This window comes from Cygnus atratus, chromosome 3 (genome assembly GCF_013377495.2).
Source record: "Cygnus atratus isolate AKBS03 ecotype Queensland, Australia chromosome 3, CAtr_DNAZoo_HiC_assembly, whole genome shotgun sequence".
In the NCBI taxonomy this organism is placed as follows: domain Eukaryota; kingdom Metazoa; phylum Chordata; class Aves; order Anseriformes; family Anatidae; genus Cygnus; species Cygnus atratus.
This window is the reverse complement of record NC_066364.1, coordinates 6,683,381-6,741,159: the sequence shown is the minus strand read 5'-3', so window position 1 is coordinate 6,741,159 and position 57,779 is coordinate 6,683,381. Positions and strand designations below refer to the sequence as shown.

The window sequence follows — 57,779 nt, the reverse complement described above, 5'->3', positions numbered from 1 at the left end:
GAGGACGACAGCCAACAGACAGAACAACAGGTACAGCCAAATATCTGGAAAAACTAACTCTGGGGGAGTAACAGGAAAACTACAAACATCAGGGTGAGGCACAGGAGAGACCTGCCTGAAGCCTAGCAACAAGAATATTTTAATGAGCATCAGTGGGCTTTGGAACAAGCCTGCTGAGAGGAAAATCAGGGAATGAGTTGACAAATGCATCTCAGAAGAGGTACGGATGTGTACAGAGGAGTCAACAGTGAAGTGTCTTACAAGATGAGCAGCATTATTGCTGTACTCATTGCTGATCCTGACCTTGGGGTGAAAACAATTAATTATTTTTAGTAGTGCTTCTATTAAAGCCCAGAATTAAAGCTGTACATTTACTGGTAGCTTGGGGGGAGGGCAAAATCATAGAAAATTATCTAGACAGTGTCTAAAAGTTGGTAATTTAACAGTGACCACGTTAGACACCAATATACTTATTCAGTGCAGTCATAAATTATGTACAGTTTGCCAAGTAATCTACCCAGTCCTCTTTTCATAATTTCAGCTTCAAAATGCTTTAAATAAACTGTGGCATTAGGTAAATGACTGTGTATTTATTTAACTGTTTCTCTTAGAGAGTAATCATACAAGCAAGAAAATACCGTGTATTAAATGCACTATGCAAAATAGATACAAAACCCCAGACTTTAGGCTCCATTCAATTAATTAAATATGAATGATGAACTGCTCATAATTTTAATGAGGAGCATAAGCTAATGTAGATACTGTACATTCATTTCTCATGTGAGATTTCATTTCATCGCTTGGACACTTTTTTCCAGGGAAGCAGCTGCTTTGTAAACACACAGTAAGCAAGCTTTGGGCTTTTTTCAAGTACCCTCACGTGTAGGCGCATGGTTGAGTTAAGCAGTCATCATGTCATTTAATGCAGTTCTACAAAAATATCCAGGTTGTGGTGTTGCATCTTTAGTCAAAGTCTTTTCATGCCAGTCTCATGTGGAAGGAAGCTGGAGAGCCCTGGTCCATAGGCATACCCACACTTCATAGAAAGCACAAGCACACCAGCAAACGTTAGCAGCACCCTGGTGCAAAAAAAAATATGTAAAAGTTCAAGCTTTAGTGCTTAATCAATTTTTAATGCTAATTAATACTTGGAATTTTCTTTAAAAAGAGATAGTACTAAAATAATTAAATTTGATTACGTGCTCCCCTGCAGATAGTTTCGCTGAGTTCAGAACATTAAAATTCCATGTATGAGTTTAGATCTCAGACAGCTGCATTTCAATTCTTGCCAGTCAGAGTCACAAAAAAAAATAATTAATAAATCATCTAATTATTAATATCATCCCTTCAAGTCATGAAAGGCTGCAATAGAAGTCTATGACTTTTAAATAAAGGTTGATGCCTATAGGCTTTTTCGTAATAGGTAAAGTAGTACAGGGGGAAAGATAATCTGATGAATGCTGTTATTTATTTTAACTTTTATATTAGGTTCACAGACAAAAATATTCTCTCTATAACCTACAAAGATTTATCAGCTTGTGACATTTTATAATAAAGAAAAGACTGGTTTTCTAATTAAAAAATTCGTCAAATAAAGAAAACAAGTGTGCATGTATTTTCTCTCTTTGGGGGACCGTCATATGAAATAAAATGGTCGAGCTGCATTTGCAAAGTGCCGTGTCAATGCATTTCATTACTGTCTGTAGATCCATTCAAACCTCCAGGGTCTGAAAGCAATAGTCAATGCATTTGTACAAAACACAGAACTGTGTGATCTCTCTGAATGCTTAACCTGGCATTAATTTCAATTTTAGCCTACCCATTTTTAGATGCATGTGCCAAGGTTCTGAAAGCAGCATAGGGGGTTTTATATGGTTGTTGTTTTGATATGTGATGGATTATCCTACGCTTATTTCTCTACAGCTTTAACTCTACATGAGCTGAAATAAATCCAAGCTCTTCATTTACAGTGGTGAGGGGAAATTCCTTATCAAGCCCTGCCCAAATATATATATATATGACACATTGCCTTAAAACATATGGGTGGGAACAAAACAGTGTGAATGCCCACCAGTTGCTAGATGGGAATAAGGTGTCTGGTACAATAAGATCTTCTTGTATTTAATTATCCAAGATGCAAGATCCTCTTGGATTTTATGGTGAAGAGGTCTTCTGAATAATTTGTAGTGTCAGGACTTTAGAGTCTTGATGCTGTTGGTCCAGATGAGCAGAAGTTCTTTGTTAGATCTACGTGAAACAGAAAAAGATGTGAATGATATTGCTCCCCAGGGCAGTGGTCATGGCACTGAGCCTGCCAGAATTCAAGAAGTGTTTGGACAACTCTCCTAGACATAGGGTCTGATTGTTGGGTGGTCCTGTGTGGAGCCAGGAGTTGAACCCGATGATCCTTGTGAATTCTTTCCAACTCAGAATATTATATGATTCTACTATTTTTTAATTTACCTTTTATTTCAAATGAAGATGCATCCACTCAACCAAAACCCTGCAACATCCTTCTTTTGGGGTTTGAGAGATAATCCGGATGCTGATGATAATCCATCAGCATTTCTCTCCTGACTTCATGACGTCTTTTGGGAGAACTGTGCAGAACTCTCCAGAAATCTGCAAAACTATCACAATTGTCCCTCCTTTAGAAACCATTCTTGATGTGGTGCCCATGAAGAAGTTTTTGCATTAGCTTGAGTGCTGCTGTGCAGAAACACATTTAGAAGCAAAGGGCACAAACTGAAACACATCAGGAAATGGTTTTATTCCTGTGCAGGTGACAGAGCATTGGCACAGGTTGCCCAGAGAGGTTGTGGAATCTCCCTCCTTGGAGATCTTCGTAAGCTGCCCAGACATGGTCCTGGGCACCCTGCTCTGGGTGTCCCTGCTGGAGGGACCCAGAGGTCCCTTCCATCTCAGCCATGCTGTGATGCTGTGATTCATGCTGAACAACTACGTACCACTTTCTAGTACCTACTTGTCCTCATCCACCTGTTCCCAGTCTGCTTATATTCATCTTGTCCCTTGCCTTTCTGTTCAGATCATAAGCACTTTGAGCATTTTTTTTTTCTTTCTATTTTTTCTGGACTTGTACAGCATTTTGCACAATGGGTTTGTGGGTTAATGTCATTTCATATGTCATGTAGTATCGATCACAAGGGAGTTACATATCAAAGTTGACCCTTTGTGTACATAGGCTAAAGTAAAACTTTGTAAATCCATCTGATTTCTTTTCAAGTCTATGTCAGCGTGAGCAAAGTCTTTCTTTATAATTTTTTTTTTGTCAGCAATATGGTCTTCACTTTCTGTGTTATCATTGGATCACTAAAATGCTCATCCAATATTATAATCATTTTAAAATGTGAAGCCCTTAAAAAAAAAAAAGAATATTTAAAGTACCTTAGATATTTTTGGTGTGATGAAGAGAAATAGTTTTGAACTCACCACTATGATTTATGATGTCAATAATCTATAACTCAGTACTGCAGCATCTGCAATTATGATACAATAAGTGCCATAGGCAAACCACTACTCATGGGTATAAAACAACATTACATCTCAAGGGCATTTATTCTTTTAAAAATAGAAAGTCTTTTACAAATTTGGAAAGCTTATGGAGGGGAAAGAAAATACATTGGATTCTTTCTGAGGGTCTGAATGCCCTCTGCCATTCACCCACTGGCGAAGAAACTCGAGACTCAGGCTAAACACATTGAGGCAGGTGATAGAACTGTCCATCCCAGGAATGAGACAGCTTGTTCTGGGTTCATGTGTCCTGCTGAGAAACAGGTGGCATAAAATAAATAAAGAATAGAAGAATAAAGAACAGCATATAGAATAGAATAGGCTAGGCTAGGCTAGGCTAGGCTAAGATAGGCTAGAATAGAATAGAATAGAATAGAATAGAATAGAATGGAATACTGATTAATACAGCAAAACCAGTAGACAGAACTGCAGTTAATTATTTCCAGAATAAAATCTTTTCTGGATTCTTAATATTTAAAGAGAAATTAAATGTCTGAAAGACAAGATTCAAAACCCTTTAAAAAGGACTTTTTTGTTCTTATTTATTAGAATTTCTCTTACTATGCTCGTTAGCCTTAAAATTACTCAGTGTCTCGTTGAAGGTCATTGTGGTTCACATAGTACTGCTGAGAGCACGATTCCACTGACCATAAATTACAGTGGAAAAAACCACCATCCCAGAGTGTAAAATTTGCCACTACTTAATTTCATTGGTGATCTCGTTAGCCTTGCGCTTTAAATTTCTCTTTTGCAACCCCTACACCATTCATTATTATGCATACTCCCATTATGTCTCCTCTTTTAAGTAGATGTAATGCTCTAGCATTAGCAACTCAGCCAATTTTGGGGAGAATCATCGTAATTTAAAAAAAAAAAAAATCCTATTCCTTTCTTCCCTTTTACCGGTACAGATAATTTTCACACCTCTCCTGTGACTCCTGATATAGAAAAGCAATTTTCAACAAGCACCTATACATTTTAAATGGCTTTGATATACTTGCATTTTTGTCTTTCAGAGAAAGGTTAATCACATTTCCTACTTTTTTTGTTTTACTTTTCCCTTCTTTCTGGTCTGTGGTTTTCTTCATTTTTGAAACTTTCAGGATCACCATCATGCATAAGCCCACTCTCTGTAGATGCAGATAGCCCCTTAACCTCACTTTGGAAAGTCTGTTATCTCTCATCTCTGTAAAAGCTGAACATAACTGAGCAGTGATCATGACGTATTTTCTGGGCCATGGTTTGTAAGAGCTATGATTTTCGAAAATCAGCTTTCTGACTTCCTCTCCAAATTAATACTGGCAAGGTAATTACACAAGCACTAAAATGTAAGATAAGGTTTGAAATATGGCATTATTTAAAACATTTTTACATTATTTAAGCTTCAATATTTCCTATTTTGCATGTTTCATGATCTTGCCTTCACTTTCACTTCTAACAGACCATACAATGTTTTGGAAAAAGGCCAGCAATTTTCTCTGAAAATATTTTACTTGGAGTTTGGGAATAAAGTTGAGAATAGTGACTGCAACTTGAAGACTTCTATCTGTGGGGAACAGAAGTTCTCAAAAGGTGGAACAATTTGTCTTCTGACTCTCTGTCTAGTGACTGCAGCCAGCAGAGCAAAGGGAACTATTCTGGAGTCAACAGAAGTGCAGTTCAGATGCCTAAACATATGTAATAGCTCCCTCTGAGACACGCAAATACATCTTTTAATTACATTTTACTGGTCTGCTGTAAATCCTGCGTCATTTCTGACATGCTCACAGCTCAGTTGAATACACCAGGAAGCTTTGGTTGCACAAGACAGCTGTGGTTAGGCAACTGAGTCATGTGTGATGCAAAATGAACCTCTGATGTTTGTCCATACACATAGACACTATACCAGGAGTCTGGAGGTGAGTCCCCCTTGCAAAGTTGGGTGCGATGAATCCCTTAATGTGGTCACGTTAAGTGAATTGGTTTCCACCTAGTCTATTTAACTTGGAAAAAAGTATCCAAACCAGCCTGGGTTTTAATCACTTGCAGATTTTTAAGTCAGTCACGTTGCTTTAGGGTAAGTGAGGAAGGATTTTGTTATGGTCACAACCGTGCTTCATCTTTATTTATTTGGGAAGGACACAGGGCCAACGGACTAACTACATGAGCGCAGTTAAATCTCAGACTCCCCTGCCAGCTCAGACACTTACTGAAATACACTCTCTTCAATAATGGGATATTTTCCTCATTCAATATTCTTTTCTGTGTTTCTTAGTGTCAGTGTTAATAAATGCAGGGAAAAATATTTACAAATCACTTGGTTTTGGTATTCCAGATCACAGTCCCTTCACTAATAAGGTTTGCAAATGAAAAATTCCTTCAATGAGATTGCTCAGCACAGCTTTCCAGTGATGACTAAACTCTCTTTGATCTCCAAATGACCCTAAAATCTGGGTTTTCCTTCCACATATTCCGTATAAATATACACTTCTAATTAAGATAGGCACTCTCCTGGTGTATATAATAGAATTGTCCCAAGTTAGTAAGAAATGACTTTCTCCTATCTTAAAAATTCAGATTCTTCTCTAGTGGGTCTTTAAATCTTTGCTTCAGGAATTGATCATCCTGTTTTGACATCAATGGCTAATACTGAGGTTATTGAGTGCAGCAATTTTACAGCCAGCTCCTCTGTTTCCCTTCATGTTTTACAATTAGCCATAGTTTTAGCAGAAATATCAGCTGAGAAGAAACCCTCTTGTCATTTTAGATTCATCAGCTGCAGAGCTACCAAGAAAGGTCAAAAACAAAAGCAAACATATGTCTTCGTATTTACATTTAAAACAGGCAGCCCAAACAGCAGAGAGCTCTTTGCATTTGTTAAGCACAAACAAAATATCCTCTATACTGAAGTGTGAATGTGACTGATAATCCAGCCAGCAATATTTTATGTTAAGTGTTTGCAAAAAGAAGAATTTAGGACAGATGATTCTACTTGTCCCTTGGGAATATACTTACACATGACTCCACCTTAAAAATGGTTCCACATCAAGAAAAAGAAGAAACCTAACTTTGTACCTTCGTTTCTTTGTTTCTATTTCTTATTTATGTGACTGACTTTCCTTTTCTTCCACCTTTTCTTTGTCTAAAGACAAACTTTCTTTGTACTTTCTTGATATTTTTGTTCACTAACACATTTTCCTTGTGGAAAAATATGCAGAACTGCACAGATGATAAGCCAAAGCAATTAGATTATTATTTACCTATTGTTTTTCATATAAACTACCCCAAATTAAATTTCACAAGTTTTCTGTTCACCTTAAAATACTGTGCACATCTTTTATAATCTGGGATCAAACTTGCTGACATTTTATACTGAACCAAACTGATTGAAAATCATTTCCAATTTTTCCCTCTGTAGTAGCAAAGCTCATTGCCTGAAAAGTGAAAAGACAAGTGACAATAGACACAACGAGCTCCTACTGAAATTTTTATGAGATACAAGGGAAAAAGTTTCACAATAAAGGTAGTCAAATGTTGACACAGGTTGCTCAGAGAAGTCATGGGACTGTCATCCTTGGAGTTACTCAAATTCAACTGGATATGGCCTTCTGAAACAAAAGTGACCTTGAAGGTAGCCCTGTTTGAGAAGGGGTTTGGATTAACTGACCTCCAGCGGTCATCTTGCTCTTCCAATCTAGATTATCCTTTTTTTTTTTTTTTTTTTTTACAATATAATTTTATATTTTGATAATATTGATCTGTCCATATTGTGCCAGCTGAATTCAGCAGCGGAGAATGAACCCTGGCACTATTTAATTCTAGTACAGATGGAGCTTTTCTGCTCCAAAAATTGAGCGTTTATGCCAGAAGTCTGTCATTTTCTTTCCTTGTTCTGTTTGATTATTCACAATGTCATATATATGTGTGTGTAAAAATATATAAAATTTGTATATGTCTACATCAGCAAGTCTTTGTGCAGAACACAAAGATATTTTTACATTTTTAGGCAAGGCTTTTTCTATTTTTTCCCCCAAGAACATTTGAAAAATTTTAAATAGCTATTAAACAGAAAGAAAGAAAGAAAAAAAAACTCTCACAAGGGTTGGTTTGTATTTTAGAAAAACAAAAAGAAGGAAAAGAAAATAATGTCACACTATAGCACTATAGCTTTCTTGAATATTTGATATATGTGACCAGCTTTTCATCTAGAAAAAAAAAATCTAAATTCCACCATGTTTCTGAGGTTCTAGTTTTAGTTGCAACAAGGTCAGATAATTTGTAACAGCAAATTGTGATGTATCCAACAAGTAATATTTAAATGATAATAAATATTCAATTTGCTTCCAAGCTATAACAAATCATTTTTATGCTCCTTTCTGATGTCACATGAAAAGTGCTTTTCAGGACTAGAGTGTTCTGAGATCTGTTGGAGACGATCCCTTGGTGTACAGACCATATAGTCAGGAAAACAGAGATCCAAAGACAATACCAAAGAAGCCATCTTCACCACACAATCAACTGAGAAGAAAAATCTAACAAAGCATCAGTGTAGCATCAGAGCTACAAGCTATATGCTTCTATCTCCTCCTTATCAACTAAATCAGCTTTGGAGGTGGCCATGTTCAAGTTCTTCTGTGTTCCTCTTTGCTTTTATTAAGATCAGTGCTAAACTCTCACCAGCTATATTAGGATGAGAGGAAGAGAGTTCAATCCACCATATATATGTACAGCTTCTTTGGCGCTTGAAGCATCAGCAAGCTCTTTCACATAAGAGACACACATCCAAGTGACCATTTTCTTTTTCTTCATAATTAAGACCTTAATCACTGAAGTACTTAATACATAGAATAACCTTTGTTCTGTGTCTTTACCCCAGAAGAACAATGACTGTGATTCATAAGGTTCATTATGTGCTACTTTTGGCACATTGTCAACTGTGCTACCTTTTAAAGAGCCAGGATTAAGAGTAATGGAATGGAAAATTTCCATTTATTCCATTGTGCGATCAATCTGGGTGTATCTCATGTATTAACTTGCAACAAAAGGGCAGAGTGTGTGTCTCCAAATCACATGCCCTTTTGGAATTTTTTAAGGGAATACTACAAACACAAAGGAAAATGAAACAAAGTATATTCAGTGACTTGAAAGACAGTTTGTTTCTTTTATTTTCTTTCTTTTTTCTCTTTAGCTGGCCTTTCCAGGCTCTTACTAAAAGCACAATTTAGTCAGAGGTTTTCTTTCTTTTTAATGCTAAATATGTGGGTTGAAAAGTACATATTGTCTGGAATTCATGGCTACAGATGAAACCCATTCACCTTCCTCTGACAATGCAGTCAGTGTCTGGCATTAGAAATTGGTCTGATTTCAGAAGGTTTTACAAATTGTCTATGCAAATCCCACCAAAACCGAAGTTTTTTGTTCTAATCCTAAATCACCATCCCATCCAAGAACTGACATATTCCATATATTACCTACTTTCATCTCATTCCAGACAAACCCCTTTCTCCCACGTTCTGTGTCTATCCTACCATACAAGGCAGTCAAACAGCTGCCAGCTACACCACCACATAGTCAGACTGATAGTATACTCTCCTGAGTCTTGATTGTTATTAGGCAAAATGTTCGTGTTCAAACTGCCTGCTAGAAGTCTTCTTGACTACTGTTGGATATAAGTTCAAGGAAGCAACAAATAATTCCTACCCGTCATGTTTAACACACACAGATTTCACAGAATCACAGAATGGCTCAGGTGGGAAGGGAGCTCTGGAGGTCATCTGGTCCAAACCCCCCGCTCAAGCAAGGCCACCTACAGCGGGTTGCCCAGGACCATGTCTGGGCAGCTTTTGAAGATCGCCAAAGAAGGAGAACAAGCCTCCTACAAGGTAATTGGAAGAAACCGTCACAGGTCCCAGTTTAGCTTGGGCACTGTGATAAGGACTTGCTTTCCAAGATCTGGTAGCTTCAGACCGGAAATCCCGTGAGGTGTGCACACCGGCATTTAGTATCTATGCCATATACTCTGGTTACAACCTTTAAAAGGGGTTTAAAAACTGTCACCATTGGCTTTTGTCACCTAATAGACCTCAACATGATGATACTACAAAATGAAAACTCAAGGTCTCTTCTCCTAAGCAAAAAGGACAGAGACAGATGAATTCCACCCAGGGAAAGATTTGGCATCTCTGCTTGACCTTATGGCTCATCTAGAGGATGGCTCCTGAGAATGTTACCTCAGAGGAATATATAAGCCCCCAAGCTTTCTGTTTTGCAATTCAGCTTAGATCTTTTCTGGAAATGGGAAATACTACACATAAATATTTACAGCAATGTGACACCTTAGACAAAACCTCACATTTGCAATTGCTGCATCACTAAAACTGGAGCTGAAAGCTATATGAACACTCTAGTTGTTGGATAGTCACACCAACAAGTTAATTTCAAGAACTTGTCATTTACAGAAAAAAAGTGGTGATAAGTAATGATGATTTATTAAACTCAGTGGCAGCAAACAATTGAAAAAAAAAACATTTTGAACAGTCTCCATCCATCAACACTGCTATTTGAAGAACCAGGTATTACACAGCATGGAAAATGGGATCTGAGTGCTTGTTCTTGGTTATTTTCCTTTTAGATTGCTACATTGCTCCAGGCAGAAGTGAGGTTACCCTGTAGAAATCATCAGCCTTACTTCTTGAAAAATGTTATTTCCTTGTCTTCTCTCAAGCTGTGTACATTCTCAGCCTCCCCATTTCTCTAAAATAATGTGTGTGACTGTAGGAACATCTTTACCTAATTCTTTCTACATTCTAGGTTATATTGCATTCATCTGGGCTAATATGCATGCATTTGGATTTTCCAGCTAATTACTTTACTCTATTTGTATCATTAGTCTTATTGTTGCTGTTTTTAAGAGGCTTTTCCTGTGTAATTTCCAGATTTTTTGTTTTCCTGAAACACTGAGTTATAGAAGGATGAAGAATTCTTTTATTCCTACTCATAATGCCTAATTTCTGAAACTATTGTTTTCTCATTACTACTCCTAGCAAAAAAAAAAAAAAAAAAAAAAAAAGGCATTTAAAAGCTGTATTGCTCTTCTTGATGCCCTGTAGCAAAAATAACTTTTCCAAAAATAAAAATTCCCACATTCAGGGCATTTGCAAGCTACTCCTGTAATTTTAAATACTGAATGCAAAAGACAGAGGACTTGATTCCGTGAGGAATCTTGTTCCCCTAGATGCAATACCATGTCAACATGCTTTCAGTGTCCTGTCACCTTCTCAGACCACATCAGACTCTGCAACACAGCCATAGTCTCAGAGCCATCATAGCTGATACTGCTTGCAGAAAACGCTGGCTTATTCTTGCCAAAGTACTGTGCAAGGACAAGACCTGATGAACAAAAGGGACTGTCTGATTTGTCCTTCTAATGTTCTGACACCATTAATTGATCAGAATAAAAAGAAAAATGCCAAGTGTCTTAGAAAGACTGCTCCTGAAATAAGGAAATGTTTTCTAAGAAAACTCAAGTGCCAAATTCATCTCCCTTTGTGTAAACTGCAGTCCCTTGCCCTCCAAAGAGACAGTCAACTATCTTCATCTGCTCTTCAACATCATATTTGCAGACGCTCATCAGTTTAAGGTGAGGGGCACAGTCAGGCCATCTGCCTCTGGGCTCTTGCATATCACCCTGTGTCACCCAGTTACTCCTATATGACAACCATTAATCTACATATTTATCTAAACTGTATTTTTCATAAAAGCACTCAGGTCTGAACTAAAGATATCAAAGAATGATGAATCCATCCATTCCCTCCACAATTTATTCCAGCTCTTAGTCGAGCTCAATGCTTACAACATTTTATCCTGTTGCCTGTAAGGATGTATTTGTATACTCCAAGCTGATTCTCCTCTGAAACATCTGTTGGACACAGTAATTGGCCTTCTTGTTATAACAACTTTGCTCTGGGATGGAGGAAGAGTGCTCATGCTCAGCTGTTGCTGAAAAAGCTCTTCATTACCCCCCTATATTAAAGTTAGCAGCCACCTGCTATTGCTTACACCACTCATGTGTCTTGATGTCTCTCTACACCACAGTGAAGAGGCAGCTCAACCTTGCCCATGAAGGCTGGCCATCTCCAGGTTATATGGCCACAGTCTGCTCCATGAAGACTGGATGAAGAGTGATGAGTTCATAGTCCCCAAAGGCATTAGAAACTCTTCCTCAGGCTTTGTGGGCATTGCAGCAAGCTCCAAGAGCAGAAACTGTTCAGAGGAACCTTTCAAATATCTACTAGGAACTGATTTGGATTTTACTCCAGATTTCTAGTGATAGTAGGGTAAGCATCCTAAAGGGGCTAATGTTAATAATTACATGGTTGTCAAATGTGGATACCTCAGTTCAGCTTTTGATGCCACCTTGAAAACCAATCGGTTTGAATGAACACAGTCCTCACTGTGGTATGCCTCTAAATTTACTGATGCTTGCTTTCTTCTGGCATACACATGGTGCCTATTAACAGCATAGAATGAAATAAATCCTTTCGTGATAGGTAAAGAAATCTTTCTCCAGAAAGTATCTTTCCTTTCTTAAGCTTGAGACACTGTATTTTTCTCTTCTGGCATCACTGCTTCGCCAAGTATGCCCCTCTTATTAATACAAATATTGGAGGTGTCACACTCTCCTACCTTTTGCTGAACTTGACCTTGGAAAAGGACTAAGTTTGTTTGGTATGTGGGAACAGAAAAACACTCCGTCCTCCCCCTGCATCTCCCCTATGTCCTTCTCAGCCAGTTGACATCTTTTAACAAGCAAAAGAGATTTACATGAAGGTAAGCAAATATAATAAACTGATTTATTTGAAGATAAATTGCACTTTTTTTTTGAAGCTTTCAAGAACAGTTGTTCATAAGACAGTCACAGTTAATTTTTATTTCTGTCTGAAGTATTATTATTTCCATTGTTATATCTTTCAACATTTAACCAAGTGAAAAAAAAAAAAGTGCTGCTTAGGCATATAAACAGACTTGCAATACTTTGCAAAATGAAAATACTTGCAAAATATATAAGCTATTACACACACAAACACATACACAGAGGAAAAAAAAAAAAAAAAAAAACAGATTGGCAGCAACATTTCCAAAATGAGACTACTATAATGTAATAAAAACATTATCTTGGCTTGTGTCTACACAGAGAATAAGAAAATTAATGAAACATGACAAGTTAGGACTAAGAGAATTTTACCAGGGAAAGGAAAAATGGAGGTGCGACTAGAGAAGAACAAAGGAAAACTTTATGAAAAGGCCAGAGATGTGCTCAGAGATGACTGTGATGCATTAGAGCATTAATGCTAGCTAATTTCTATGTAAAATTCCATATGGCTAAAATCCTGTGTATATTTTATGCCTTCTGGAAGACTGCGTTGGATGAGAAATAAACACGGATAGAAAATTTCAAAGCTTCAGCTTCAAGCCCTGTTTTATTTAAAGCTGGCAGTTTTATCTCTGCATCATTCATTATGCCTTTATTCCACTTCATTTACATAAACACCAATGAGGCTTCAAAGAGAAAACTTTTATTTTTCCATTATCCTTAGGTCTATCTTAATGCAAGTGTGATACAGAGCAATAAATTGCTTTCAGCTAAAGTATTATTTTCTTTTTTTTTTCTTCTATTCTGTTTTCCTTTTTCTTTTTTTTTTCCTTCTGATTTTCTTCTTTCTATGTCATTAATTCATGTTGGTACCTGACATAAGCACAAAACCACATCCTGTGCCTACCAATTCATAAAAAATCCTAAACACCTTTCCAGACACTTCACTAAGAGATGTCAAAACCTACAGAATTGTGCCAGGATAATTCTAAGTATTGTAAGATTGATCTCCTTTTAAATGAATGAATCCCTTGTTAAAAGGTTTTTCTATCAGCTTGGTAAGAAAGGCATTGTCCTAGGAAATAATTTTAGCAAAGACTGATTTCATAGTTTAAGGTACTTAGCCATGAGACTGATTTCAGTGAAGAAGAAATTCAGAGACGTAGAAACTGTGACTCACATCCATATCAAAAAAAGTTTTCACATGATTTTGGAACTGCTCTTTCAGAGATACAGCCTAGTTTCTTGGACAAGAATCCTGATTTTACAGAGGTAACATTTAGAGTGATGGGGAGAAAGTAAGAATATTTCTTGGAAAGATATGGATGTGAGTCTCAATTTCTACTTCTCAGTCTCTTCAAAGGATAATTCAATTTGGTTAAACAATTAAATAGCAATCAAGACAGAGAAAAATAGAGAAACTAACTGCACAGGCATATGGTCATTGAAAAACAACAGATCCTGATTAAAGTCCCTGTTCCTAATGGGAGGGAAGGGACACTTGAATCTTCGCCTTCCACATATTTTGTGTGCACGTTACACTACTTGCTATTCCGGATCTCAAGAAAAGCTTTCAGAGGTCTTGAAAGTTCTCCCTATCTTTCTGCACAAAATCCAATTTAGAAAAGGGTCAAATTTTAAGAAGCAATACTCCAGAGGAATTAGATCAGTGAGTGAACCATTTCAAACTCTGGCCAATTGAATCATCTTCCTTTCTGATTTTGTTGTTCTACTTGACAGTCAAAAGTAAAGAAATAGAGGGAAAAAAAAAAAAAAGGAAAGAAAGTGTGTGATCATTTTGAAATATCCTAAAAAGGATATTGTCTTCCTCAAGGTGAATGGTCGTCTTTCTTGAACACGAGGTTTGTAAAGGTATCTAGCCTTCAACACTCCACTGTGGTTTCCAACCAGTGAATCTTTGGGTCAATGTCAGTAAAACTACAGAAGTATTCACATGAACTTGTTTTCCTATAACCCAACAATTTTATGAGAACATCTCTGGCCTGCCCAGATTGCCGTGTACTTCAGGGACTGCAGCTCCTGCCAAGCTGGGAGAGCTCTCATGTAAAGAAGGTTTTAAAAATTCAGGGTTGGTCCAAAATGCCAGCTCTGTGAGATCGAAGGTTGCTCCAGCACCACATCAGAGAAATACCCATGTTTCAGAGGATTTTATTCCTGAGAATCAAACTCAGATAAAGAAAGATCCTTAGTCTGATAAAACTGTTCATACCAATATTTTATATTGAGATTTAAATCCCTGATTGAGTTAGCTGCACCCCTTGTTGTTTTAATATCCACACATTTTACGTGCTTTAAAACGTCTTTTTTAAAAATCGTTACTAAATTCTTCTTTTATTTTCAGCTAGATTACAGAAAAAGCTTACTATAAGCAGAAAGCTCCTCGCTAATCTTCAAATCTCCATGGAAAGTGCATCTGTTATGGTGATCTCTCTGATCCTATAGCTTTCCTACTGCTCTTAAAAAAAAATTGTTTTTACTCATAATTTCTCTTTTTTTTTCTTTAAAAAACCTATTGTTTCTTTTTCAGTATAACAGGGTAGCAGATATGAATTAAAGGAAAAAATAAAACCATTCTTTAATTCTGACTTTAAAGAAAGCTATAGAAATAACTCCCAATTCACTCAGAGAACTATTTTTATGCCATTTTTAAGCATGACCTTCAAAAAAAGACAAAACACCTTCTTCAGTGCCTTGAAATTCCTGCCAATGGATCAAAACCTGCATCAATGAAATCAAAGCTTAGTGCTCCCAGTTGCGGAGAACTCATGCAATGCAGGGAGGAGCACCCCTCCCAAGGACGTTAAAGCAAGTCTGTTCACGCAGATTTGAACATTTTCTCAGATAGCCTGCTTTATGTCACCTCTGTGGGACCAGACCTTGCCAGGCAGAACTCCTGTGGCTCCTACAGAAAAGCCACTTTGTACCTTGCTTTTGTATGATCAGAGAGCACCTCTGCACAATCAGCCAGCAGCCCAAAATCTGCTGCAGGATGAGTGCCCCCTGCCATTTAATGATGTGCCTTTAGGACAACGCACATCCTTTCATTTGCCTCAAGCCTGCTGTTTTATGCTGGACATTATATTTGGTGCCTTCCAACTTCTGTGCCATGAAAAAAAAAATAATTGTGAATTGCTTCCTTTACCCCTTTCCATGCTATTTGTGATCCATACCACATTCCAGCAGACTTCTCTTTCTTCTATGTTGAGTCCATTTAACCTGTCATTGTACAGGAGCTGCTACACATCTTGTAACAGTGTTTTTCTGTCCTTCACCGATTCTGTTCCTTTTCCACAGTTTCCCCTGAGGCAGGGCACTTGGAGCTGCACACAGAGTGCAGACGACATGCCAGGACTTATGCAGCAGCATGGCACTCTTTTCTACCTTATTTTCTTTGCCTACAGTTCCTCCCAGTGCATTTTTGGCTGTAGCTGAGCTTACTGTGGGGGCAGAACAAGAAGAGATTGAAATACCATCACATCCAGTCAAAAACACCTAGCATTCAATTTTGCACTTATGTCAACCCTTTATCAGGGACCATAGTGACAGGACAAAGGGTAATGGTTTGAAACTAGAAGAGGGTAGGTTTAGATTAGATATAAGGAGGAAATTCTTTACTATGAGGGTGGCAAGGCCCTGGCACAGGCTGCCCCGAGGAGCTGTGGGTGCCATCCCTGGCAGTGACCAAGACCAGGCTGCATGGGGCTGGGGGCAACCTGGGCTGGCGGGAGGTGTCCCTGCCCATGGCAGGGGGCTGGAACTGGATGTGCTTTAAGGTCCCTTCCAGCACAACCCATTCTATGATTCTATGATTTTAACTCCCACAGCCTCTGAGCCTTGGCTGGATGTATTTACAGACAAACTATTGATGAAGGGGAGAGGATGAGCATGGGTGGAAAAGCTCCCAAGGGCTATTGAGCCTCTCCCTGCCCGATCACTTTACCTCCTGCAGTGCTGCCTAGCAAGTATTTTGGCTATGCGTTGTCTGTCATGTTAACAGTAAAAAATGGAAATTAACAACATTGAGTTCCTTCCCTTGCTTTCCACAGCTGGACTTGCCTATTTGTGCCACCCAGAAAAACCCTTCCAGCCATGGGAGCCAACCTCAGCATTGTCGTTGCTCCAGAGAGGCTCTAGTTGCATTTTCCAGCATTCTTAGGTCCACCACCTCCCATGGAAGTTGGGCTCAACCCCATCCCACCCCACCCCCAAAACACTGTAGCATGCTGGGGACATTGCACAAGAGCCAGGACAGCCCAATTGCAGAGCACAGGGCAGGAGGACCAGCTCCAGGCAGAGTTTCTGGTCCTTTGCAATTCTGTATTTGAACCATCACTCCCTGCACAGTACATTGCTAGTCAGAGGGAGTGCATCCCACTAATGAGTCCCATTAGGGAACTGCAAATTAAAAAACAGGCCAGATAGCACTCCACTGGGCCAGGATGGCCAAAGCATTGTACCTCCTGAAGCCTGATTTGTAGGATCCCTTGACCAGAGCTGCCTGCTGTCTCCTGGGGTCATGGGGGCAGGGGAGAACAGGTGAAGAAAGTGTTTTGTTCTTTAAAGAATTCTTTCAATCAGGATGGCAGAGACAAAGATGAGTCTCAGGTTTTGGGTGCTTCTCATCACGCCAAAATGGGCTTCACCCTCTTCCAGTATCCACTCAAGTCATAGCAAAGGTCTATAGACAGACACACAGATTAGGAGACACACTTGCACTGGAAGGGCACCATAAGCAGCCTTGATGTAAAAACATACAACTTTATAACCAAAACCCAGAGACAAAACGACATGTAACAACACCAGTCCATTCTCCTGCTTTATTTGAAAGAGCATTCAGATAACAAAGTGTGGATGATAAAGTCTACTTGTGATGCCATCAATCTGGCTGTGTGTTTAGATGAATAAAAAAGGGAGAGAAAAATGAAATAACCAATCTGTTGTTTCAGTACAATGACAGCAAAGTGTCCCCTGTTAAGTACAGCCAGTATGTTGGGTTATTTACTGCTTCATAACACAGTATAATACATTAACGACATATTAACTCATCAACACCACTTAAGAACTTACATAAAAAGTTATTTACAGGTTCACTCCACGACTCTCCTCTTACAGTGTTCTAGGATGTTGCACTGACACACAACACATTTAAAACATTTACAGACAATAACAATTGAATTTCATACTGTAAATTACAAGGCTGTAGCAGTTTATGAACTCTCCCACCATTCTTACCTCTGAGGCTCATTAATAATCATACTCAGATCTTCCAAGACTCTTTGAGCTCCAGCACATGGAAAAATGCAGAAATAAATATTTTAGAAAGTTATGTATTTCTTAATTTTGTACAACAGTATAGAACTTCGAATGTTGCTTGCAACACCAACATGCTATTATTGACAGTTCTGCTGCATGATCCAGTAGGCCATCGGGTTAAATGCATTTTTTTTTTTTAATATAATGAAGCAGAACATGGAGGAAGCTGAAATCACTTAGCATCAGGAACAACACGGCCTTCGGCCTTCCTTGCCTTAATGCTAATGGCCAAGTAAAATGCTTACTGTAATTGGTACCTCCTCTCAGCAACAGAGATCATGGTAGCTCAAGGTCTAGAAATCGAAGAGCTGGAGAAATAACCCCTAGAAAGGGGTGGATACATCTGGCATTTCTTCTGTCAGGCATGTTTCCATAAAGCTGGGCTGTCCACTGGTTGTACTGGAGTTGCTTCTGGTTTGTTTCATTTATAGGCAAGAGAGGAGCCTAGCCTCTGCCTACTGTCCCTCTTCCCTGTGGACCCAGGTCCTGTATCACACTTCTTGTAAACCAGCTGCAACTCCATCAAGGCTGGTAAGGCCGCTGCAGTGGAATACATGCAAGACAAACAGGAAATGCAAGACCACTTCTTACATTAGAAACACTGGAAATAGATGTAGACCCTAGACTTCTAAGGAAGTGCACAACTGTTTTCAGCAGGAAGGAATCTGATCCCCTAAACAGAGAAGGAGAAAAGTATCTAATAAGTGCCTGTGATTTCTTACTCTAGAATTCTAAGCATAAGTCAGTATCATGACATTAAAGGCAAATACAGTTCTATTGCAAAAAAAACGAAACAGAAAATATAACACCTACACTAAAAACTACACTTGAATTAATCTCTTAACAGGACACACCTCCTTAGAATATAATAGAGATGGTTTGGGTTGGAAGGGTCCGTAAAATCATTTAGTTCCAACGAGCACCCCCCCCCTCCTCCCAGCATGGGCAGGGACATCTTATTAGTTTTCAGGTTGCTTGAAAGCCCCATAACAACCTGGCCTTGAACACTTCCAGGGAGGGGGCATCCACAGCTTCTCTGGGCAACCTGTGCCAGTGCCTCACAGTGAAGAATTTCTCTTCCATATGTCTTCATCAGTAGTAGGAATTACTTGTCTATACAATGAATACATCTAAGCTTTGAGATGGCATTGGAATTTCAGCTATTTCGGATCAGTATCTCTAAAAGTCTACTGACATCTTTGTAAATTTAACTTTATTATAAATACGTTTCATAAGAACTGAAAATCACAATCCACTAGCAAATGTTTTTCTAAAGGTAATTTCTCATGTAATTTCCCTGAAGTTATTTGGTATACTTTAGTTTAATCATTTTTAGATTCCAGATGTATTATCATATTCTCAAAATTCTTGATTGCATAACTGAAAATATTTTTTTCCAAGGAATTACAGATATACAGCAGAATATGCATCATTTTAATTTGGCTTGAACTGCAATGTTGCAAAATGATACCTCTCTAAAAAATCATCTAATAACTGAGAAAGCACAGTACTATTTCTTTCATTACAAAGCTTTAATTGGCATCCATATATGCCACTGCATTGCACACCAACTTTGGACTTTGAAACCGACTTTTCATTAAACATCGAGTTTCATGGTATAAAAAACAACAATATTTATTAGACCTCTTTAAACTCTTTTCAGTATAATAATAGTCTTTACAATTTAAGCCATCAGTATGAACTGGGGTCAGCACCACATTTCCCCACCAATACAGACATGTCCCATAATGTAATATAGTATCAACCTTTAAATTACAGTGGTTTTTTTCAGAAATAAAAAAGCAGATATTGGGAATAAAAAGTACTATTTAGATATATTTCCAGTTGTAAATCATTTTCGCTAGTGGATCAGCTAATCTGTTCTTGCATATCTGGTAAATCTTGCCCTAACTTCTCCCTTTGAGATCTCTTCCAAAACCTGATTGCTCCTCTAGTTCAGAAAGTCTATTCACAGGTTTTCCTGCTTTAGCTTCCAGATTTGATTTCTCATTCTATCACCTTCAGAGACTGTGAATAATTCCCTTCCCTTCATTTACATTATTATTGCCTTAAAGCTATTTATAGGCTGATATAATTTACTGTCAGACCTTTTCTCTTCTAGGCTACTTAACTTAACCCTGTTTTCTTTTCTTCTTAGGTTCCGTTGCTTATACATGATTAACTTTTTTTTTTTTTTTTTAAACTTTTTTTTTTGCACTATACTTATTTGCTGTAAATCTTTCATAGGATCATAGAATATCCTAGGTTGGAAGGAAACCACAAGGATCATCGATTCCAACTCCCAGCCTCCACACAAGACCACCCAAAAATATGCCTGCAAACATTGTCCAAATGGTTCTTGAACTCCAGCAGGCTTGTTTGGTGCCATGACCACTGGTCCTGGGGAGTCTGCACAACCAACCTCTTTAGCTTTGAGACCAGAACTGTAGGAAGCCAGACAAGCTCTTCGCAACACACCAAACAATCTAAAATAATGCTTGTAATCCAAGATAAGGATGTTCATATCCTTTAGAGGAACACTTTTAGGTTTTGCAAATTGTATCCATGAATGCAACTTTATTTATATTTTGCAACAGTGGTACAGAAAGAGCAAGACTTTCACACCAGCCTCTGGTATTGGGAAGCAAAGCCTCTGTGTGGCCCCTTTTACAAATTGAGAAGACCTTCAGATCTCTCTTTTCATATTTATTTTCCACAGGTATCTATTTTCTAAATGTTTAATATTTTCATAATGTAGGATTAAGCTTGATGTAATGTAAATGTTATTCATCATTTAAAATGCATCGTATACCACATGCTCTGTCCACTGTCTATCATTGAAATATGTATTCTGTGCTACAATAAGGTTTTGGTCAGAGCACTCACATGCTTACTTGGTATTTCATACATATATTTGTATTTTATACAAAGGTTAAGAGATCTACTCCCCAAATTCCCTTTAGGTGCTACATCCAAAACATAGACTAAGTGTCTATCATACTGACACAGAAAATCTTATAAATCTCTACTGTTTATTAGCATATTTTCATCCAGATGTTGCACAAGTTATCTGTTGAGAGTGTGAATGTCCCTCTTAGAATAGATCTCTATAGAATAGAAAGGGTGGTAGGGTTTTTTTTCTTTACCCACATTGTGGCATGAAAACTATAATCAGTGTCCGATAAAGGCTGATTATACATGATTAGTGAAGAATCCTTTAAGTTCAGAAATAATGAAAACCTGAAACCCCGTAACCAAACCTTATATTTAAAAAGATTTTTTTCTGACTTCTAAATCCAAGAACCATTCCTTGAGCTACAAATTAATATGGAGGCATAACTGAAGAAGTGATCGTGCCAGGCAATTACAAAATTGCCCTATATCTCTATCTACCAAATAAGGGGTAGTAGGAGTCATTCCGAAAATAAAAGCAAGCATAGAAATAACAAAATAGAAAACTCAGTATGGGATGTACAATGGCTCAAGAACACATGTAAACATGGTCATGATAACAAAGGCCTCTTCCCTTCATTGCATTCCCTTCATAAGCTCAGCAACAGCACTCCAGAAACTCTAGTTTCAGGTGTTCTTCCTTGGGGCTGAAAAACTACAAAGATTTGTGATGCTTGGCAAGATGCAGAATGCAGAAACCAACCAATCATTCATCTTAGGAGAGAGGAGGGAGAGAAATGGGTGTTCCGGTGAACATTATTTATTAAGAGCTTCAAACCATGAAGCATGAGTCATCTGGGAACACTATGAGCTGGGAAATGTAGCTAAAAAGATGTCAAAGCAACTTCCCTGAGGGATGCACATTGAAGTGTCTGGAAGTTCCCTGGTGGGAAAGAAGTAGAATAATGAGTGTGAAGTAGATAATGCAGAGTTATAGAAGAACTAGGTGCCTGCTCAGTTAGGAGAAATTCAGATTTATTCTCACAACTAAGATCACCCTGCACACTGGAGGTGGAACATTGTCCAAAAGACATTGTCAATACACCATCATCCAACAGAAAAGTTCGCCAAATAATATAATTCACTGACATTGCACCTGTGAATTCATTAATGATACTCCCTTCATACGAAGATTGATCAATTTGCTCTTTCCCTTTTGGATGTCACAAAACCAAAGACCTTCTGCTGGCTGGGATCTTTTGCTGTAGGCCATAAAATCTTGGTGGTTTTTGTTGTTGTTTGGTGGTGGTGGTTGTGGGTTTTTTTTTGCTTGGTTTGTTTTTTTTTTTTTTTTTTTTTTTTTTGTTGTTTTTTTTTTGTTTGTTTTTTTTTTATTAGTCGTTATTACTACAGGTGTAGAAAGACGTTTTATTGCAGTTTCATTCATCTGCATGGACAAATATTCTGTAAAATCTTCAGGCTTACAACCACAACTTTCAGTTTTAGTGTTCTACTTCTGCAAAATTTTTTTCTACCTTAACAGTTTGCTTAATTCCTCTATTTCTGTGTTATCAACAGATTTCCAAGTCTGTGGAGGAAGGTTCAAAGGCATTCTACAAAATATGACTGGTAATGACCAAATCAAATTCTTCATATCCACTTGCTTCAGATGATTGTCACTGCCTGTAACCTTGAAATACAGAACAGTGGCTTAATCTCACTGGAACAATCCTACTGCCCAGGTCAGCTTATTATCTAAATGGACTTTTAACCTGTGTCAATTATATCCTTCCAGCCACTGACAGTGAATTCAGCTAATACTTTGCTTCTTGGCAGTTTAATCTGCATGCACACATAGGATACATAACATTTATAGCTATTATTCTTAATGGCACTATTTTCATTGAAAATCATTCATTCTAATGTTAATACATAAATGAGAAACTTTCTTAATATAACAAGGAGGCTGAAAAATTGAAAATGCGATAAAAAAAATCTTCCTTTAGAGTCACGTTTCTCACTCATTCACACTGACTAGGTTTTACTTTGCTTTGACTAAGCTCTCAAGTTTGAATCTTAGAAAATATTTAGAAGGTTTCTTGAACAAAAAGTAAGAGATTCACTGTCTCTTGGTAACCTCAGGCCAAGGTTACATGTTATACAACTATGAATTATCAGGCTCAACATATGGAGAGGACAAAGCTCTATCCTGAGCATAAATGGCAAATTGCCTTTTGAACCATCAGGCTACAGCCTTCAATGAGATTCCAAGTACACCTTGAAAATGTTAATCTATAATAAGATCCCTTATTCCTCTACCACACTATGATCACAAATTAATTATATGGTCTTCTTTATACAGGTGAACAAAGAAAGTCCTCTAGTTCTCTTTTATCAATGAATTGGATAAGATCCATTAGCTTTTAGGTTCATAATCTGCATTTAAATTACAGTCCTGCATGCTTGAATGTTTATGTCTTACTTGACTCAGGAAAAGATCTTTAGAAGTAAAGAAGTAAACTTTCTTTACTTGAAACTCAGTATAAATATGTCTCTAAATCCTGCTCAAATTGGAGTCCTAGCAAATTGTACAGAGCAAGATACCATTCAGTGGTGGTAACACTATATCTTCAAATAAATAGAATTATGGTACTGAACGGAAAATAAATACCTTTAAATAAATCATATGAAACACATTCATCATGACCCTAGAAATTCATATTTGCAATTTAGTAAACCTCTGACATATTCAGATAACACATGTATCTAGAACATTCCCTATAATGGAATCCAAATATATTATACAGCCTTTAACAATATAAAATTCAGACCTACCACAAGTATGTAATCATTTCTGGGATAACTCAGCAGCCATTTATATGTCAGTACATAATTTTAGAAAGTAAAGAGAAGAGCTTCCCTAGTTGAAACTGCAGGAAGGTCTCCTGAAAAAATTGTGAATTGATCTACGCAGAAATCTGGCTATACTGGTGGGTAACTCCTACATTACATACTACTCCTCCATACCAACTACTTTGCTCCAATTAATCTGCATTTATTGGGCCACAGTATGTCCTTACATCAGACCTTAGTTAGGATAAACCTCTATAGATATCGATCAAAATTTGTCTGAATGAAGATAGGAATAAAAAGCTGTGGAAAAACAAAGGGAAGATGGTTAATGGTGTCATAACTGAATCTGGAAACATTGTAAAGTACAACTTCTGATCTTAATCAATTCTAAGGTGCAACTTGCAACCACAGTCAACAAATAAAATTGCCTTATAGTGCAGGTCCATAAACGTAAAAGGACTTGAATTCCTGGGAAAATTTAGCACAAAACATTGTATAAGTAACATGCAACTCCTTGTCTTTTTGTGAGTTCTCCTAGTGTATATTCAAACTTCTTTTGCTAAAATATTGGAAGAGAGGAAATTATACTTTCTTCTACCCAGCTCAGGAAATTCAACAAAATTCAGCTTCTGCTATATCATCTGAATACCATTTGAGAAAATAGCAAGTGTTTGTACTGCAGAGTGGGAGTGCTGGGACATGCCAATAAACATCAGTTTACTTTAAACTTTTATGATATTATTGTATAAAATGAGATTAACATCAGTACAGATCAGCTACAAAAGAAGTTCAGAATGGCAGGGAATACGTTAAACATGAGTGTGCTATTAAATGTTAAACAGGAAAACAATCGAAACACTTTCATAAACGCTTTTTCTCCTTAAAGGAACAATTCAAAATAAAACTTTAGCTCCTGAAACTTTTTTTTTTTTTTTTATAAATAGTAAACACAAATCAGTGTGGAAGATTCTGATTTGCAATTAACTTATTTTACATAATATCATGTTCTTCCTGGAGAAATCACAGAAAAACACCAAAATCATTATTTGAAGAGTTAATAATCTGCTTATAATGGACTGCTAATATTTGGTCTATTATGATGCCTCTATCTTAAGGTAAATCTACAGAGGAAGAAGAGAATGGGAATAAATATGACTCAGATGCCTCATACCTATTTGGCTGCCTTACTCTGAAGATCTTTTCAAGGTACATTGTTTGTCTATTGAGTGTATTAAGAACTTACATGCTGTCTTCAAGTATGTCTGAATCCTTTTTAATCTTCATACTTGCAGGGTTTAGTGTTTAAAAATTAGACACAACTGCACCTGAGAAAGACTTCTGCGTATGTATGCTGTAACCTTTCTCATGAATTCACCAGCTTTGAATCCAATTGCAAATTTAGGATTGAGGAGGGATTTGTCATTTTATATTTAATAGTGATGTCATAAAGGATTGTGGAAAATACAATACAAGATGATAAAGGTCAGTTACCATTCAGTAAGTCAAACGTCTGCTTATTGTCTTATTTCACTGCATTTTTGGCTGGGGAATGCCAAAAAGATGTGCAAATTATTCATTTGCCTAATTCATAATATAGGGCTGACTTCATTTATGTTTTCATTTTTGTTACAAAGTAATTCGTGACTCCAAAATATTTAAATGAAACTAGCATTTGAGAAAGAGATCTTTCCCATCTAATTCACAAATACTCATCATCTATGGTGTATGTGTGACACCTTATCTTGCCTTCACAAAAAAAAAATAAAAAAAAAAATCTGAATACTGAAAGACTGAAGTCAAGGTGGTTTTAAGACAGTTTGTAGCCACATGAGTTGGAGAGAGATTCACAAAGGTAATCAGTAGGCTAACGTTGCTATACTTCTCCAATGGGTGATTCAGAGCCCTGACAAATGGAGTTCTAACTTTGATTTTGTCCTCTAAGGAATCGTTTCTTCTTATGCTCCCATTCTCCAGTGATTGTACTAGGAACTCAGGGAAATTGAATTTAGCAAACTAAAACTGGCCTGTGTGAATAGTTTCCCTTTCTTGAGGGAAAACATCACTGAAATATCACTTCTGTTAGTGCTCAAAAAAAAAAATAAAAATTCAAAGGCTCTGAAATGGATGCATTTCTTTTATACAAATGAATCTTCTTTGTTTTCTTCCATTTCTGAAAACTTAAATATTTGCCCAGCTCTAATCACACTGTTTTAGTTAGGATGGAAAGAACTAAATTGTACTGGGGAGTAAAATAAAATGTCATCATGTTTTAATTTATTTACAGAAAGAGGAATTTGAGACCGTATGACCTGTTTGTCATCAGGTTTTCATTTGCTGTATGTGAAATGAGCCTTCATACTTCCAGTTGGGTTTCATTCATTCCTGTTGAATCTCTGTGTGAAGATATGGTATACATCCTGTGGGAAGGAGAAAGCATAATCATGTTGCATGAAACAAGATAACAATTAAGTTCCTAATTCTGGGAATTTGTTTTTCTAGAACATTTTCTTTCACTACACAGGCCTAGAATTCTTGCATTCAGCATGAGTTACTAGATGAAACCTCCTTTCTTGTTTTGGAGTGATAACTTGGAAGTTAAACACAAATCCAGCCTCCAGATACTTTGAGGGTTACTTCAGGTTCGTCTCACTTTTGCATAGAACTGCAGAGGGATCTTTGGTAAACTAGGACTTTGGTACCTCAATTAAACATATACAACATATATAAACTCCATATGTTCTGCAGATGAGATAAATCTGAACAAAAGATTATAGGATCATCTGCTAAAGCATACTGTGCAAGCTTGAGATATCAACTTGTTCTCTGGACAATACATTTAAAAAGTGCTGGAATTGGTAGGGAACAAAATGAATGATGGCACAGGCCCTCTGATACATACATACTGAGTCATGTAAGTTCTAGGCTTTAGAAGCAAATTATTCTCTTGAAATTCTACGGAATTCTAATCACTTAAATCAGTTAGCATCTATGGCCTTTATTGCAGGCTACACTGACATTAATATTCAACATTATCTTGTTATTATTCTATCATGAAGGATAGTTTTTCTGTCATAAGACAGAGCTAGAAGCAATTTTCCTCCATTGACAGTTAGTGTTTCCATGAAGGTGGTCTGCACAGATTTTGCACAAAGTTATAAATACAACAGAGGCCTTTTTTGAGTCTTTATTACATTTTGATTTATGAGAAAGAGAGAAAAGGAACAGGAGGAGAGCAGAGATCCAAAACCACTAAAACAAATGGTTCTATTTTTCAAATATATTAATTATTAATAAAATTGCAGCTGGATACATGAGAAAAAAAATCTAAAAATCTTCTCCTTGCGTTCTGTTTTTACCGCTAGAATCACTTCACAAATTCCATGACAAGAAAGATCATGGTCAAAAACAAGGCCATGCCCCATCTACAAATAAATAAATAAATAAAATAATAAAAAATAAATTGAAACAGCCATGATTCTTATGTTCAGTAATTTTGGGGAAACACTGTGTACTGAAATATACCCTACATCTCAAAGAAGAAATTACCTCAGTTTCTTCAAAGAGTTCTTCTTCTGCAGTGTCTTCAATCCACCTGACCGGCAACAGGCAAACTTACAATCAATGACCTGGTAAATTATGGGTTGTACATGGCTGCTGACTTTGCAAGCAGAGTTGGTACCACTGAAAAACTGAATGGGAACTGAATCCGGTTGTCCAAAGGCTGACCATACAGAGACCACAGCGTAAGGGATCCAGGCAATGAGGAATCCTGCACAGATCAACATTGCCACATTGTGAGAGGAAAAAAGAGAAAATAAATTAATCTCACGGAGTTGTCCTTACTGACAGCGCTGCACGGAGCTTGGCAGAATGCAAGGGAACAGGCAACAGAATGGAAAAGAAAAATTATACTTGCTTGACGTAAATTTGCAATGTGAACAAAAAAATGTATTTTGCTACATTTAATTTTCCTAGATACAAAGGTGGATTCCAAACACCTAATTCTGCATACATGGAATTATTAAAGACACTGGTGATAGTCTGATGAGGTGGAAAATCACAACAAAACTCCTATCCATCACTTCCCCACATACACTCTCACCATCTTCATTACAAATAATATTAATAAAATTAAAAATCATAGAATCATAACATACCCTGAATTGGAAGGGACCCACAAAGATCATGGAGTCCAACTCCTGGCTCCACACAGCACCACCCAAAACCAGACCCTATGTCTGGGAGCGTTGTCCCAGCGCTTCTTGAACTCCTGCAGCTCGGTGCTGTGACCACTGCCCTGGGGAGCCTGTCCCAGTGCCCGACCACCTCTGGGTGCAGAACCTTTTCCTCACACCCAGCCTGACCCTCCCTGGTCCCAGCTCCATGCCGGTCCCTCGGGTCCCTGTCGCTGTCCCCAGAGAGCAGAGCTCAGCGCCTGCCCCTCCGCTCCCCTCGTGAGGGAGCTGCAGGCCGCCATGAGGCCTCCCCTCGGCCTGTTCTGCTCAGTGCTTAGCGAACCAAGGGACCTCAGCTGCTCCTCATACATCTTGCCCTCTAGGCCCTTCACCATTTTCACAGCCCTCCTTTGGACAATCCCTAATAGTTTTATGTCTTCTTTATATTTTGGCACCCAAAACTGCACATAATACTTGAGGTGAGGCCGCACCAGCACAGAGTAGAGAGAGACAGTTGCTTCCCTGAAAAAACAAAAAGTCTATTTTCCATTCGAACAAAACAAGAGTGCCCTGGGAAAACAAAACATTACAATAAATTAATTCAGTGCAAGTCCTCCAGATTCTGAGTCTTTTGAAATCAGATTCTATAGGTCATAAAAAGAAAGTCTTTGAAGAAGTTTCCAGGACTGAAGGACTAAGTCTTGATGGCATGTGGGAGTGCCTCTACAGGTGAGTTTGCTTATAAGGATATGTTCCTGTCTAAATCTAATATACCACCTCTTCTGTAACACACAGAATCAGACACTGAGGCAAGAGCAAAGGGAATTAGGAAAAGAAGATAATTCTTTAATTAGAATAATTAAAGAAAAACAACTTAAGAAGAGATTGCAACACCCCGATCTAATGCACGGCTTCTTCCTCTCTCACAGGCTATGCTTACGTCCCACAGAGAAGGCATCAAATGCAGTGGAACTAATAACCTGCCACAAGGATGGGCATTTGTAAGAGGAGGAAGGAGAAGAATTTTGCTGAATTAGCTTCATCTGCTTTCAACCAGGAGGGGTCTATGGCCTTCCACTAGAAAAATGTCAACCATTTAAATTCATTTCAAGACAAATATGGAATAAGTGAACATGAATTCATTCAAGAAGGCAAGAGATCTCAAGTCTCTGTGAATACTTATTTCAGCAGATAAAACATCAGTATAGTTCCATGTGTAAGACAGAATTGAAACTACTGGGAATTTAATTGAGAGTGATAACACTAGCACAATATCTAGTTTCCTTTTCCTTACACATAGCATGGATTTCATACTCCATTAAAATCTGCAGATCCTCTGAAAAGCAAATTTCTACTGAACTTTTGGATTACATTCCTGATACATTTACTTTATCCAAACCAATCTATCTGCACTGAGTCACATCCTGATATAGCTTCAAATGACATAATGCAGTAATACATACTGAAGAACATATGCCATTATACTGCTGCCATTGATCAAATGTTGTTATGCACCCAGACTGACAGTATCATTTATGCATTCATTTGGAATAAGGCAATTAGCAGGGCTGCAACAAAAAGTCATCAGAAAGCACAAGTTTTTTTGGATCTTGCAGAAACTTTTGTGGACCTTCTTGTTCCACATCCTGATGGTAATATAACTGACAGGGAAATTTTATTCTTTTATGCCTCTTTGTTTTCCAACACTGAAGAAATAATGCATGTGAGCTAAGGATCTCAAACATAGCTTGTGTTAGCAATAGTCCTGTGGAGTTAGATGGGTTGTGTTGGAGACTCGTTGTTTATATTTACACGCACCCCAACTACACTGTTGGTCCGAGACAATGTTCTCCACTGTGTATCCAAATGGGAAGCAAAAATTACTAGTGTTTTGCCTCAGATCACATTGAAGTCTTACAAGACAACTCCACTATGACAAAATAAAAAATAAAAGAATAAAAATAAAAATCTAATGCCTTAAATCAAACATTTCCACCGTTCTTTAAAGGAAAGGTGATGAATAACTGCAAAACAGTACAGTAATGAAGCAACCATTTTTAAACACAAGTACAGTTTTACCAGTGGTATGACCTTACTGGTAGCTCAGTTATGTTCTGACATGAAGTCACCTATTGCTGTATATCACATAAATTTCAGTTTAACCCCTCAAAAATGAAATAAAATGAATGTTTGATCAGCCAAATAAAGGATGCTGCTTGTCTCCTTCTTGGCCTGGTTTGTAGAGGCTGGTGAATCTTTTACAAGTAAGAAATATGGTTTTGTTTGGTAAAAACTTTTACCTTGAGAGATTTCCCAGCGCTACAACCAGTATAACCAGCAAGGATCATGATTGTTACCATTGTGAAACAGAAAATAGATTAATCAGAAACGGAAAATAGGATATGGTCTTAGATGGAAAATAGATTTGCATTTGAGTGCATTTTTATCAGTGGCTGATGGCTGAACCTAAATGATAAATTATCTTCATAAAAACAATTGCAATATCACAGGAGTGAGTTTGGTTTATATCTTCATTCAAAGAGGAATACAAACTGTCTCAAGTTTTATTTCTCTGATAAAATAATCTGCTTTCTACCTGTTTTCCTTCTATAATTCCTGAACACCTCTAATGCCTTAAAATAATTCTTTACAACTGTTACTGAAAGAAAAGGCAGTTTTGTGATGGGGAATAGGGCCACAGAGATGACATGGCTTGTGCAAGGTCACACGGGAAGGCAGATCTTCAGACTGAATCATAATCTCAGGGACTCCAAATCTCAGAATCACATAAGAATGGTTCAGGTTCTAGGAAGCTCTGGAGGTTTTTTGGTCCAACCTGAGTGCCCTAATCACAAAATTATGTTTCAATTCATGTCTTTTCCCATCTTCACAGTAATAGGGGAGAAAACTGGAAGACTCACTTTCAGATTGTACTATCACTCAGCATAGGAGAGCATATTGCCGAAATTCTCCAAGTGTACTTTTATGATCTGACAGAGCAAATGGAGTTAAATCTTCCTACTTACCTTGGTCAGCTTCATTTCAAGTATGTGGCTGTTCTGGATCCTGCTGTCATAGTGAGCAACCTCTTTGGTGGATGACTTGACTTTTAAAATTATTTTAACATAGGAAAACACAATCACTGCAGTTGGGAAGAGGAGGCAAAAGAAAAGAATACTCAGAATAAAAGCCTGCCCAGCCACTGAAGCCTGTGCCAGCCACCAGTCCAGAGTGCACGAGGTCCCAAAAGGCTCAGGAGCATAGCTTCCCACACCAGCAAAAGGCACCGTAGCCCAGAACGTTGCATAGGCCCAGATTATTGCCAAACAAATAAAGGCATGGTGTCTCTTAAGCCAAGTACCTGGAAGATAATTCAAGAGTTACAACTGCAGGTCTGTACATATCTGGCACAATTAAACTTCTCATTCAACACTTTCCATAAGAGCTTGTTTGGCTGTTTGACAGCAACCTCTGTAGGGTTCATTTCACCTCGTCAGAGATTTCTCTAGTGACCACTGAGCTCACCACCCAGACCCACTTCGTACCTCATGGAGGGAAGTACATGCCTGTAGGAAGGGCTCCACCTGGCATTATTTTAGGTCTCTAATTTAGGCTGTGATGATTTACAACCTACAAGAGTCTATATAAGAGCAATCCAAACAGCTACCTCAGCAACAATCATGGGAATTCCCCTTATTTTGTTGGGGAGTTAGTCCCTTCCAATGAAAGAAAAACATCTTTTCTAACCTGTGACAACATCCTTTAACTGAAAAGAATGAAGCATATAATACTTTATATTCAAGAGATATATGATATTGATGCATATGGTGATAACAGCTTTCATTGCTAAATTCATTCCTCCTCTCAAGATCCAGCTCCATATTAGAGAGATGATATCACATTTATTATGACCTATTGCACAGCCAAATCTTTTAGATGTTTTAAATTGCTTGCCACATATCTTAAAATAGTTTAGGCATCTAATGAGGAATACTTTTGTCTATCAGGCCACAAGACCTTGTAAGATGTGCAGTACTTGAGCCAGTTAACATTAATAGACCTTGATAAATCCAAAGTGATTTATCTGAGTGATTACCAAAACTCATGTCTTAAGTAGAGGGACAACAGCAAAAAGGATAATATGTCCAGCAATACAAATTTAGCTACAAATATAGCTGAGATTACTTGGGTCATGCAAATATGTTTATTTTATATGTGCATTCCTCTCTATATTTAACAACAGCATTTTGGAGAGCTTAAGGATGATTTCAGTCTAGAAACGTTGCACTACAATGACAGGATAAAAAGCTTAAGATGCTTAATTTATCCAAGGAGAGGATTTCTGCCACCCAGCAAATGAAGTGTAACAGGATCCAACAGCTGACTGTTAAGTTAGAACTTGACCTTTTTTAGAGGGACTAATCAACCATCAGTACAATTTACTCAAAATTACTTTATATCTTAAACAGAAGACTAGCTACCTTGATGATATCATTTAATTCAACAGAAGTTCTGTTTTTGATTCAGAAACATTTAGAATCATAAAATATACTGAGTGGGAAGGGACCCACAAGGGTCATCAAGTCCAACTGCTGACTCCACACAGGGCAATCTGTAAGTTAAACCACGTATCAAAGAGCATTGTCCAAATGCTTCTTGAACACCAAAAGGCTCAGGGCCATGACCACTTCCCTGGGGAGCCTGCTCCAGTGCCTGACCACCCTCTAAGTGAAGAATTTCTTCCTAATATTCAGAATTACATTATGTAGAAGTTGGCAGAGATGACCAAAGCAATTGTTTCTAGTCATGTAAATCCTTCGCTCCCTCATTTATATTGTATTTTATTTGCTTTGTGTTTTTTTTCCCTCTTATTTCACTATGTGGAAGTGAAAATAATTTCTAAATGTTCTGTTTCCTTACCCCTTTTGATCACAACTCTAATGGCCTAGGTTTTCTTGGGTGGGAGAGGGCAGGGGGAGATTGAGCAGGGGGATAGTGTCACTTAATATAGTTTTTCTTCCTTACCATAAGACAAGTGACAGATTTTTAGGTATCTATCCAGGCTGACAGCTGTCATGGTAATAAGGCTCCCACAGCCAAAGAAGAAACCAGCCCATCCATACCAACGGCAGCCCATCCATCCAAACACCCAGCGGTGAGAAAAGAAGGAAATGATACTGAAGGGCTTTCCTACAACTTCAAAAGGAGAAAAGAATGTCAGTTGACTGATAAAATCCATAACTGATTAAATCAACCTTTTTTCAGTAGAACAAACCCTCCTCTTTGCCCAAAACTAACACCAATAAAAATGTTGAGAGTGAAGAGAGGGCTTAAGGGCACAACAGATGTGATTGAGCTGTGTGCCTTCTGTCCACAGGACTAAGCCAAAGACAGCTGTAGCTAGATCTCATAAAATCTACACTGTGGTAGGATGAGTCAAACCTGCAGTATGTGTCAGAAAAAAATGCTTCACTACCGACCACATGAACAAGAAGTAAACCCATACTCAGGTACTAAGCATGTACAAATTCTTCCCATTAGAAAAACTTCAAAGCATGGTTTAAGTCCACTTGTAAACACATTCCAGTACGGTTGATGGGTAAGCCTACACATGATCAAGCATAGATCTAGTGAAGCTGCATCCTTATAATCAAGTGAGTGTCTTCAAACACATCATAAAGAAATTTGCTTTCAAAGAGGACTTCTGCAAACCTATCAAAGCCCAACAGTAGGATCCACTCTGTGGTAAAGTGCTAGATTACAAAGGAAGATGGTGCTATGATGGTGCTACTGTTGGAGCGTGGACGTGAGCTGCAGAATGGCTTCAGCTCCTGTCCATACCACATTCTTCCTAAGTGACTCTCAGCAAGTCACCTGGCCACAGATAGTCAAAAGTTTTAAGCATCCTCAAACAGAAGGTAAACATCTAGCTATTTTGGAGATGCTGCCCTCGTGATTCCTTACGTCAGTTTTCCATTTGTAAAAGCGGAAGGTGCATGATGAAAGAAGTCTGGTTAGGTCATAGGTTGTTTCATTCTTGCCTTAAAACAGACTAACATTATTCAGAGTCTTTGCAAATATCAGGAGAATTAGAAAGTTTGCAAATTGTGATTTGCTAGCTGGAAATCTTTACCTCCTGATTTTTGGTTGTTTTTTGTTGTTGTTGTTGTTTGGTTGGTTGTTTTTTGTGGGTTGTTGTTTTTGGTTTTGTTTGTTTGTTTTGTGATTTGTGTTTTTTTTTTTTTTGGGGGGGGGGGTTTGGTCTTAAACTGGATGTACACAAAAATCAATGGAACAGAAAACTCAAGAATTTACAATCTAGGAACATCTGCATGTTTTCAGAATCCTTCATTTCCACTTACCATTCTGACCTGAAATGCTCAAAAGTCTGAACGGTTCAACTGCAACATTCAAGCAACATTAAATATTTAACTCCACCTTCCTGTGGCTATATATTCCTGCACAGGAGTTGCCAGAGCACCTCAAGAGAGTTCAAAACCTCTCTGGCTGCCCTGGCCTAGTTTCTCTGGCTGAACCACAATGTCTGTAATGTCATGGTAGCTTGTGAATTGGTCTATAAATAAAGCAGACGTGGTCCTGCAAACTGTAATTTCCATAAGGTAACATTCACAGAAATAAGTTCATAGAAATTCACCAAAATGATCTGAAGTAAACATTTTGGATTGTTCCCAAAAACATTCCATTTAAAATCAAAGTGATGTGAAATAAAATATTTCATTTTCATTCCCAACAGAAAAGCAAAACATTTCTACTAAAAACAATCCTTCTGAAAAACGCTTTTACTCCGTTTTCTGTGCCAAAAACATAATTAGAAAAAAAAAAAAAAACTCAAAATTAGATGTGTTTTTAAACAATGCTTTTGGGCATCTTTTCCTTTAACATAAACCTGTAAGGAAAATTCTACCTGACCCTGAAGGCTGTGCTTAGGTCATATAAGTACACTTTTATGCAAGCAGAAGAAATATACTGTAATTTTTCAAGCAAAAACTGACCCCAATGATTAAGGTTTCAAGAAAAACATGAAATACAGCAAGGGCTAGGATATATTCTGAGAGTAAGCAACTTTATTAATGTAAAACATTGCTACCTCTAAAGGATATTTATTTGCACAAAATCAAATTTCTCTTCAGCAGCACAGGACTCAGTTTGGTATTAGTGCAAAACGAGGATAATACAGTATTAAACAAGTGCCTAGTGCCACCCTGTGGAAATCTACAGGAAGCAGGGCTATTGCAGAACCCATTTCTTGAATAAAGTGCTAAGACAAGCAGGTGAAATATAAAGGCTTTGGAAAAAGTCTCATCTCCATTACAATAGGTCTAAAACCAGAACACATCACATTTCTTGAATTAACATCTTCCGTTAATGAAAAAAGAAGGGAAGAGAAAAGAGAACGAGCACATGCTACTGTACCAATCACAATTATTTTGCGTTAAAACATTTTAGCAGACAGAGAAATTGAGACTCCCGTGGAAAACAAGGTGACAAAGATCAGTCGTATGCTGTTGGCAGACCTAGAGAGAAACTAGAAACCCTTATGCTAAGATCCTTGCTTTCATAGGATTCCCAAACTTGCTGTAATTTGTGTATTTGGCACCAGAATTACTGGAAGCAGTTTCTTGACTGTGCGCAGTGGCAGCAGCAACAAACTTCATCTCTGAGGGGCTGAGAGACATCATTTTATGTTGTTCTGTGCTATTTTAGGCATTTAGAGTGTGGAAAACAGAAAGAAAAAAAAACATTTGATGGGAAGAAAAGGGTGTACTGGAGCTGGGGACAGGGGTCATGCAAAACATAAAGAACATAACTTTGGGAGCATGGGAACATCCTGCCATTTATGTGGGGTCATTGCATGGGGGGACATTGCATGGTCATAGCTGAGTCACATCAGGCCTTTATACCCATTGGACTGCCTCTTTGACAGGTAAAGGATGTCCAGCCCTCTCCCTCTCATTTGTATGTAGCCCTGAGCAGCTTAATGAGATTCATGTCAAGAGCCAAAGAAATGATCTCCAAAGGCTCTTAACTCTCCAGCTTTGCATAAGCCTTTACAAAGCTTCCTGCTCTCATTCCAGGGCATTCAGGCTGTCAGGTTGAAGTAGAAATCCTTCCAGTTGGCTGATGTTGCTCTTACTCTATAGATTGAGACAAATGCTTATTTATCTGACATAAACATAAAAGAGGAAGGTCGCTAGCAAGAAAAGTATTAGCTTGGATAGTCTGATGACTGTTAACATTTTCTAATTTCCTCCCCTCACCCCCATCCCTACTAAGATTTGGCTTGATATGCATTCTCAAAGTACCTGGATCCCTTCTGTTGCACCCTACAGCCAGAAAATACTATTTTCTTCAATACTAATGCAAATCTATTTCATGTTTATTGTGCCAGGATGTTCATGGAAGCTGTATTTGAAGGTCTGCACAGTCCTGAGGTGAACATGAGCTTTATCTGACACAGAATTGACAAATCCAACCTTATTTTCTCCTCTGTACTTTTCACTTCTTTTCCTCAAGCTGTTCAGGAATGTTGTTTTTCTATCATTCTCTCTGTTTCATATACAAATAGTAGAGAAGAAATATCAGTAACAAAAGGCATTTGGGGCTCTTTAGGACTTCCAGAGGACTGTCTCGTGCTGCTGCCAGAAAGAATGGTGGGATAGTAAAAATGAATAAAAATATGACATGAAATTACCTGAAATGCCCAGATCACACACTGCTAAATTAACAGTCATTATTTCAGCAGGTCTCAACTTCTTTTTTCGCTTTGAAGACATAAAAATAACGTACCCATTTCCCAGAGTTGAAAGAATCCCTATAATAAAAAAAAAAAAAAAAAAGGAAATTAAAAAAAAAAGAAAGAAAGAAAAGAAAAACAATAAAGATAGAGTTCTCCTTAAAAACAGCAATATCCCATCTTCCTTGTGAAATTCTCTGGTATTTTCAGCCTAACTCTTTAGTCCCAAGGCTAGATATTTTACTCTGAAACATGATCATCTCATCCTCATTGTACAGCTCATAGAGACATCTACGCAGATATCCCCCGCCCACAACAAATGTTATTTTCCTCTCTGCAGCAAGACATTGCCTTCACCACCTGAGCCTGCACAGCTATTGAATGAATGCATATAATAAAAATCCCATAATTCCTCTGTTCTCATCAATCCCATTTGTCTCACAAGTGTTCATAAAGCCACAAGAATAAAATTAAGCTGTCTAATCACAAGGACCCCTCAATCTCTGACCAGCCTAAATTTTATTCTTGTGGCTTTATGAACACTTGTGAGACAAATGGGATTGATGAGAACAGAGGAATTATGGGATTTTTATTATATGCATTCATTCAATAGCTGTGCAGGCTCAGGTGGTGAAGGCAATGTCTTGCTGCAGAGAGGAAAATAACATTTGTTGTGGGCGGGGGATATCTGCGGTAGATGTCTCTATGAGCTGTACAATGAGGATGAGATGATCATGTTTCAGAGTAAAATATCTAGCCTTGGGACTAAAGAGTTAGGCTGAAAATACCAGAGAATTTCACAAGGAAGATGGGATATTGCTGTTTTTAAGGAGAAACTCTATCTTTATTGTTTTTCTTTTTCTTTCTTTCTTTTTTTTTTTAATTTCCTTTTTTTTTTTTTTTTTTATTATAGGGATTCTTTCAACTCTGGGAAATGGGTACGTTATTTTTATGTCTTCAAAGCGAAAAAAGAAGTTGAGACCTGCTGAAATAATGACTGTTAATTTAGCAGTGTGTGATCTGGGCATTTCAGGTAATTTCATGTCTATTTTTATTCATTTTTACTATCCCACCATTCTTTCTGGCAGCAGCACGAGACAGTCCTCTGGAAGTCCTAAAGAGCCCCAAATGCCTTTTGTTACTGATATTTCTTCTCTACTATTTGTATATGAAACAGAGAGAATGATAGAAAAAACAACATTCCTGAACAGCTTGAGGAAAAGAAGTGAAAAGTACAGAGGAGAAAATAAGGTTGGATTTGTCAATTCTGTGTCAGATAAAGCTCATGTTCACCTCAGGACTGTGCAGACCTTCAAATACAGCTTCCATGAACATCCTGGCACAATAAACATGAAATAGATTTGCATTAGTATTGAAGAAAATAGTATTTTCTGGCTGTAGGGTGCAACAGAAGGGATCCAGGTACTTTGAGAATGCATATCAAGCCAAATCTTAGTAGGGATGGGGGTGAGGGGAGGAAATTAGAAAATGTTAACAGTCATCAGACTATCCAAGCTAATACTTTTCTTGCTAGCGACCTTCCTCTTTTATGTTTATGTCAGATAATAAGCATTTGTCTCAATCTATAGAGTAAGAGCAACATCAGCCAACTGGAAGGATTTCTACTTCAACCTGACAGCCTGAATGCCCTGGAATGAGAGCAGGAAGCTTTGTAAAGGCTTATGCAAAGCTGGAGAGTTAAGAGCCTTTGGAGATCATTTCTTTGGCTCTTGACATGAATCTCATTAAGCTGCTCAGGGCTACATACAAATGAGAGGGAGAGGGCTGGACATCCTTTACCTGTCAAAGAGGCAGTCCAATGGGTATAAAGGCCTGATGTGACTCAGCTATGACCATGCAATGTCCCCCCATGCAATGACCCCACATAAATGGCAGGATGTTCCCATGCTCCCAAAGTTATGTTCTTTATGTTTTGCATGACCCCTGTCCCCAGCTCCAGTACACCCTTTTCTTCCCATCAAATGTTTTTTTTTCTTTCTGTTTTCCACACTCTAAATGCCTAAAATAGCACAGAACAACATAAAATGATGTCTCTCAGCCCCTCAGAGATGAAGTTTGTTGCTGCTGCCACTGCGCACAGTCAAGAAACTGCTTCCAGTAATTTGGTGCCAAATACACAAATTACAGCAAGTTTGGGAATCCTATGAAAGCAAGGATCTTAGCATAAGGGTTTCTAGTTTCTCTCTAGGTCTGCCAACAGCATACGACTGATCTTTGTCACCTTGTTTTCCACGGGAGTCTCAATTTCTCTGCCTGCTAAAATGTTTTAACGCAAAATAATTGTGATTGGTACAGTAGCATGTGCTCGTTCTCTTTTCTCTTCCCTTCTTTTTTCATTAACGGAAGATGTTAATTCAAGAAATGTGATGTGTTCTGGTTTTAGACCTATTGTAATGGAGATGAGACTTTTTCCAAAGCCTTTATATTTCACCTGCTTGTCTTAGCACTTTATTCAAGAAATGGGTTCTGCAATAGCCCTGCTTCCTGTAGATTTCCACAGGGTGGCACTAGGCACTTGTTTAATACTGTATTATCCTCGTTTTGCACTAATACCAAACTGAGTCCTGTGCTGCTGAAGAGAAATTTGATTTTGTGCAAATAAATATCCTTTAGAGGTAGCAATGTTTTACATTAATAAAGTTGCTTACTCTCAGAATATATCCTAGCCCTTGCTGTATTTCATGTTTTTCTTGAAACCTTAATCATTGGGGTCAGTTTTTGCTTGAAAAATTACAGTATATTTCTTCTGCTTGCATAAAAGTGTACTTATATGACCTAAGCACAGCCTTCAGGGTCAGGTAGAATTTTCCTTACAGGTTTATGTTAAAGGAAAAGATGCCCAAAAGGCATTGTTTAAAAACACATCTAATTTTGAGTTTTTTTTTTTTTTTTCTAATTATGTTTTTGGCACAGAAAACGGAGAGTAAAAGCGTTTTTCAGAAGGATTTGTTTTAGTAGAAATGTTTTGCTTTTCTGTTGGGAATGAAAATGAAATATTTTATTTCACATCACTTTGATTTTAAATGGAATGTTTTTGGGAACAATCCAAAATGTTTACTTCAGATCATTTTGGTGAATTTCTATGAACTTATTTCTGTGAATGTTACCTTTATGGAAATTACAGTTTGCAGGACCACGTCTGCTTTATTTATAGACATTCACAAGCTACCATGACATTACAGACATTGTGGTTCAGCCAGAGAAACTAGGCCAGGGCAGCCAAGAGGTTTTGAACTCTCTTGAGGTGCTCTGGGCAACTCCTGTGCAGGAATAATATAGCCACAGGAAGGTGGAGTTAAATATTTAATGTTGCTTGAATGTTGCAGTTGAACCGTTTCAGACTTTTGAGCATTTTCAGGTCAGAATGGTAAGTGGAAATGTAAGATTCTGAAAACATGCAGATGTTCCTAGATTGTAAATTCTTGAGTTTTCTGTTCCATTGATTTTTGTGTACATCCAGTTTAAGACCAAAAAACCTCCCCCCCCCCAAAAAAAAAAAAAACACAAATCACAAAACAAACAAACAAAACCAAAAACAACAACCCACAAAAAAACAACCAACCAAACAACAACAACAAACAAAAAAACAACCAAAAAATCAGGAGGTAAAGATTTCCAGCTAGCAAATCACAATTTGCAAACTTTCCTAATTCTCCTGATATTTGCAAAGACTCTGAATAATGTTAGTCTGTTTTAAGGCAAGAATGAAACAACCCTATGACCTAACCAGACTTCTTTCATCATGCACCTTCCGCTTTTACAAATGGAAAACTGACGTAAGGAATCACGAGGGCAGCATCTCCAAATAGCTAGATGTTTACCTTCTGTTTGAGGATGCTTAAAACTTTGACTATCTGTGGCCAGGTGACTTGCTGAGAGTCACTTAGGAAGAAATGTGGTATGGACAGGAGCTGAAGCCATTCTGCAGCTCACGTCCCACGCTCCAACAGTAGCACCATCATAGCACCATCTTCCTTTGTAATCTAGCACTTTACCACAGAGTGGATCCTACTGTTGGGCTTTGATAGGTTTGCAGAAGTCCTCTTTGAAAGCAAATTTCCTTTATGATGTGTTTGAAGACACTCACTTGATTATAAGGATGCAGCTTCACTAGATCTATGCTTGATCATGTGGTAGGCTTACCCATCAACCGTACTGGAATGTGTTTACAAGTGGACTTAAACCATGCTTTGAAGTTTTCTAATGGGAAAGAATTTGTACATGCTTAGTACCTGAGTATGGGTTTACTTCTGTTTCATGTGGTCGGTAGTGAAGCATTTTTTTCTGACACATACTGCAGGTTTGACTCATCCTACCACAGTGTAGATTTTATGAGATCTAGGCTACAGCTGTCTTTGGCTTAGTCCCTGTGGACAGAAGGCACACAGCTCAATCACATCTGGTTGTGCCCTTAAGCCCTCTCTTCACTCTCAACATTTTTATTGGTGTTAGTTTTGGGCAAAGAGGAGGGTTTGTTCTACTGAAAAAAGGTTTGATTTAATCAGTATGGATTTTATCAGTCCAACTGACATTCTTTTCCTCCTTTTGAAGTTGTAGGAAAGCCCTTCAGTATCATTTCCTTCTTTTCCTCACCGCTGGGGTGTTGGATGGATGGGCTGCCGTTGGTATGGATGGGCTGGTTTCTTCTTTGGCTGTGGGAGCCTTATTACCATGACAGCTGTCAGCCTGGATAGATACCTAAAAATCTGTCACTTGTCTTATGGTAAGGAAGAAAAACTATATTAAGTGACACTATCCCCCTGCTCAATCTCCCCTGCCCTCTCCCACCCAAGAAAACCTAGGCCATTAGAGTTGTGATCAAAAGGGGTAAGGAAACAGAACATTTAGAAATTATTTTCACTTCCACATAGTGAAAATAAGAGGGAAAAAAAACACAAAGCAAATAAAATACAATATAAATGAGGGAGCGAAGGATTTACATGACTAGAAACAATTGCTTTGGTCATCTCTGCCAACTTTCTTACATAATGTAATTCTGAATATTAGGAAGAAATTCTTCACTTAGAGGGTGGTCAGGCACTGGAGCAGGCTCCCCAGGGAAGTGGTCATGGCCCTGAGCCTTTTGGTGTTCAAGAAGCATTTGGACAATGCTCTTTGATACGTGGTTTAAACTTACAGATTGCCCCTGTGTGGAGTCAGCAGTTGGACTTGATGACCCTTGTGGGTCCCTTCCCACTCAGTATATTTTATGATTCTAAATGTTTCTGAATCAAAAACAGAACTTCTGTTGAATTAAATGATATCATCAAGGTAGCTAGTCTTCTGTTTAAGATATAAAGTAATTTTGAGTAAATTGTACTGATGGTTGATTAGTCCCCTCTAAAAAAGGTCAAGTTCTAACTTAACAGTCAGCTGTTGGATCCTGTTACACTTCATTTGCTGGGTGGCAGAAATCCTCTCCTTGGATAAATTAAGCATCTTAAGCTTTTTATCCTGTCATTGTAGTGCAACGTTTCTAGACTGAAATCATCCTTAGCTCTCCAAAATGCTGTTGTTAAATATAGAGAGGAATGCACATATAAAATAAACATATTGGCATGACCCAAGTAATCTCAGCTATATTTGTAGCTAAATTTGTATTGCTGGACATATTATCCTTTTTGCTGTTGTCCCTCTACTTAAGACATGAGTTTTGGTAATCACTCAGATAAATCACTTTGGATTTATCAAGGGTCTATTAATGTTACTGGCTCAAGTACTGCACATCTTACACCGGTCTTGTGGCCTGATAGACAAAGTATTCCTCATTAGATGCCTAAACCTATTTTAAGATATGTGGCAAGCAATTTAAAACATCTAAAAGATTTGGCTGTGCAATAGGTCATAATAAATGTGATATCATCTCTCTAATATGGAGCTGGATCTGAGAGGAGGAAATGAATTTAGCAATGAAGCTGTTATCACCATATGCATCAATATCATATATCTCTTGAATATAAAGTATTATATGCTTCATTCTTTTCAGTTAAAGGATGTTGTCACAGGTTAGAAAAGATGTTTTCTTTCATTGGAAGGGACTAACTCCCAACAAAATAAGGGGAATTCCCATGATTGTTGCTGAGGTAGCTGTTTGGATTGCTCTTATATAGACTCTTGTAGGTTGTAAATCATCACAGCCTAAATTAGAGACCTAAAATAATGCCAGGTGGAGCCCTTCCTACAGGCATGTACTTCCCTCCATGAGGTACGAAGTGGGTCTGGGTGGTGAGCTCAGTGGTCACTACAGAAATCTGTTGACGAGGTGAAATGAACCCTACAGAGGTTGCTGTCAAACAGCCAAACAAGCTCTTATGGAAAGTGTTTGAATGAGAAGTTTTAATTGTGCCAGATATGTACAGACCTGCAGTTGTAACTCTTGAATTATCTTCCAGGTACTTGGCTTAAGAGACACCATGCCTTTATTTGTTTGGCAATAATCTGGGCCTATGCAACGTTCTGGGCTACGGGTGCCTTTTGCTGGTGTGGGAAGCTATGCTCCTGAGCCTTTTGGGACCTCGTGCACTCTGGACTGGTGGCTGGCACAGGCTTCAGTGGCTGGGCAGGCTTTTATGCTGAGTATTTCTTTTCTTTTGCCTCCTCTTCCCAACTGCAGTGATTGTGTTTTCCTATGTTAAAATAATTTTAAAAGTCAAGTCATCCACCAAAGAGGTTGCTCACTATGACAGCAGGATCCAGAACAGCCACATACTTGAAATGAAGCTGACCAAGGTAAGTAGGAAGATTTAACTCCATTTGCTCTGTCAGATCATAAAAGTACACTTGGAGAATTTCGGCAATATGCTCTCCTATGCTGAGTGATAGTACAATCTGAAAGTGAGTCTTCCAGTTTTCTTCCCCTATTACTGTGAAGATGGGAAAAGACATGAATTGAAACATAATTTTGTGATTAGGGCACTCAGTTGGACCAAAAAAACTCCAAGAGCTTCCTAGAACCTGAACCATTCTTATTGTGATTCTGAGATTTGGAGTCCCTGAGTTATGATTCAGTCTGAAGATCTGCCTTCCCGTGTGACCTTGCACAAGCCATGTCATCTCTGTGGCCCTATTCCCCATCACAAAACTGCCTTTTCTTTCAGTAACAGTTGTAAAGAATTATTTTAAGGCATTAGAGGTGTTCAGGAATTATAGAAGGAAAACAGGTAGAAAGCAGATTATTTATCAGAGAAATAAAACGTATGAGACAGTTTGTATTCCTCTTTGAATGAAGATATAAACCAAAACTCACTCCTGTGATATTGCAATTGTTTTTATGAAGATAATTTATCATTTAGGTTCAGCCATCAGCCACTGATAAAAATGCACTCAAATGCAAATCTATTTTCCATCTAAGACCATATCCTATTTTCCGTTTCTGATTAATCTATTTTCTGTTTTCACAATGGTAACAATCATGATCCTTGCTGGTTATACTGGTTATAGCGCTGGGAAATCTCTCAAGGTAAAAGTTTTTACCAAACAAAACCATATTTCTTACTTGTAAAAGAGTCACCAGCCTCTACAAACCAGGCCAAGAAGGAGACAAGCAGCATCCTTTATTTGGCTGATCAAACATTCATTTTATTCATTTTTGGGGGTTAAACTGAATTTATGTGATATACAGCAATAGGTGACTTCATGTCAGAACATAACTGAGGGCTACCAGTAAGGTCATACCACTGGTAAAACTGTACTTGTGTTAAAAATGGTTTGCTTCATTACTGTACTGTTTGCAGTTATTCATCACCTTTCCTTTAAAGAACGGTGGAAAATGTTTGATTTAAGGCATTAGATTTTATTTTTATTTCTTTTATTTTTTATTTTGTCATAGTGGAGTTGTCTTGTAAGACTTCAATGTGATCTGAGGCAAAACACTAGTAATTTTTGCTTCCCATTTGGATACACAGTGGAGAACATTGTCTCGGACCAACAGTGTAGTTGGGGTGCATGTAAATATAAACAACGAGTCTCCAACACAACCCATCTAACTCCACAGGACTATTGCTAACACAAGCTATGTTTGAGATCCTTAGCTTCACATGCATTATTTCTTCAGTGTTGGAAAACAAAGAGGCATAAAAGAATAAAATTTCCCTGGTCAGTTATATTACCATCAGGATGTGGAACAAGAAGGTCCACAAAAAGTTTCTGCAAGATCCAAAAAAACCTTGTGCTTTCTGATGACTTTTTGTTGCAGCCCTGCTAATTGCCTTATTCCAAATGAATGCATAAATGATACTGTCAGTCTGGGTGCATAACAACATTTGATCAATGGCAGCAGTATAATGGCATATGTTCTTCAGTATGTATTACTGCATTATGTCATTTGAAGCTATATCAGGATGTGACTCAGTGCAGATAGATTGGTTTGGATAAAGTAAATGTATCAGGAAATGTAATCCAAAAGTTCAGTAGAAATTTGCTTTTCAGAGGATCTGCAGATTTTAATGGAGTATGAAATCCATGCTATGTGTAAGGAAAAGGAAAACTAGATATTGTGCTAGTGTTATCACTCTCAATTAAATTCCCAGTAGTTTCAATTCTGTCTTACACATGAACTATACTGATGTTTTATCTGCTGAAATAAGTATTCACAGAGACTTGAGATCTCTTGCCTTCTTGAATGAATTCATGTTCACTTATTCCATATTTGTCTTGAAATGAATTTAATGGTTGACATTTTTCTAGTGGAAGGCCATAGACCCCCTCCTGGTTGAAAGCAGATGAAGCTAATTCAGCAAAATTCTTCTCCTTCCTCCTCTTACAAATGCCCATCCTTGTGGCAGGTTATTAGTTCCACTGCATTTTGATGCTTCTCTGTGGGACGTAAGCATAGCCTGTGAGAGAGGAAGAAGCCGTGCATTAGATCGGGGTGTTGCAATCTCTTCTTAAGTTGTTTTTTTCTTTAATTATTCTAATTAAAGAATTATCTTCTTTTCCTAATTCCCTTTGCTCTTGCCTCAGTGTCTGATTCTGTGTGTTACAGAAGAGGGTGGTATATTAGATTTAGACAGGAACATATCCTTATAGCAAACTCACCTGTAGAGGCACTCCCACATGCCATCAAGGACTTAGTCCTTCAGTCCTGGAAACTTCTTCAAAGACTTTCTTTTTATGACCTATAGAATCTGATTTCAAAAGACTCAGAATCTGGAGGACTTGCACTGAATTAATTTATTGTAATGTTTTGTTTTCCCAGGGCACTCTTGTTTTGTTCTGAAATGGAAAATAGACTTTTTGTTTTTTCAGGGAAGCAACTGTCTCTCTCTACTCTGTGCTGGTGCGGCCTCACCTCAAGTATTATGTGCAGTTTTTGGGTGCCAAAATATAAAGAAGACATAAAACTATTAGGGATTGTCCAAAGGAGGGCTGTGAAAATGGTGAAGGGCCTAGAGGGCAAGATGTATGAGGAGCAGCTGAGGTCCCTTGGTTCGCTAAGCCCTGAGCAGAGCAGGCCGAGGGGAGGCCTCATGGCGGCCTGCAGCTCCCCTCACGAGGGGAGCGGAGGGGCAGGCGCTGAGCTCTGCTCTCTGGGGACAGCGACAGGACCGACGGACCGGCATGGGACCTGGGACCAGGGAGGGTCAGGCTGGGTGTGAGGAAAGGTTCTGCACCCAGAGGTGGTCGGGCACTGGACAGGCTCCCCAGGGCAGTGGTCACAGCACCGAGCTGCAGGAGTTCAAGAAGCGCTGGGACAACGCTCCCCGACATAGGGTCTGGTTTGGGTGGTGCTGGTGTGGAGCCAGGAGGTTGGACTCCATGATCTTTGTGGGTCCCTTCCAATTCAGGATATGTTATGATTCTATGATTTTTTAATTTTATTATATTATTTGTATGAGATGGTGAGAGTGTATGTGGGGAAGTGATGGATAGGAGTTTGTTGTGATTTTCCACCTCATCAGACTATCACCAGTGTCTTTAATAATTTCCATGTATGCAGAATTAGGTGTTTGAATCCACCTTTGTATCTAGGAAAATTAAATGTAGCAAAATACATTTTTTGTTCACATTGCAAATTTACGTCAAGCAAGTTATAATTTTCTTTTCCATTCTGTTGCCTGTTTCCCTTGCATTCTGCCAAGCTCCGTGCAGCGCTGTCAGTAAGGACAACTCCGTGAGATTAATTTATTTTTCTCTTCTTTTCCTCTCACAAGGTGGCAATGTTGATCTGTGCAGGATTCCTCATTGCCTGGATCCCTTACGCTGTGGTCTCTGTATGGTCAGCCTTTGGACAACCGGATTCAGTTCCCATTCAGTTTTCAGTGGTACCAACTCTGCTTGCAAGTCAGCAGCCATGTACAACCCAATAATTTACCAGGTCATTGATTGTAAGTTTGCCTGTTGCCGGTCAGGTGGATTGAAGACACTGCAGAAGAAGAACTCTTTGAAGAAACTGAGGTAATTTGTTCTTTGAGATGTAGGGTATATTTCAGTACACAGTGTTCCCCAAAATTACTGAACATAAGAATCATGGCTGTTTCAATTTTATTTTTATTATTTATTTATTTATTTATTTGTAGAGGGGGCATGGCCTTTGTTTTTGACCATGATCTTTCTTGTCATGGAATTTGTGAAAGTGATTCTAGCGGTAAAAAACAGAAGCAAGGAGAAGATTTTTAGATTTTTTTTCCTCATGTATCCAGCTGCAATTTTATTAATAATTAATATATTTGAAAATGAACCATTTGTTTTAGTGGTTTTGGATCTCTGCTCTCCTCCTGTTCCTTTTCTCTCTTTCTCATAAATCAAAATGTAATAAAGACTCAAAAAAGGCCTCTGTTGTATTTATAACTTTGTGGCAAAATCTGTGCAGACCACCTTCATAGGAAACACTACTGTCAATGGAGGAAAATTGCTTCTAGCTCTGTCTTATGACAGAAAACTATCCTTCATGATAGAATAATAACAAGATTAATGTTGAATATTAAATGCCAGTGTAGCCTGCAATAAAGGCCATAGATGCTAACTGATTTAAAGTGATTAGAATTCCGTAGAATTTCAAGAGAATAATTTGCTTCTAAAGCCTAGAACTTACATGACTCAGTATGTATGTATCAGAGGGCCTGTGCCATCATTCATTTTGTTCCCTACCAATTCCAGCACTTTTTAAATGTATTGTCCAGAGAACAAGTTGATATCTCAAGCTTGCACAGTATGCTTTAGCAGATGATCCTATAATCTTTTGTTCAGATTTATCTCATCTGCAGAACATATGGAGTTTTATATATGTTGTATATGTTTAATTGAGGTACCAAAGTCCTAGTTTACCAAAGATCCCTCTGCAGTTTCTATGCAAAAGTGAGACGAACCCTGAAGTAACCCTCAAAGTATCTGGAGGCTGGATTTGTGTTTAACTTCCAAGTTATCACTCCCAAAACAAGAAAGGAGGTTTCATCTAGTACCTCATGCTGAATGCAAGGAATTCTAGGCCTGTGTAGTGAAGAAAATGTTCTAGAAAAACAAATTCCCAGAATTAGGAACTTAATTGTTATCTTGTTTCAAGCAACATGATTATGCTTTCCTCCTTCCCACAGGATGTATACCATATCTTCACACAGAGATTCAACAGCAATGAATGAAACCCAACTGGAAGTATGAAGGCTCATTTCACATACAGCAAATGAAAACCTGATGACAAACAGTCATACGGTCTCAAATTCCTCTTTCTGTAAATAAATTAAAACATGATGACATTTTTATTTTACTCCCCCAGTACAATTTTAGTTCTTTCCATCTAACTAAAACAGTGTGATTAGAGCTGGGCAAATATTTTAAGTTTTCAGAAATGGAAGAAAACAAAGAAGATTCATTTGTATAAAAGAAATGCATCCATTTCAGAGCCTTTGAATTTTTTTTTTTTTTTGAGCACTACAGAAGTGATATTTCAGTGATGTTTTCCCTCAAGAAAGGGAAACTATTCACACAGGCCAGTTTTAGTTTGCTAATTCAATTTCCCTGAGTTCCTAGTACAATCACTGGAGAATGGGGAGCATAAGAGAAACGATTCCTTAGAGGGACAAATCAAAGTTAGAACTCCATTTGTCAGGCTCTGAATCACCCATTGGAGAAGTATAGCAACGTTAGCCTACTGATTACCTTTGTGAATCTCTCTCCAACTCATGTGGCTACAAACTGTCTTAAAACCACCTTGACTTCAGTCTTTCAGTATTCAGATTTTTTTTTTAATTTTTTTTTTGTGAAGCAAGATAAGGTGTCACACATACACCATAGATGATGAGTATATTGTGAATTAGAGGGAAAGATCTCTTTCTCAATGCTAGTTTCATTTAAATATTTTGGACGTCACGAATTACTTTGTAACAAAAATGAAAACATAAATGAAGTCAGCCCTATATTATGAATTAGGCAAATGAATAATTTGCACATCTTTTTGGCATTCCCCAGCCAAAAATGCAGTGAAATAAGACAATAAGCAGACGTTTGACTTACTGAATGGTAACTGACCTTTATCATCTTGTATTGTACTTTCCACAATCCTTATGACATCACTATTAATATAAAATGACAAATCCCTCCTCAGTCCTAAATTGCAATTGGATTCAAAGCTGGTGAATTCATGAGAAAGGTACAGCATACATACGCAGAAGTCTTTCTCAGGTGGCAGTTGTGTCCTAATTTTTAAACACTAAACCCTGCAAGTATGAAGATTTAAAAAGGATTCAGACAGACTTTGAAGACAGCATGTAAGTTCTTAATACACTCAATAGACAAACAATGTACCTTGAAAAGATCTTCAGAGTAAGGCAGCAAATAGGTTATGAGGCAGTCTGGGTCATATTTATTCCCATTCTCTTCTCCTCTGTAGATTTGCCTTAAGATAGAGGCATCATAATAGACCAAATATTAGCAGTCCATTATAAGCAGATTATTAACTCTTCAAATAATGATTTTGGTGTTTTTCTGTGATTTCTCCAGGAAGAACATGATATTATGTAAAATAAGTTAATTGCAAATCAGAATCTTCCACACTGATTTGTGTTTACTATTTATAAAAAAAAAAAGTTTCAGGAGCTAAAGTTTTATTTTGAATTGTTCCTTTAAGGAGAAAAAGCGTTTATGAAAGTGTTTCGATTGTTTTCCTGTTTAACATTTAATAGCACACTCATGTTTAACGTATTCCCTGCCATTCTGAACTTCTTTTGTAGCTGATCTGTACTGATGTTAATCTCATTTTATACAATAATATCATAAAAGTTTAAAGTAAACTGATGTTTATTGGCATGTCCCAGCACTCCCACTCTGCAGTACAAACACTTGCTATTTTCTCAAATGGTATTCAGATGATATAGCAGAAGCTGAATTTTGTTGAATTTCCTGAGCTGGGTAGAAGAAAGTATAATTTCCTCTCTTCCAATATTTTAGCAAAAGAAGTTTGAATATACACTAGGAGAACTCACAAAAAGACAAGGAGTTGCATGTTACTTATACAATGTTTTGTGCTAAATTTTCCCAGGAATTCAAGTCCTTTTACGTCTATGGACCTTGCACTATAAGGCAATTTTATTTGTTGACTGTGGTTGCAAGTTGCACCTTAGAATTGATTAAGATCAGAAGTTGTACTTTACAATGTTTCCAGATTCAGTTATGACACCATTAACCATCTTCCCTTTGTTTTTCCACAGCTTTTATTCCTATCTTCATTCAGACAAATTTTGATCGATATCTATAGAGGTTTATCCTAACTAAGGTCTGATGTAAGGACATACTGTGGCCCAATAAATGCAGATTAATTGGAGCAAAGTAGTTGGTATGGAGGAGTAGTATGTAATGTAGGAGTTACCCACCAGTATAGCCAGATTTCTGCGTAGATCAATTCACATTTTTTCAGGAGACCTTCCTGCAGTTTCAACTAGGGAAGCTCTTCTCTTTACTTTCTAAAATTATGTACTGACATATAAATGGCTGCTGAGTTATCCCAGAAATGATTACATACTTGTGGTAGGTCTGAATTTTATATTGTTAAAGGCTGTATAATATATTTGGATTCCATTATAGGGAATGTTCTAGATACATGTGTTATCTGAATATGTCAGAGGTTTACTAAATTGCAAATATGAATTTCTAGGGTCATGATGAATGTGTTTCATATGATTTATTTAAAGGTATTTATTTTCCGTTCAGTACCATAATTCTATTTATTTGAAGATATAGTGTTACCACCACTGAATGGTATCTTGCTCTGTACAATTTGCTAGGACTCCAATTTGAGCAGGATTTAGAGACATATTTATACTGAGTTCAAGTAAAGAAAGTTTACTTCTTTACTTCTAAAGATCTTTTCCTGAGTCAAGTAAGACATAAACATTCAAGCATGCAGGACTGTAATTTAAATGCAGATTATGAACCTAAAAGCTAATGGATCTTATCCAATTCATTGATAAAAGAGAACTAGAGGACTTTCTTTGTTCACCTGTATAAAGAAGACCATATAATTAATTTGTGATCATAGTGGTAGAGGAATAAGGGATCTTATTATAGATTAACATTTTCAAGGTGTACTTGGAATCTCATTGAAGGCTGTAGCCTGATGGTTCAAAAGGCAATTTGCCATTTATGCTCAGGATAGAGCTTTGTCCTCTCCATATGTTGAGCCTGATAATTCATAGTTGTATAACATGTAACCTTGGCCTGAGGTTACCAAGAGACAGTGAATCTCTTACTTTTTGTTCAAGAAACCTTCTAAATATTTTCTAAGATTCAAACTTATGAGCTTAGTCAAAGCAAAGTAAAACCTAGTCAGTGTGAATGAGTGAGAAACGTGACTCTAAAGGAAGATTTTTTTATCGCATTTTCAATTTTTCAGCCTCCTTGTTATATTAAGAAAGTTTCTCATTTATGTATTAACATTAGAATGAATGATTTTCAATGAAAATAGTGCCATTAAGAATAATAGCTATAAATGTTATGTATCCTATGTGTGCATGCAGATTAAACTGCCAAGAAGCAAAGTATTAGCTGAATTCACTGTCAGTGGCTGGAAGGATATAATTGACACAGGTTAAAAGTCCATTTAGATAATAAGCTGACCTGGGCAGTAGGATTGTTCCAGTGAGATTAAGCCACTGTTCTGTATTTCAAGGTTACAGGCAGTGAAATCATCTGAAGCAAGTGGATATGAAGAATTTGATTTGGTCATTACCAGTCATATTTGTAGAATGCCTTTGAACCTTCCTCCACAGACTTGGAAATCTGTTGATAACACAGAAATAGAGGAATTAAGCAAACTGTTAAGGTAGAAAAAAATTTTGCAGAAAGTAGAACACTAAAACTGAAAGTTGTGGTTGTAAGCCTGAAGATTTTACAGAATATTTGTCCATGCAGATGAATGAAACTGCAATAAAACGTCTTTCTACACCTGTAGTAATAACGACTAATAATGAAAAAACAAACAAAAAAAAAACAACAAAAGTTTTTTTTTCTTAAAAAAAAACACAAACCAAGCACCAAAAAACCACAACCACCACCACAACAACAACAAAAACCACCAAGATTTATGGCCTACAGCAAAAGATCCCAGCCAGCAGAAGGTCTTTGGTTTTGTGACATCCAAAGGGAAAGAGCAAATTGATCAATCTTCGTATGAAGGGAGTATCATTAATGAATTCACAGGTGCAATGTCAGTGAATTATATTATTTGGCGGAACTTTTCTGTTGGATGATGGTGTATTGACAATGTCTTTTGGACAATGTTCCACCTCCAGTGTGCAGGGTGATCTTAGTTGTGAGAATAAATCTGAATTTCTCCTAACTGAGCAGGCACCTAGTTCTTCTATAACTCTGCATTATCTACTTCACACTCATTATTCTACTTCTTCTTCCCACCAGGGAACTTCCAGACACTTCAATGTGCATCCCTCAGGGAAGTTGCTTTGACATCTTTTTAGCTACATTTCCCAGCTCATAGTGTTCCCAGATGACTCATGCTTCATGGTTTGAAGCTCTTAATAAATAATGTTCACCGGAACACCCATTTCTCTCCCTCCTCTCTCCTAAGATGAATGATTGGTTGGTTTCCTTGCTCTGCATCTTGCCAAGCATCACAAATCTTTGTAGTTTTTCAGCCCCAAGGAAGAACACCTGAAACTAGAGTTTCTGGAGTGCTGTTGCTGAGCTTATGAAGGGAATGCAATGAAGGGAAGAGGCCTTTGTTATCATGACCATGTTTACATGTGTTCTTGAGCCATTGTACATCCCATACTGAGTTTTCTATTTCTGTTATTTCTATGCTTGCTTTTATTTTCGGAATGACTCCTACTACCCCTTATTTGGTAGATAGAGATATAGGGCAATTTTGTAATTGCCTGGCACGATCACTTCTTCAGTTATGCCTCCATATTAATTTGTAGCTCAAGGAATGGTTCTTGGATTTAGAAGTCAGAAAAAAATCTTTTTAAATATAAGGTTTGGTTACGGGGTGTCAGGTTTTCATTATTTCTGAACTTAAAGGATTCTTCACTAATCATGTATAATCAGCCTTTATCGGACACTGATTATAGTTTCATGCCACAAGTGGGTAAAGAAAAAAACCCTACCACCCTTTCTATTCTATAGAGATCTATTCTAAGAGGGACATTCACACTCTCAACAGATAACTTGTGCAACATCTGGATGAAATATGCTAATAAACAGTAGAGATTTATAAGATTTTCTGTGTCAGTATGATAGACACTTAGTCTATGTTTTGGATGTAGCACCTAAAGGGAATTTGGGGAGTAGATCTCTTAACCTTTGTATAAAATGACAAATATATGTATGAAATACCAAGTAAGCATGTGAGTGCTCTGACCAAAACCTTATTGTAGCACAGAATACATATTTCAATGATAGACAGTGGACAGAGCATGTGGTATACGATGCATTTTAAATGATGAATAACATTTACATTACATCAAGCTTAATCCTACATTAATGAAAATATTAAACATTTAGAAAATAGATACCTGTGGAAAATAAATATGAAAAGAGAGATCTGAAGGTCTTCTCAATTTGTAAAAGGGGCCACACAGAGGCTTTGCTTCCCAATACCAGAGGCTGGTGTGAAAGTCTTGCTCTTTCTGTACCACTGTTGCAAAATATAAATAAAGTTGCATTCATGGATACAATTTGCAAAACCTAAAAGTGTTCCTCTAAAGGATATGAACATCCTTTATCTTGGATTACAAGCATTATTTTAGATTGTTTGGTGTGTTGCGAAGAGCTTGTCTGGCTTCCTACAGTTCTGGTCTCAAAGCTAAAGAGGTTGGTTGTGCAGACTCCCCAGGGAGTGGTCATGGCACCAAGCCTGCTGGAGTTCAAGAACCATTTGGACAATGTTTGCAGGCATATTTTTGGGTGGTCTTGTGTGGAGCTGGGAGTTGGAATCGATGATCCTTGTGGTTTCCTTCCAACCTAGGATATTCTATGATCCTATGAAAGATTTACAGCAAATAAGTATAGTGCAAAAAAAAAAGTTTAAAAAAAAAAAAAAAGTAATCATGTATAAGCAACGGAACCTAAGAAGAAAAGAAAACAGGGTTAAGTTAAGTAGCCTAGAAGAGAAAAGGTCTGACAGTAAATTATATCAGCCTATAAATAGCTTTAAGGCAATAATAATGTAAATGAAGGAAGGGAATTATTCACAGTCTCTGAAGGTGATAGAATGAGAAATCAAATCTGGAAGCTAAAGCAGGAAAACCTGTGAATAGACTTTCTGAACTAGAGGAGCAATCAGGTTTTGGAAGAGATCTCAAAGGGAGAAGTTAGGGCAAGATTTACCAGATATGCAAGAACAGATTAGCTGATCCACTAGCGAAAATGATTTACAACTGGAAATATATCTAAATAGTAATTTTTATTCCCAATATCTGCTTTTTTATTTTCTGAAAAAAAACCACTGTAATTTAAAGGTTGATACTATATTACATTAGGACATGTCTGTATTGGTGGGGAAATGTGTGCTGACCCCATCATACTGATGGCTAAATTGTAAAGACTATTATTATACTGAAAAGAGTTTAAAGAGGTCTGTTATACCATGAAACTCGATGTTTAATGAAGTGGTTTCAAAGTCCAAAGTTGGTGCAATGCAGTGGCATATATGGATGCCAATTAAAGCTTTGTAATGAAAGAAATAGCTGTGCTTTCTCAGTTATTAGATGATTTTTTAGAGAGGTATCATTTTGCAACATTTGCAGTTCAAGCCAAATTAAAATGATGCATATTCTGCTGTAATATCTGTAATTCCTTGGAAAAAATATTTTCAGTTATGCAATCAAGATTTTGAGAATATGATAATACATCTGGAATCTAAAAATGATTAAACTAAAGTATACCAAATAACTTCAGGGAAATTACATGAGAAATTACCTTTAGAAAAACATTTGCTAGTGGATTGTGATTTTCATTCTTATGAAACGTATTTCTAATAAAGTTAAATTTACAAAGATGTCAGTAGATTTTAGAGATACTGATCCGAAATAGCTGAAATTCCAATGCCATCTCAAAGCTTAGATGTATTCATTGTATAGAAAGTAATTCCTACTACTGATGAAGACATATGGAAGAAATTCTTCACTGTGAGGCACTGGCACAGGTTGCCCAGAGAAGCTGTGGATGCCCCCTCCCTGGAAGTGTTCAAGGCCAGGTTGTATGGGGCTTTCAGCAACCTGAACTAATAAGATGTCCCTGCCCATGCTGGAGGAGGGGGGGGGTGCTCGTTGGAACTAAATGATTTTACGGACCCTTCCAACCCAAACCATTCTATTATATTCTAAGGAGGTGTGTCCTGTTAAGAGATTAATTCAAGTGTAGTTTTTAGTGTAGGTGTTATATTTTCTGTTTCGTTTTTTTGGCAATAGAACTGTATTTGCCTTTAATGTCATGATACTGACTTATGCTTAGAATTCTAGAGTAAGAAATCACAGGCACTTATTAGATACTTTTCTCCTTCTCTGTTTAGGGGATCAGATTCCTTCCTGCTGAAAACAGTTGTGCACTTCCTTAGAAGTCTAGGGTCTACATCTATTTCCAGTGTTTCTAATGTAAGAAGTGGTCTTGCATTTCCTGTTTGTCTTGCATGTATTCCACTGCAGCGGCCTTACCAGCCTTGATGGAGTTGCAGCTGGTTTACAAGAAGTGTGATACAGGACCTGGGTCCACAGGGAAGAGGGACAGTAGGCAGAGGCTAGGCTCCTCTCTTGCCTATAAATGAAACAAACCAGAAGCAACTCCAGTACAACCAGTGGACAGCCCAGCTTTATGGAAACATGCCTGACAGAAGAAATGCCAGATGTATCCACCCCTTTCTAGGGGTTATTTCTCCAGCTCTTCGATTTCTAGACCTTGAGCTACCATGATCTCTGTTGCTGAGAGGAGGTACCAATTACAGTAAGCATTTTACTTGGCCATTAGCATTAAGGCAAGGAAGGCCGAAGGCCGTGTTGTTCCTGATGCTAAGTGATTTCAGCTTCCTCCATGTTCTGCTTCATTATATTAAAAAAAAAAATGCATTTAACCCGATGGCCTACTGGATCATGCAGCAGAACTGTCAATAATAGCATGTTGGTGTTGCAAGCAACATTCGAAGTTAAAGGTTCAGAAATAAATATTTTAGAAAGTTATGTATTTCTTAATTTTGTACAACAGTATAGAACTTCGAATGTTGCTTGCAACACCAACATGCTATTATTGACAGTTCTGCTGCATGATCCAGTAGGCCATCGGGTTAAATGCATTTTTTTTTTTAATATAATGAAGCAGAACATGGAGGAAGCTGAAATCACTTAGCATCAGGAACAACACGGCCTTCGGCCTTCCTTGCCTTAATGCTAATGGCCAAGTAAAATGCTTACTGTAATTGGTACCTCCTCTCAGCAACAGAGATCATGGTAGCTCAAGGTCTAGAAATCGAAGAGCTGGAGAAATAACCCCTAGAAAGGGTGGATACATCTGGCATTTTTCTGTCAGGCATGTTTCCATAAAGCTGGGCTGTCCACTGGTTGTACTGGAGTTGCTTCTGGTTTGTTTCATTTATAGGCAAGAGAGGAGCCTAGCCTCTGCTACTGTCCCTCTTCCCTGTGGACCCAGGTCCTGTATCACACTTCTTGTAAACCAGCTGCAACTCCATCAAGGCTGGTAAGGCCGCTGCAGTGGAATACATGCAAGACAAACAGGAAATGCAAGACCACTTCTTACATTAGAAACACTGGAAATAGATGTAGACCCTAGACTTCTAAGGAAGTGCACAACTGTTTTCAGCAGGAAGGAATCTGATCCCCTAAACAGAGAAGGAGAAAAGTATCTAATAAGTGCCTGTGATTTCTTACTCTAGAATTCTAAGCATAAGTCAGTATCATGACATTAAAGGCAAATACAGTTCTATTGCCAAAAAAACGAAACAGAAAATATAACACCTACACTAAAAACTACACTTGAATTAATCTCTTAACAGGACACACCTCCTTAGAATATAATAGAATGGTTTGGGTTGGAAGGGTCCGTAAAATCATTTAGTTCCAACGAGCACCCCCCCCCTCCTCCAGCATGGGCAGGGACATCTTATTAGTTCAGGTTGCTGAAAGCCCCATACAACCTGGCCTTGAACACTTCCAGGGAGGGGGCATCCACAGCTTCTCTGGCAACCTGTGCCAGTGCCTCACAGTGAAGAATTTCTTCCATATGTCTTCATCAGTAGTAGGAATTACTTTCTATACAATGAATACATCTAAGCTTTGAGATGGCATTGGAATTTCAGCTATTTCGGATCAGTATCTCTAAAAGTCTACTGACATCTTTGTAAATTTAACTTTATTAGAAATACGTTTCATAAGAATGAAAATCACAATCCACTAGCAAATGTTTTTCTAAAGGTAATTTCTCATGTAATTTCCCTGAAGTTATTTGGTATACTTTAGTTTAATCATTTTTAGATTCCAGATGTATTATCATATTCTCAAAATCTTGATTGCATAACTGAAAATATTTTTTTCCAAGGAATTACAGATATTACAGCAGAATATGCATCATTTTAATTTGGCTTGAACTGCAAATGTTGCAAAATGATACCTCTCTAAAAAAATCATCTAATAACTGAGAAAGCACAGCTATTTCTTTCATTACAAAGCTTTAATTGGCATCCATATATGCCACTGCATTGCACCAACTTTGGACTTTGAAACCACTTCATTAAACATCGAGTTTCATGGTATAACAGACCTCTTTAAACTCTTTTCAGTATAATAATAGTCTTTACAATTTAGCCATCAGTATGATGGGGTCAGCACACATTTCCCCACCAATACAGACATGTCCTAATGTAATATAGTATCAACCTTTAAATTACAGTGGTTTTTTTTCAGAAAATAAAAAGCAG

The 57,779-nt window shown here is 37.7% G+C and overlaps 1 protein-coding gene and 1 pseudogene across 1 annotated transcript; one reads left to right on the top strand and one right to left on the bottom strand.

Annotated features, from left to right (window-relative positions):
* Positions 1-25,814: 25,814 nt before the first annotated feature.
* LOC118254695 (opsin-5-like) lies at positions 25,815-36,473 on the bottom strand (the record flags this gene model as incomplete). The annotated part of the gene is given in 7 exon segments (XM_035560171.1): positions 25,815-25,878; positions 27,008-27,098; positions 27,101-27,149; positions 27,151-27,252; positions 30,663-30,997; positions 32,662-32,832; positions 36,350-36,473. Coding segments are annotated over 7 exon segments (936 nt in total), but the record flags the coding sequence as incomplete, so codon positions are not given.
* An 827-nt stretch (positions 36,474-37,300) lies between these two features.
* LOC118254696 (opsin-5-like) lies at positions 37,301-48,007 on the top strand (annotated as a pseudogene).
* The last annotated feature ends 9,772 nt before the right edge of the window (positions 48,008-57,779 follow it).